Below are 72,089 nucleotides of genomic sequence, written 5' to 3'. Positions count from 1 at the left end.
GGTAGAAAGAGGCAGAAAAAATCCCACTAATATGTTTTCTCCACAATGTACGTTTTGAGTTGGTCCATCAGTATACTTACTTGGGTGTTGTCATTGGAGATCAGAATAATAGTGAAGCCTATTTGTTGACTTTGGAAAAGAAAGTATATCACGTCCATTTCACAAGCAATCATTATCCAACCAAAGTATGGTACATTTTCAATCACTCCGGCACTCACGTACTATCAACAAAAAGTTATTCCTGTTTTATTATATGGATAAGATTCCAAAGCAATTCTGTCAGAGAATCTGGCGAAGGTTTGAAGGGAAATTATGGCGGCGCATCCTTAAACTTCCTAAATGTGTACCTATTGTATAGATTCGATATGAATTGGGTCTTACATCTTTATATGCAAGATATGCTTGGCAATTGATTACCTTGTTTAGGAAGTGTCTTGTAGCGCCTGAATCTAATATGGTAATAAGTACTCTTTCAAGGTATATGTTTTCCTCACAAGATGTGTTTATTAGAAAGTTGAAATCAGTAGTCATCCATAAGCTTGCAGAAATTGATATTTCAGTTGAGGTACTAGTAGAAACTCCTATCAGAGTAAAAACGAAACTTTTTCAGATTGTTTGGATTAAGACCAGAGATGAATGCCAGAAGTATCAAGATTTTAAAAATCATCCTTTCCAACATGAAAGATTTCATGTACCTGAATCATACATGAGTAAATGCTCATCTCCATCACACAGAGCAGATTTTTTGCATCTTAGATTTAATATATGGCCTACAAAGTATATCCAGGCAAGACACAAAATAATTGCTCTACCAGAAAATGAGTGCCGATTTTGCAAAATATCAGGTCAGACAGAAACTTTACGTTATTTGTTAGTAGATTGTGAACTATTAAAACAATCGTGAGCATTATATTGAAAAAAAACATTACAAGGCTATGAACAAATGGCTCCTGACCCGCTTTGGCGAATGATTTTTGGTGGAACACTAAATTCAGTGAGGATAAGTGCTACTGGCTTCCTAAACGCATTAAAATTAAATTAAGAAAAGCTCAAGCACTCTGTAGGTCCTCATTTTGAATTAAAAATTGAAATTTTAATTTAAAGCATACGTATGTCAAGAAGATGAATAAATATAAAGTGCGATATGGAATCTGAACTTTTATGCGAGTTAAACATTTGTAAAAGGAATATAGAGAATCTTGGCTGGGGTGCTCTGTGCTTCTACTCTGCCATATATAGGTCGGAGTACAGAAACCCTCCTCCAGTCTTTACACCCAGATAACAGTTGGAATTCGTTTGCTTGCACTCAGGGGAGATGGCTACTCTGTGGGGTTCTTGATAAGGCTGTATGTGGCCAGGATGCTCTGTGTATTACTCTATTGAATGAAGACGTGGGCTGTGGGATGGGGAGGCTTTCCATCTTGTCCAAACTGGAACACTCATCTTTACGGAGACTACTTACTTTGCCAATTTACACCGTAATTGATTCCATCTACCTAGAGTTTGGCATTTATCCCATAAAGTCCAAAGTGAACCTGTGTTGTCTTTGTACATATTGGAGACTGGTCAATGCATCACCTGGTACACTTACAGGGCTACTGCTTGACACTCTTACATTTAGACGTGGACTAATGAAGTCTAGCTACATAGCTCATAAGAAAAGGACAGTCTGGTGTTGACCCTTTGTCTCTGACCCTCCCTAATTTCAGGAAAGCCATTAAGGACATAATTTTCTCATGTGGAAGGAAACAAACAAACAGAGGTGGACCGGGCATCTAAATCTTCTGCTGCATTGTTTTACACTTATATTAGCACACAGTCCAGAGTCCCCAGATACATAACTCAATGTTTTGAAAATTATTGTGTCTGGAAGTATCTCAAGATCAAATTTACTGCAGTGAAGACTCGAGAAGTTATGGGGGCCTGTCAAAACAATCCCTAGAACAGAGAGAGAGTATGCCACCTATCCTAGCATTGAGACAGCGAAACATCTCCTCATGGAGTGTGCACATCTTGAAAAGCACAGACATCAAGCACTTAGATCTGCTGGCATAGATGGGAATACCACTGCGAAAGAATTGTGGTCCATCTTCATGAGTGTTAATCCTGCTGCTTGAATCATATATAGGAGTGTCTTCTGGAAATGGATTCTACAAACGGTACAAAATCTAGGTCCTTGAGTTTTTACGCCTCTTACGTTTGGGGGACTGTGTGATGAATTCACAGAAGTTGCATGTTATTTAGAAATTTATGAATGCATGGCTTGTTCTTTTCTGTTTGTTTTTTAATCTGGCATGGTATGTATTAAAAGTTGTATCGCCAACTGCTCAATACTAAATAAAAAAAAGAAAAAAAGAAAAAAAAAACAACTTGCAATGTGCTATCTTCCATAAAGACTGCAGAGATGGTAAGGCAAGTTCGAGGCGTGTCTCAACTGGCATTGTACTAGAATATCCAACAAAGAGCACAGACTTTTGCCTTCAATCTAGTTTAGCCATATTATATACTTCGCAGGTAAAGTTTCCAGGCCATACATTTTACTGGGAATTACTCCCTTTTTGTAAACTTCAAGCTTGCCTTCATCAGTTGAACCTCCACATCTGCGATTAATACAATTTTTAACCACTTGCCATTTCGTAATTATCTTTGCAGGGAAACATTCCTCATTAATTCGTACGGTGGGATGAGCTTTAAAGGGTAAGCCCAAGTATATGCATGACTTGGTGATGTCATGTCTTTCATATCCAATCCACCAAGAAGGGACTGCCTGCAAATTCTATAATGTCCAAAGGCCATTACTTTGGTTTTGGCACGATTCAATTTGAGACCATTAATAGTGGCATAGTCATAAAAGGCTGTGATGGAGCGTTGCAATTAAAATCATGTCATCTGCATAGCAGATCCACAAAATCGGAACGCCTGCAAGTTTCGGACTGATGTTTTGACATTTCCGTAAATATATGTCATGATCGGCCACATAGAAATTGTGAAAAATAGGGCAAGCATGCAGCCTTGTTTAAAGCCAATATTAGTGGTATGTGCTTTGTGAGAATGCCTTCTTGAGAAGTCCTTAAGCAGACCGTAGTGTCCGAGTATAGTAATTGTATGTAATATAACAACGATGGGTCAATTCCCCAGTTCTCCAGTTTGTTCCATACTCTAAGACGGTCAATACAGTTGAAGGCTGCGGAACAGTCTATGAAACAGAGATGTGCGTCAGTATTTACTCCCAAGCCGGCCGCCATAAGGTGCAATGCCCACATACTGTGTGCCATGGTGAATCCCTTTCGAGAACCAATCTGTTGTTTTCCAATAAGGTTTTTTGACTCAACCCATGTATTTAGTTGCCGCAATAAGAGTAATGCAAAGATCTTACTACTGGTGTCTAGCATTGCCAGGAGGCGAACATTTTGTGGGTCCGCATAACTGCCCTTCTTGTGTATCGGGATCAGAACAGAGGTACGCCAACTGTCTGGTATCTTGGCAGTTCGCATTATTCTGGTATACAATGTGTACAAAAGTTCTCCCCACATTTCAGGGTTCTCCTTACCTACAATATTTGCTATGCCATCAGGCCCTACCGCCCTCAATGTCTTATGTATGCTGGCAAGTATGTCCTCAGTATCAAAGATGATTTTCCCTTTTAAAAACTGAGGTCTCCCTTCAGTAGCTTCCATTTCAGCCAAGCTGTCAACCCAAAAATTGTCTCTAATGAACTTGTGCCAAGTAGACTCATTGATGTCACAGACCCTCTTAGGCGATTGATCTGATATGTATTTTCGATGAAGATGCCAGATGTTTTTTGAGTCATGAGACTTTAATAGTGTGAAAATCACTTTTCAATTTGCCAAATTAAGATTATCTTTGTAACCCCGTAACCAATTTTTATATTGGCATCTGAGAGATCTAGTGCACAAATGTCTTTCTGCTAAAGTGAGATAATTTGCTTTTGTAATCAAACGACAGTTTTTGCAGAAAGATTTCTTCACTGCATGAATGTTTTCACTCGATGGCCCGACTCGCTGCATAATGCATATGGGCGCGACAGCAGGGGTTTGACAGGCGCTCCCTTGTGCTTAGCAGTGACAGTGATATTCTATCGGCGCAGGTGTCTTATGTGGGCTCAATACGATGGTACTGCTGAAAAGGCACACAAGATTATAAGTATGGCAAGAGTAGTAGTGGCAAGAGCCAAACAGGTTATTTTCCAGGTGGTGGTCGTTAAAAGATTGCTCTCACCTCAGCATACCGGCTCTTTTTCAGGCTAACGCGCTCACAAAAAGGTTTTGAAAGCCAAAAGTAGTCAAGCCATCAATCAATCGGATTCTTATAAAGGCACAAAATTCACCAAAGAATACTGTGAGGGAAGCTAACAAAGATTAAACAGATAGGTCTTTAGATGTTGCCAAAATTTGCTAAAATCCTGAATCTGTCAAAGTGCCACTGGCAAGGAATTCCACAGCTTTGGACCTGCCACGGAAAAGACCTGTCCTCCACAGCATTCCAGGCAATAGTGCGGAACTACCAGCTTGGCCAAAGAAGCCGATCGTAAGGATCTGGAAGGATAATATAACTTTATTTTCTCCTGAAAAGCTTTACAACCCTTCCCCTGCTGAGCCCGATGGATAAGGCACAACGATTTGAAGTGGACACGTGGCACCACTGGTAGCCAGTGCAATTTGCGCCTAGCCACTGACACTGGCTTTCCGTTAGAGATACCTGTAATCAATCTGACCGCCGCATTCTGTACAACCTCTAAGCGTTGCAGCAGATAGCCCGGTTGAGAGAGCAACAGAGCATTGCAGTAGTCCAAGATGCCATTCAAGACAGCTAAAACAATTTGTGCATGAAACTTGGCGGGGATCGTTAGCCTAATAAATAAATAAATAAAATAAATAAAGTCATACAGATAGCTCCAACTTGAGACTATCGTTAGTGAGGAGAAAAATGTCACCCCCATATTTTTCACCACTTTAACAGGTGTAGGAAGAGGGTCAAGATCAGACGGCTAGTGGAGCAAGGTCCAGGGGTGAGACGGAGAGGAGGGACCCACTACTAATATCTCTGTCCCCCCACCCCCACCATTTCGCTTAAGTGAGTTTTGGTTGATCCAGCTTCCGACTGCTTCTAGACAGACACTCTGGCGAGCAGCATGCTCCAAATCCATTTTAAAAATAATCTGCGTGTCATATGCATAACAAAAGAAAAGAAAATCAAAAGAGCGCATAACAAAAGCCCGGGGCTGCACATCTACATTAAAAAAGAGTGGAGACAGTGCCGACCCTTGGGGCACTCCAAACGTCACAGGTGACGATTTGAAGGGAGATAAAGAAATGGTTTATTTCCGGCAGTTAAGAAAAGATACAAACCAGTCGTGGGTATTGCCACAAACACCAATTTATTTCATTTATTTCAGAGCACAAAGCCCCGAGTCATCTAGGCGCTAGTTACAGTAAGTGCTTGTTACAGTTAATAGGTATATGAAATAGGATTACAGCGTAATGGTGGTTGAAGGTTGTATGCTCTTGATATGCCTTGCCTCATGTTACAGCGGGCTACATCAGACATGCATACATCAAAAGAGCAAAGTAGGTGCATGTATACAGAATAGCAAAGCCTCACCTCATGTTACAGGGAGTAGATCAATCAGGCACAGATACATCATAAAGACAGGTTCAGGTATGCAGATTGGCAAGACCTAACCTCGTGGACCGCAGCAAAGAAACGGAGGTGCTCGATAAATAGGTTTGGAAACATAGCTAGATTCCACTTTGTAGCAAAGCACAGGAAAGCAGCAGATATGCGAACAGTGAGTGAACAGATGTATGCAGTCAAAATTGATACTGTCAACAATTGTGCAGGGGCAGTAACATAGTTGAACGATCATGCGTTCCTTCGATATCAAGATAGGGCAAGGTGTTCGCAATGGAAAGCTCATCTATCTATATTATATAAATAAAAATGTAAATGTTCGTTTGTTCAAAATCTTAAATTTCCGAAAGTTCTTCACCGATTGCTTTGAAATTTTGACACACCATTGCATTCGAATAGGCGCGTGTTTTTATATACCTACTATACATAGATGTCACATCTTTGACAGGTAAAAACATGTTTTTCTGAAAAACAGCGCAATCTGTTGGATGTAAAAGCAACACACGCTATTTTACGATTCCATTTTTATGTTTCCGATTTAGAATGGCTGAAATACGTGCCGAGGAAGCAGCAGAGCGACGTGCAGCCAGACTTTAGGATGAACGGCAATCGCGTTCTGCAGCTTCAGATCTGCTTCGTTCTCAACAGAATGAACGCGACAGGCTGAGAGTGGCAGAAAGACGTCAACAAGAAACAGCAGATCAGCGTCAAACACGACTCTGTGCTCAGCAATCACGCGATTACAATCGCCTTGCTTTCCGGTACAGCCCAGCTGATGAATATAGTTTGAGCCGGCATGTTCTCATTAGCACCATGACTGAAGTGTGTCCTTATTGCAAGGCTCTGAAATTTAATGGAGAAACGAAAGGAATGTGTTGCGCCGTTGGGAAAATTAAACTGCCTCAACTTGGAGAACCGCCAGAGCCATTAAAAAATACGCACAAGCATTGTCAAATGAAACATATTAGAAATGTGCGCTCTCTCTTTTCTTTCTTTTCCATTTAACCAGACTGAGCCACAGCAACGCGTGGCCGGGAACAGCTAGTGAATGATAAAGGAAGCCAATTGCGTTAAGGCAGTCTTTGTGTAGCAGCAAAGGTCTTTATGTAGCCACGGGACACAGACTACAGTGTCAGCTGTAGGAGAACGGTTGGGGTAGATTGTGGCATTCAGTAGCGGTCGTGCCAGCGCCACTGTGGGCAAAGGGCAGGTGAAGCGGGTGGTTCTGATAATGGAGCCTGAGTGCTGAGGGGCAGACAGCCTGATGGGAGGGTGTTTGGCGTGGGACAAATGGAAGGCTCTGTATAGGGCTAGGAGATAATGCGGCAGGAATATTGTCAGTGGAAGTAGGGGGCAGGAGGGACGATGTAAGAGGACATGTAATCATGAGTCGGGCGCCTCCCTGAGATGCATCCAGAGATGATGTAATGTAGTGCAGGGTGCCAGAGGGTGAATAGCCCTTCGGTAACAGTGGGTTTAAAAAAGGACAACATGCGCCTCTTACCTGAGAGCAGCTCTGGCCTCCATGATGTATGTGCAGCGGCGGGTATGAGGGGCCAGTGGTAGCCGTCGGAGCGCTCCATGACTTATTGTCGCAGGCAGCCGCAGGCAAACACGGAAAAACAGGGGCTGCAGCCTTAGAACAGGGCCTTCGGGCAGGGACCGGCTACGCCTCCCGGCTTGATGCTGGTCTTCCATTTATTATGGGGCTCACCCAATTGGGACGCAGAGGACTGCCCCTGCAGCCACCATTATGTGGATCTCGGTCCACTGATGAAGGTGCAGGTCACACTGCACACGTATGTCCAGGCTGGACGAAGGGACACCCTTCCTGGTCGGCCAGCAGAGGGAAAATAAATAAATAAATGCTTTGCAGTCGAGATAACAGGAGTGAGTGATCGATAGTGTTGAAGGTGGCAGACCCGTCCAATAAAATCAGACCGGCCATGCCACCCTCATCCCGAATCTTAAATAATCATCCAGCACCGAGACCAGCACAGATTTGGTATACATTAGTGGACGAAAAACCAAGCTGCTCAGGTTCCAAGGTCAAGGTGTGTAGATTACCAAGCTCCCCAGGAATAACAAACGGGCACCAACAGGTAGGACTCCCCTGCATAGACTGCTCACACCTCAGCAGACGGCTCCACTTCATGCGATATAGGTTTTATTTATTTATTTGCATTTTTAAAGCACTCACACATCCCGCAGGCATCGAGGCGCTGTTACAGGAATAGTTTTTTTTTGTCTTAGTTGAGTATTTATAATGCGCTTAAATACCCAGATGTTTCTAAGCACTGACCCGGGGATTGAACCCGCGTTGCTTCGGGTCGTCTTGCTTCCAAGGCGAACACGTTGCCGCTGAGCTATCCACCTGGGACAATATTATTGAACAGGTCATGGGACCACCCTTATGGGTATCCCCCATAAACCCTCCACCCTCCCCCCCAAGAAAAGCATTGACAAATCCATTTGCCTTGGTGTTAAAATGAGGTGACCAAATGAAATAATCCAAAGAGAACGACATCGAGTGACAAGAATCATGGATATGATCCCCTTATTGAACTGGTAAACTACATTCTCCAAACTGTACCTCAACAAAGGTTACAATCAGTTGGAAGTGGCCCCAGAATCATGATACATAATGACATTTGTAACCTACCTCGGCCTGTACTGCTACAAGCGTCTTAGTTTTGGCCTCTCGTCTGTGGCCAAAATCTTTCAAGAGGAGATTCATAAAGTCAACCGCCACATACCTAACAGTATAAACTATAGCGATGACATTTTAGTGTTTGGCACGTCACTTGAACATCATGATGCCACACATCACCAAGTAAGTTTGGTGCTGGAGGCTGCCCATCTCACGCTGAATAAAGAAAAGGGTTGAGTTCAGGAAAGGCATGCTAAAATTCTTCATAGATGTATGCTCGGATAAGGGCACGCGACCAGATTCAGCCAAAGTGTCAGCCCTCAATGATGCTGTTAGGCCTTCAAATGTGTCAGATCTCCGCTCGTTTTTAGGACTGGCGAACTTCTTTTTTCATTACATACAGGACTTTGTGACTGGTAGCATACCACTGCGTGAACTCACAAAAGCCCAAGGAGATTTTCATTGGACTCCAGTGTCAGGTGGCGTATGAATCAATTCAAATCCAGAGACCAAGTGAAGGTCATGGCATATGTGATGAATCAGTAATTATTCTTCCCAGAAACCTGGCCTGGGACCCTTATGATGTGGCATGGGAAGGGCAGACGCTTCCTGATCCTGACCTTGGGGGTGGTGTACTGTGGGGGGATCACATGGAGGATTGAGGGGGGGACAGTCCAGGAAGACTGGAAACCCCCACCGGTTTAACTTTCCCTGTATACCCCAACTTTCTTTTAATGGCTGTTTGTACAACAGAAGTCGGAAAGTCTGATTTTGTTGTTGATGACTACAAAGTCCCATAATCCCAGGAATACTGGGATGAGTAAGAGGGCTAAGAGTCATGTTTTAGCAGTAGTCAGGCAATTAAGCCTAATGGCCCATACCTGAGAGGCCCCCTCAGGTACAGGAAATAGAGAGGAGCTGGAACTGTGGCCGGAGTGCATGCAGTAGCAGTAGAAGGAAGAAGGCACAGTGTTGGCAATCCAGGCAGAAGTGGGAGAACCGAAGGGACACCAGGACTCTGATGCAGCAGATTTCACCTGCTAGTCCTGAGAGGGTCCTGTTTCCCCAAACTCTGAGATGCAGAGACTGCACAGCGGAAGGCGTGTAGGAAGGCTTGATTGAGTGATTGGACCAGAGACGCCTTCAGTCAGGAAGGGGTGGGTCCCAAGTGAAGCCAGAAGTTGTAGAAGTGGAGCAGCATGTGGGGAAAGGAATTCAGAAGCCGGTGAGTTAAACCTGGCATTATTATTCATTGCGCAAGCACTTCCCGGCAACAGTATCCAGCTTAACAATCACTCGCGTGCAGAGCAGAAGAGATGTGAAGTTTCCCGTTGAGTCTTTAACAATGGGACACATGAAATGTAGTACTCGGATGTGATCGGGCATGCTCTCTTTTCACTCGCATGAAGAGCAAATGCTACGAAAAGCAATTGTAAACACTTTAAACTTTGTAAAACACATGAAGAAGTGGTTGTGTGTGCCTAATTAAGATATTGGAGGAATAGTGGCCTCTGAATGTTTATGAAAGCAGTCCACAATTGCTAACAAAGAGAAGTCAAGTGGCTAAACAGTGTTAGGAGATGGAGAGAGCAAGCATTGCCCAGGCCAAGAGTGAACCAGGTATCTCCCCAATTGAAATTGATAGTAGCCTTTCCCAAAGCCAGAGAACAGTCTAAACAGTACTGTGAGCCAAATAGAACTTTAGCACTGCCTGTGATACAAGTGTTACCTGAAGCCAAGAGAGTGGCAGCAGAGAGTGGCAGCAAGATTTCTGGGTAATTATTCAGGCTAAAAGTGAGCAGAGGGATGATGGCAAGGTTGGGGGGGAAGGGAAACTTGCTACTGATACATTCTCTGAAGTTTTTACAACCTTGTGTATAGGCGCGTTATAAATGCCATCTCATATCATATATTGCCAAAGACAGTAGGAAGAAGAGAGAAGTGTGTCCGAAAGGCAATTCTAGGTTGTTATTGGTGGCAGACAGACAAGAAAGGATATGAGGCTGCCCCTCTGAAAGGGAATATTTAGAGAAAGAGTGCCCTTTCTACTTGAAGGTGTTGAAGTACCGAAAGTGAATCCTGTCATAACCAAAACCTGTGTAAAGTCACAAAATATTGAAGCTGTGGTGGAGTCATAAAGTACTGATGTTGTGGTGGTCTATTTGGTAGTCAGTAGATTTGAGACTACAATAGCACAAACAATGGTGAAATACTGTGAGTCAAAGGAGTGGATCCACGCAGTAAACTCTTGTAGAAGATTACGTTTTTTGAAGTAGAAGTGTTACAAAGTCATCTTGACAATACCTACTGTGATTCCTAATCTTGTAAGGAGAGACAAAACTGTTAACCAAGAACTGTGTTTTACTAACTTTTACGGGAGGTGCATTTTCCTTTGAATTGTGAAAAATATTGTTGGACAAAGCATTGTGGCTGGGAACGACATTGATGCTCTTTTGGTGAAATGGAAAGTTTTATCACCAAGAGGAGAAAGGTGTCTGTTATTGGAACTTTGGTTAACAAAACTTAACTTTGACAATGAAGACAAGAAGAACCGAACTGGAACTGCATGACCTATCTGAATTTTTTGTTGAACATTGGAACTGAGTTCACCTCGAATCTTGGGGAAGGGAAGCTTACCTCGGGTTATCCAAAAGAGACTGAGAATATCAGTGTTGATGCTCTTTGAATTGCCATCTATTTTTCTTTGTATTTGATGTTTAAGTGTGAGAGTCAGACATCCTGTGTTAGATTGTTTCCCTTAGTTTTGGATAGGTAGGGAAATCCTGGTCAGTGTAGGGATAGTGAGGCATTTGATAACCTTTATAATTTAATAAAATGGCAAATTTTGAACAAACACCTAAAAGTTGTCTGCCTCGCATTGTTGACACCCCACACATTTTGAATCTATAGACAGAATTAACAGTGGATGCTAGCCCAGTGGGTTTGGAGGCCATACTGACAATATTATCCAGCATCACTATAAGGCAAGCACATTGTGTCATATGCGAGCAGGTGTTTGTCACTGAACAAGCGCATTCTCAGTCCAAGAAAGAGGGTTTGGAGGTGGTATGGGCCTGTGAACACTTTCATCTATTTGTCTATCGGAAAGCACTTGCCATCGCTACGGATCACTAGGCTCTTCTGGCGATCTATGGGTGTCCGAATGCACACATGCAGTTGAGAATTGCTTGCTGTGGAATGAGACTACAGGATTAGGATTTTGCCATTCTTCACAGATCCGGTAAAGAAGATAATCCATGCCGATTTTCTATTGCGACACCCTACCGGGTACTCGAGAGTAGAACCCTCCATCACAGATGTCTATATCAATTATTCATCAACCCGTTGTGCCTGGATTTGGCCATGCTGCAACGAGAATCGGAAGGTGATCCCGACTTTAACATCATTGGTGACTGTAGAACAAAAGTGAAATTGAAACATTTGAAGTCACGACGGTGCATGAGTACGAGATGAAATACCAAGTTTATATTGGTTCAGGATGAACTGGATGTCAGAGAGGATCACATTTTCATGAAGCGCTGCAAAATAGTTATTCCCTCCTCCTTACGTCAATAAATTATCGATCTTTCCCATGAGGGCCACAGGAGAATTGCGTCAACCAAAATTATGCGAAGACACAAGGTGTGGTTCTCAGGCCAACTTAACCGTTGAACGTTGCATAGCTAACATCAAGAGAGCTCTCCAGGTTTCCCATTTTACAAATCGCCCGCTGGAACAGATTCTGTATCAGTTACTGAGAGACTATAGGAACACGTTGCACAGAACTACAGGGAAGTGTCCATCAGAGATAATGTGTGGTCAAATGATCCAGACAGGTCTGCCCTACGTGAGGTCAGAGAAATGATCGAATCGTAGAGGATCTACAAGAGCAAGAGAAGGATGAAACTGCTAAACATAAAATGAAACCATATACTGACAGGAGAAAGAAAGCCAGAGAGTCTGTCATTCAAGTAAGTGACAGAGTAGTTGTCAAGCTGCCACAGAGAAGGAAGGAGATGAGTCAGTTTCATATGGAGCTGCTTACAGTAACTCACAGAAATGGCACGATGTTAACAGCTGGTAACTATGCGAGGGAAATCAACAGAAACGTATCGCCTTTCAAATTAAAAGAAGGAGCAAGGGGTATTGATGATAATGAAGTTGCCAAAGCGCCTCACTTAGAACATATTCAGGCGTGCAACACCATTGAGCTAATTGGGCTTCAACCCTCCTCCCCCCGAAAATGTGAGCTGAGGGACGGGGCTGAAGCCCGATTAGCCATATGTTTCCATTAGTCAGAGAGGGGAAAGCAGTATTTTCTGAAACAGGCCACTAAAGTTTTACCTTGTTTGTACAGAAACAGTTATTTGCACAAACGCAGTAAAACGTTAAAGCTGCTAGTTTCAAGAAGGCTTCCCTCATCTCTCTGCCTAACAAAAAGAAAATGGACACATCAGCCCTCTCTCCACGGATGTGTGCGAACATTATATATTCTTTCCCATCTGAGGGGAAGGGGCTGATGTGCACACTTGCTTTTTGTTAGGCACAGACGTGAGGAAAGCCTTTTCTGAAACTAGCAATGCATATTAGCTCATTGTGTATTTATCTGTGCAAGGAGTGTGTATGTAATGTAGGTGTGAATTAGTGTATAGGGGGCTAGGTGTGCATGTAAATGAGGGAGTGTATGGTAAATAGGATGTTTAAATGAGTGAGTGAATGTGTAATTGTGTGGGCGCCTATGCGCAATGCTGGTCTGCTACCATTTGATACTTGGGCCCAATGCCAGACAACCCTTGGGATAGAACAGAGGGGGCAGAGCCTCCAGGTTTGCCAAACCTATTTCTAAAGTGGCCCCTCCCATCACCCCCGAAATGTAGGTTTTGTTGCGCCCCTGAACATATTTGCATGTATCACCCAACGAAAGTCAGTATTCATTAATCAACCTCAGAAGGATGAAAGGCTGAGTTGAACTTGCCAGGATTAAAATCTGCGACCTGCAGATTACACACAGAGCACAGCAGTGAGCGCTCAATCCACTGAGCTATTTTACTGGGTATTTTGATATCAAGAGAGGATACGGAGGAGTGATATGAACTATGATGCCTCCTACCTAGGTGGTTGTAAACTGTCGAGGGAGTGTAGAGTGAGTTCCCAAGAACATTGCCACTGACTAACCTGGAACACCAACTCGCCACAGGATTTGCAAGGCTAATTGAAGAAATTGTGTATAGTGGACTATTTGTTTAAAAAGGAGGAAGCTGTAATGCTGGTGTTTACATTTGCAGGCAGTCCTCCCCGGGAAGTGCCGTTGCAAGGAGAGGCAGTGTCAGTCAGAATATAAAGTTTGAAGTTGGAAACTGTCTTCTTAGGGCCTCGGTTATGTCACAGGCCATTACAGACCTATGCGTCATTTACCTTAACATTGCTGTTTTAAAACTAACCAAGGTGAAAATCGCGTTCGGCCCAGATGAGAATTATGTTAATAATCCTCTCCTGTCAAGATTTGGGAGGGTGGGGGGAAAAGCAGGAATTGTTTTGTGGTTTTATGGAGGGGAGAAAAGCAAGAAACATTAGCATATATGTTAAATAGCGCTCAAGTTAGCTTCTTGTGCTACTCAAATAAAAAGCTAATTTCATTCAGCCTGTGAATAAGACGCTGTCAAATTAAGAAATTAACTTCAGCGGTTGCGTTACAACTTTATGGATTTAGCAACATGCAGTCTAGCTGCTACTAATTTGAAATACAACTGTGTTCATATAAATGGCAGAGTTTATTTTTGGTAGTATATTTCCAGTATCATCAGCTGGCTTTATGCTTACACCCAAATCTAAAGCTAACCAGGCTCAGTTTGTATCCATCTGCAAGGTCTTGAAACGTCTTCTCCCGTGGTACAATCGAAAAACGCTCCTCCGTGTTTACTAGTTGCTCAAACGGGTAACTCGTGAACAAAACACACGATAACACAATAACATTAGCATTGACGTTAACATAAAACGTAGTTTACATTGCTCCGAAAACACGGCTTATAATTACTCGCGGGTCTTCACAGTCCGAAAAACCTGCTATAGACCCTTCCACCTACTTCGCTTTCTTTAGTTACAGGAGAAAATGTGGTGCGATACCAACTGGATCAATATATGGTAAAAGAGTGCTTTATTGTCCAATTGAAAAAAAATAACTCGGTCAGAGGACTCTGATTGGCGGAGATTAGGACAAGGCACCACATTGGTGGAGGTATACGGCGTTTGCTGATTGGTGGAGAGATGATCGTAGAGGTGGGCTTCCATTGGTTGGAGAGAGGACCTTCCGTCTTGGCAGTGTGAGGATGGCTGCACCGGTGACCTCCACCGCGGTGCGTGCCGCTGTAAAACCGATATTCAGCCGTGATTTAGGAGAGGCCAAAAGACGAGCGAGGGAGCTATACCGGGCCTGGTACCGCGAGGTGCCGAACACTGGTGAGAGTGGAGAGGGTGACCTCTGAGTGACGCCTGCCTAGTGTCACTCCATGGTGGGGGTGTGATATCATTCCGGGTGCATTATGTCACCCAGCTTCACCATTTCTGCAGATACGTGTCCTGTTTACGCCCAATAAATACACGGATTTTACCTCTCCCGTGGTATGGCCCTCTAATTTGCAGGACTCAAAAAACTGGGAAATAATGGAGCGGCCTGTGGGGTTTCAATGTCCGAGTCAGCCAGGGCTGAATGGGCTTCTGCAGTGTTTCTTGAAGCTGTGATTTATAACTCCTTTGTCCGATAAGGGGTGCCCACTTGGCAGCAATAAATGGGGATAATAGTTAATGGGGGGCAAGTTCACCTTCAGTGACCCTTTCATGTGCACACTTTCATTTCTTCATGCAAAGTACTAATGTTGGTGCTGTTAACTTTGATGGCCCATATGTATGTTCAGACAGCCGGTCTCACCAGCTATTTGGTTTATTTGTGAAAGAAAAGGTCAGCTGTATATTTATGGACATGTGCAACAGTGCCTGCTTGTTTGAAAGGGAAGAAACTGTACCTTGCAGTAAAACTGCTCACCTATGTAAACCATAGGTTGAAAGCCTGTTTTTATAACGAAACCAGAGCAGTGGGCAACGTTTCTTTATCAATAAAGACACCCCCGCAACACACTACAGCCACTCTAAATTGTCCCAGTCCAACATGCGAAAAGAGCATCTAGGCCTAACTTCTGCTTTTACGTTTCATCCTGTCATTTACATCTTTTAAACGATAAAGTAAAACTCGGAAAACTGGAATGCAGGGAAGCACTCACCGCAGGATGCACTACAACACACCAGACTGCCATGGCGTGAGGCAATATACTTCTGTTTCACAACCACAATATAGAGTAAGGGGAGGGTGGTGGGAAAGAAGCTGAATAGCGTTTGCTTTTTACCCAATGGCAACCTTCATTTGATTCATGGCGCACATATTTGGGAAGAGCTAAACTACAAGTCCCATAATTCAAACCAATGAACAAAGAACAACTAGGTGGCAGTGAGGTAGCAGACTTAATGGGACAGCTTACAGCTTTGTTGTAATGCAGCCTCCCCTCTTAGATCTCTGGCTAACCAATTTCAAGTGAGAAAAGCAACCAGTGGGGGACTCGTCACTCTTAAACCTCTGCGACTCTAAATATAATACCATCTTCTTTGTCGCAATGGTGCATGCAGAAAAACAAAGACACAGAGTTCCCCTTCTTCGTTTGTTAGTACTGAGAAAACAAGAGGGTTTCTGCACCCATCTATTACAGCGCCACACATAGATTTATCTTTTGGTCAAGATTTATTAGGTAGTCCATAGTGATTACACGTGTTTCGGCACCTTTGACGTGCCTTTCTCAAATCTGGGCAATGCAGTGCAAGTTACTATTTTCAGAATAGTTCACAAATGCAAAAAGTAAATATTTTGTAAATAAAAAATATGAAAAATAAGTATCGTCATATTCATCATCATGTGTTACATTTTGTTTTTGTTTGTCACATTATTTCAACATTAAGTTGGCACAACATAAGTGAAAATACAGTTTTGAGAGAATTATATATTCCACGTGATGTAAATTAATAAAACATACCATCATAGTTGCCAGTTTTGATGTTGAAAATTGATCAGAGAAGAGGTGAGGGGGGGGGGAATAAAAAAACAAAACTTTGTAAGGGTGATATTAATGCAACCTTAGACAGTTGGCTAATTTGCTATTGTTCATGTCCTTTTTTGTAAATAAATTACAAAGAAGCTTACCTATTGTTTGGTGTTCAATAATAACCTCTCTAATAACGTATTCGAATTACTGGAGTCCCATCAGACTCTTACATTAGCCTCAGTTTTAATGGTAAAAGATAATAAACATAGTGTTAATTACTCTATATGTGCTCAAAATACGTTACTTTTAATCTTAATGTCTGCCCATTCATGTGCATTTGTTAAATGGAAAAATCTCCATAGTTCCACTTCTTATTTTGTCAAAGTTACGTAGCTGTTACTTACAGCCCATCTCCTACCGAGGAGTAGAGCTTTACCCTTCCAATACAAACACTTTAACCGTAAAACACATTTAAAATGTAAATTCTGCATTACAAAAGCGAACAGCGGTACGTAATAGCCGCCTGCTCTTCATGCGGATCTGAACCTAATTGGAGGTGCAGATGGTTGGTCCCGCATAGATTGCTAGGGCTTACCTACAAATTCATGTGTACTGCATCACGCGTCGCGTCCCATCTGAGAGCTCGCTCGGGTTGCCGTGTGATGTATATGTATTGTATCCACGGTAACCTGTTCGTCCTATCTCCATTTCGGATTCTGAGGAAAAACTCGGCGGCCATTTTAACGCAGAGTTTTGACTCTTATTTGTTACTTACAATTACGCTTCTCATGATTCTTTTTTACGAATATTAATTCTTGTTCCTTAATTACAAGTTCATCGCAAGAAAAACCTTTTTTTTTTAGCGGGGAGGCAATTGAACTCGGCCATATTAACGCAGAGTTTTGACTCCTATTTGTTACTTACAATTATGTTTCTCATATTAGTTTCTTATTTACAAATAATACTCTTGTTACTTAAATACAAGTTCATCTCGGAAAAAAGATTATATATATATATATTTCTTTATTGTTTTTAGTGGGTTGATTGAACTCAACCATGTAGTTCTATACTACCTAGGACTCATGGGAGTTATGGTCCATATGCAAATATCAGTTTCCGTCTTTCGCCTTCAGTAATTTTGATTAAATTTGAACAATCTGGAAAAACATAACAGGCAATATGTTCGTTAGCATTACACAAAATCTATTTTGTAAACTCAATTTTGTTTTTCATATATTTACCACGTAGTTATACGTGTGTATGTACCCCTGACCTCATGGGGATTGTAGTTTTCAAAGCCTGTTCTAGTATTCAGCCCATTCTCCTTAGTTTTTCTAGGGAGATAAGTTTGCTTAAGGTTAAGAGTTTCCTTTATCAAAACATATATTTCCTGCGATTTTAAACAAGAAGAACCATTGTGTTGTCAGCGCAGGTGCACAAAATGTATAAGGATGTAATCACATGATATTTGAAAGGTCATATCTTCACATTGAAATTTAACTGGTATGTGTTTTTACTATTCCCTATTAGTCAGTTTATGTGATATAGAATTTTGGAATATTTCAGAGTTTATTCATGTGATGTCCCGCTCCAACTGGTTCAACCTATTGTTTCCTGCACACTGTAAAAGTATTTGATCCATAATTATTTACAAGAAATTAGACATCTCATTGTCAGTGTTCAAGCCAGACTCAATGCATCTGAAATGGTTGATTAGTTTTGCTTCCTCCTGGCGTAGCCATAATTCTTGATTTCTACCTCTATGTCCTAATGAAACCTTCTTGAGACCAATAAATTTGATGTCTTGCTTGCGGTCCATTTGGTGGTATTTCTGCCAGTGGTAAGTTCTTGTCCTGGCTCTCAACCACTGCCAGGTGTTCTCGGATCCTCACCCGAAGTTCACAAATCGTACTCCCGATGTAGATTTTTCCACAAATGCATATAATTGCATAAATCACATACTTGGTACGACAATTGATTTGTTCTCTGATTTTAATTTTTATCCCATTTTGTTTTCATGAAATTGTCTGTCATAGAAACCGCATGTTTACACACAGTACAGGTTCCACATTTCCTGAATCCCAGTTTCGGTTTGTCTAGCCAATTCTCTGGTCTCTCTTTATTGTCTTCAGAGACATACAGTCAACATGTTGTAAAATGGACTTAGTACATCGATGATGTGTTGTTCATATGGAAAGGAACATCTGGAGAATTGGAACTGTTCAGACAAGAAATGAACACAAATGACTTAGGCATTGAATTTACAGGGGAATCAAGTACATCAGAGATACATTTTTTTTAGATTTGACAATCTATGTATCAGGTAACTGTCTCAAAACCAAAACATACAGGAAGACCACTGAAGTGAACTCTATGTTGCATGCAACTAGTTGCCACTATGAACCGGTGATTTGAAATATCCCCAAGGGGGAGTATATCAGAGCTAGGAGAAATTGTTACGAACAAACTAATTTTGAGGAAGAAGACAACATTCTTTCTACCAGATTTAAAACAAGAGGCTATTCGGGAAAAAATCTTAAAACAGCCTATAAGCAGGCGCATCAAATACAGAGATCACAAACACTTGCACAACGAAACAAACCAACTCAAAAAGAAAAGGTACAATTTATCACAACGTTCTGTGCCAATAACAAATTGATTAAGAGAATCCTTAAAAGGCATTGGGACTTGCTCAAGTTGGACCCACATATTGGACAACTGATAGAGGATTACCCATCAATAGTTTACCGACGGGCTAAAACTTTGAAACTGAGCCTTAGCTCTTCATTACTACCAGAAGACAAGAAAGAGAGACCAGATAATTGGCTAGACAAACCGAAACTGGGATTTAGGAAATGTGGAACCTGTACTGTGTGTAAACATGCGGTTTCTATGACAGACCATTTCATGAACACAAATGGGATAAAAATTAAAATCAGAACAAATCAATTGTCGTACCAAGTACGTGATTTATGCAATTATATGCATTTGTGGAAAAATCTACATCGGGAGTACGATTCGTGAACTTCGGGTGATAATCCGAGAACACCTGGCAGTGGTTGGGAGCCAGGACAAGAACTTACCACTGGCAGAAATACCACCAAATGGACCGCAAGCAAGACATCAAATTTATTGGTCTCAAGAAGGTTTCCCTAGGACGTAGAGTTGGAAATCAAGAATTACGGCTACGCCAGGAGGAAGCAAAACTAATCAACCATTTCAGATGCATTGAGTCTGGTTTGAACACTGACAATGAGATGTCTAATTTCTTGTAAAGAATTATGGATCAAATATGTTTACAGTGTGCAGGAAACAATAGGTTGAACCTGTTTGGAGCGGGACTTCATATGAATAAACTCTAAAATATTCCAAAATTCTATATCACATAAGCTGACTAATAGGGAATAGTAAAAACACATACCAGTTAAATTTCAATGTGAAGATATGACCTTTCAAATAGCATGCGATTACATCCTTATACATTTTGTGCACCTGCGCTGACGACACAATAGTTCTTCTTTTTTAAAATCGCAGGAAATATATGTTTTGATAAAGGAAACTGTTAACCAACGTATCTCCCTAGAAAAACTAAGGAGAACGGACTGAATACTAGAACAGGCTTTGAAAACTACAATCCCCATGAGGTCAGGGGTACATACACACGTATAACTACATGGTAAATATATGCAAAACAAAATTGAGTTTACAAAATAGATTGTGTAATGCTAAAAAACATATTGCCTGTTATGTTTTCCCAGATTGTTCAAATTTAATCAAAATTACTGAAGGGGAAAGACGGAAACTGATATTTGCATACGGACCACAACTCCCACGAGTCCTCGGTAGTATAGAACTACATGGTTGAGTTCAATTAACCCACTAAAAACAAGAAAGATGATATACATATATCTTTTCCGAGATGAACTTGTATTTAAGTAACAAGAGTATTATTCGTAAATAAGAAACTAATATGAGAAACATAATTGTAAGTAACAAATAGGAGTCAAAACTCTGCGTTAATATGGCTGAGTTCAATTGCCTTCCAGCTAAAAACAAGGAAGATTCATTTTTCTTGCGATGAACTTGTAATTAAGGAACAAGAATTAATATTCGTAAAAAAGAAACTATCATGAGAAGCGTAATTGTAATTAACAAATAAGAGTCAAAACTCTGCGTTAAGATGGCCGAGTTTTTCCTCAGAATCCGAAATGGAGATAGGACGAACAGGTTACCGTGGATACAATACATATACATCACACGGCAACCCGAGCGAGCTCTCAGATGGGACGTGACGCGTGATGCAGTACACATGAATTTGTAGGTCAGCCCTAGCAATCTATGCGGGACCAACCATCTGCACCTCCAATTAGGTTCAGATCCGCATGAAGAGCAGGCGGCTATTACGTACCGCTGTTCGCTTTTGTAATGCAGAATTTACATTTTAAATGTGTTTTACGGTTAAAGTGTTTGTATTGGAAGGGTAAAGCTCTACTCCTTGGTAGGAGATGGGCTGTAAGTAACAGCTACGTAACTTTGACAAAATAAGAAGTGGAACTGTGGAGATTTTTTCATTTAACAAATGCACATGAATGGGCAGACCTTAAGATTAAAAGTAACGTATTTTGAGCGCATATATAGTAATTAACACTATGTTTATTATCTTTTACCATTAAAGCTGAGGCTACGGTACGAGTCTGATGGGACTCCAGTAATTCGAATACGTTATTAGAGAGGTTATTCTTGAACACCAAACAATAGGTAAGCTTCTTTGTAATTAATTTACAGAAAAGGACATGAACAATAGCAAATTAGCCAACTGTTTAAGGTTGCATTAATATCGCCCTTACAGAGTTTTGTTTTTTATTTCCCCTCCCCCCTTCTCACCTCTCCTCTGATCAATTTTCAACATCAAAACTGACAACTATGATGGTATGTGTTATTAATTTACATCACGTGGAATATATAATTTTCTCAAAACTGTATTTTCACTTATGTTGTGCCAACTTAATGTTCGAAATAATGTGAAAAACAAAATGTAACGCATATGATGATTAATGACGAAACTTACTTATTTTTCATATTTTTTATTTTTATTTACAAAATACTTACTTTTTGCATTTGTGAACTATTCTGAAAATAGTAGCTTGCACTGTATTCCCCAGATTTGAGAAAGGCACATCAAAGGTGCCGAAACACGTGTACTCACTATGGGCTACCTAATAAATCTGTGTGGTGCTGTAATAGATGGGTGCAGAAACCCTCTTGTTTTTTCAATTTCAAGTGAGAGTTACACCATTCATTGCCTCCATACCCATATCAACCTTAAAGCATGCTGTTTTTAGATCTGCATTTCCATTGGGAAAATGAAAGTTCATTATTCGGACCCTCCAGGGCATTCTGGCATGACATTGAACGTTTTGCCTCACAAAATTGTATTTATTGCAGCCCTTTAGTGGCCGACATTTTTTTTTTTTACTAACTGGATGGTGCTAGTTATTTGCTCCTTTTGGTACGTGGTTTCTGCTCTTAATTTAATAGAGGCCCAGATACAGAACAGTGTTTTTGTTCTCCTTTTTTGATTTCATGCATGCGCCTATTTTATATGATCAAAATATTCCCCTTCTATGTTCTATAATCTCTTAACACCCCTCACATTGACCAATTCTCCACCCCAATTTGCACTCCTAAATCTCTTTCTGCCATGCTGTTTCACTCTGCCAAGTCACAACTTTTCTCCCCAGTCCCTGCTACACTCCCAACTAGGCTCTCAATTTACACTGTACATTTGGCCAGGTCTGCTTTCTATACTGAATGATGGCACGCTAAAATGCATTTTTTTGAGTGTATTGAACTTCACCTGAAAATCCTGCTGGTGATGGCAATGTGTGTATTCAGCACAGTATGCACATTCTTTATCGGACAAGAACCCTGAATTGTGCTCGTAGTTGAACCTATTCATAGGTTCAACATTAATAAAAATGACATGAATACATTTCCATCCTATTTGCTTAACCCTTTCCTGTTCTATATAAACAGGAATCCTGTTTGAGTGTAGTTGTTAGCTTTTTAATCGCATGTCCTTGGCACTAATAGGCACTTTCCTGGTTTACATCTTCTAGCTCCCCAAGACATTGTTTACACAGGACATGACAAGTGTGAGACTCATGCCACTTCGATATTTCCGTTAGCAGCACTGTGCATTGTGGGGCGTGTAGTTACAGTTTAGAAAGTTCTTGATCTGCTGAAGTTTTTTTGGGGGGTGGGGGGGGGAAGACGAGTTGCAGACAGCCCTCATGAAAAAAAAAGGGTATCAATATAAGGACAAAGGCAGGAGAACAATACGCCTCCTTTGTAGTGGCGTAAAGTGACATTTTAACAGGACTCCATGACGGAGAATGTGTTAATTAGCTCATGAAAAAACAATGCAATGTAGTCTTGCGCCAAAATGGACCCAAACAAATGTACTGCCACACATGCCAAATAATAGTGTTATATAAATTCAATTAACATAGAATACATTTTTCCCCCGCAATAAAACAGCAGTGCCTACTGTGTGCTGCTTTCTGATAATGTGAGAGCCATGCAAAAGGCACACACAAGGTGAAAAAGAAAAAATGTTGCTACCCTTTCATAATCTGGTCCCAGATCAACAGGTACATGAAGCCATGACGGACTGCACTCCCAGAGAAGCCAAAGAATGAAAATCTTCTTCAGCACATTCCAAAAAGGGCAGCACTCGAGATCTACTTACACTTTAAATGTATTAAGCATTGTGCTGGAAGGGAAAAACAGAAAATAGGACGACACATTTCACGGTGCTCTGACCGCTTGATCACGTGGTTCGGCAGGGACACAAATGATGGACCTTAAATATACGTGCAACTCTATGTTGCATACAGAGTGTCATGCATTCCTATTGCATTTCCAAATCGGCAATTTTAAAACCTGCAATACAAGCAGCTTGACATACTGGAAGTTGTATTTACAATTAAAATGCTTTAACTTGCTTGTCCGTACCAAAGACACTTTTTCCTATTGATTGTTTTCATAATATGTTCCTTCAAACTACAGTTAAAGGTATTCTTACACATGAATTCAAAAAATGGGGGGGGGGGTGAAATGAGTGGGTCCGACATCATAGTGTGTGTCAAATTGTTGCCAAAAATATTAAACTCTGTTTACTTAAGCGTCTGGTACGACTCATACAATGGATGTATGACAGTACAGAGAAACCCCTGAGCGACGGTACAGACTTTTATATAAAGTCCAAATGCAAGCTGTCATTGTCATAAATAAGCACTCTGTTGACTCAGCCTGTGGAACGTAAGGCTTTGGTAGAGATGGGTCCTTATAATTGCCAAGGGCACGTAGTGTCTGTGCAAATATGCAAGTGCAAATAAGATGTATAGATCACATAAAGTGCAAAGTGCCTTAATTGTAATTCTAATAAAGTGCATTCAAGTTATATTCCAATAAAGTGTCTAGTGCCAACCACATTCTACTAATATTTCGGGCCCATCTGTAATTCCGCATTCATTAAAAGCAATGGTCAAAAGGTAATGCCAATTTCGAAAATACATAAAACTAATACTCTTGCCAGTCAACACATGTTACAGAAAGGCCAAAAATGCAATATTAGTGCGACCGTACATTAAAATGTCCATATAATCTTGGTGCCCGTAGAACCAGTTCCGGTATTACAATGCAATAAGGCCATATTGTTTAAAACAAGTTTTATACAATAAAATGTAATTAAATCCATAAAAATAAATGGTTCACTTAATGCATCACTTAATGCATCAATACAAACTGTAAGCAATGCAGCTAGTGCATCAGTATCTTGTGAAAACACGGCAATAAAAGCTGTAGTGTTTCCCACATTTTGGAGACACTAGCAGTGATATGTCCGAGGCATACCTACTAATATGTTAATGTTATCAAGTACCTAGAAAGGTATACAATTCTTCATCTAAGTTATGGCCTTGTGGCTTTTTAGTTTCAGGTCTTAGTTTCTAGTTGTCTGAGTAGAAGCTCACGATTACTGCCTCTAGGAGATTTCAGAACTGTTTGTAGGCCAAAAAATGAAAAACCATCTAATTTTCCACCATGTTTCACAGGAAAGTGCAGTGCCATAGGGTATGTAGGGTCAGCGTTTTTTATAACCGTGATAGGTTGAAGCACTCGTAGTTTGAGTTTGCCCTTCGTGCTTCCTACATACCATTTCTTATATGGGCAACTCAGCACATACACCACAAATTTGGTCTCGCAGGTTAGGCGAGTCATTATATCAATTTTCTTGTTTAATACAGGGTGTAGATAGTCTGATGTGTTGGTGGCATATTGACAAGCCTTGCATTTCTGACACTTGTGAAACCCCCGATGTTTTGGTTTTAAGCCATGTGTTTTCTGATATATTATATATTGGACTCAGAAAACTGCGAACTAGCATGTCACACAATGAGACAGATCTCCTAAACTTAATGTTTGCCCTTCCACCTAACACTGTACCCAGGTGTTCATCCAATTTCAAAACATGCCAGTGTTTATGCTTAATTCCACGTATGTCTGATGCTGCTTGGCTGAAAATAAAGGGTCAACCTGACATCGGTCGTTTCAGAGATGTCATGCAAGGTGGTGTTGTCTGTGAAAAGTGTGCAATGTCTGGCCTTTATATATGCTCTTTCCAACACTTTTTAGGGTAGCATCGGAGTTTAAACTAACTCCAAGTCAAACGTTTCAATTTTGGAGCAATTGCGTCGTATGCGGACAAATTCCCCATACGGAATGCTCCATTTTAGAGATGTCGGCTGACTGCTATTAGCGTGTAGAGTTATATTCGAGCTAGTTGGTTTTCTGTAAAGCTCCGTGGCAAGTTCGCCTTCTGATACAATCACTTGAACATCCAAAAATACAATTTTAGCCTGGTTTATGATTTTCAGTAAAGCTCAAATTGAGCTAATTAGAAATCAAAATGTTAACAAAGTTCAGCCACTCGCTCCTAGTACCATCCCAGATGATAGAAAGATCTTCGATTGTAGCGTAGCCACGGTACAATTTTTGGCCGTATATCTGTTATTGGGATGCCACACCACGAACATCTCCCACCAGCCCATGGTGAGAGCCCATGGTTTGGTTAGCATAGAAGGGGGCAAATGTCGTGCCCATGGTAGTACCTTGCACTTGAATAAAGTATTCTTTGTTAAACAAAAAACAATTGTTAGTTAGGCAAAGGTTAATCATTTGGCCATGTAAATAATTCATCGACCTGGTGTGAAGAAAATGCTGACATGCTTTAAGTCCATCTGCATGTCTTATTGATGTGTATAGAGAAACAACATCCAGAGCGGTGAGCAGGTAGGTTGATTCCCAGGGTATCCCCTCTACCCGATTTAAGAAATCTTTAGTATCCCTCAGAAAAGAGGGTAGTGCAGTCACAAAAGGCACACAAATTTCGTCAGTGAACTTAAGTGTTTTCCAACAGTGCCCCACATAATGTCACTATTGGTCTACCCGGGGGTCTGTTTAACCTCTTGTGCACTTTAGACAAAAAGTAGATGGTAGGGAAGACAGGGAATTTGGGATGTAAAAACTTGCGCATATCGTCTAGGATCTTTTTCCTTCCATGTTAGTAAGAGGTTCCCATGTTTCTCATGCATACTTGCAGAGGGATTCTCAGTGAGTAAGGCATAACAGTTTCTATCACGTAGTTGTCTTTCTGCCTCTTTGATCTAGTCTGTGCGGTCCATAATAACTATATTGGTGCCTTTGTCTGATGGCTTTCTAATGATATCAGTCTGTGCTGCCAAATGTCGAATGGTGCTACATTTATGCCTTATTTTTTTGAAATCATTAAATCCTGGAAGGCTTCTACATGGCCACCCGGGTAATATTTTATTACAATATTTGATTCCAGGCTAACCATAATTTCTTAATGTATATTGTATCAGGTTGGTATTACACGCTCATTCTGGTGTTTTGGCACTGGTCTACGTAGTGATGGTGCCTCTTGGGTGCACGTACCTTTGTCATGTGTCAGCTTGTGTCCTCTGCCTCCTTGGTGGGGTTCTTCTGACACTTTCTGAAGGCTGCTCCTTGATTCGTTTTGAGATGGTGTCTTTTATTTTGGTTGATTCCTCTCATTTTGTTTTTCCTCTTTTGACGCTGGGCTCTGCAGTGCACATCTACCAGCTGGATATAACTGTGCGACAGGGTCGAGACAAGGTGCGCGATATGTTCCGCAATAACAGCCACATCACGGACCCTAGAGTCATCGACATGTTGGTGATCAAGGTAAGGTGTAGGCTCAAGTCAAACCCCCTTCCCCTCAACTCTGTAATGTAATGTGATTAAGAATGAAGTAAGTGTAAGCCTTGGGGCTTTCAGCCAGGAGCTTTTAGTACTTGTGGGTTTGAGGAGTTTGTCCTTGCTGGGTTCACTGTACGTGAGATTGGTAAGGAACCAATACATTATTCTGTCCTCTGCCCTCCTTCTTATTCAGACACCTTGTGGGACCTTTCCTTGTGTGCTAGTGGTGTCAGGGCTAGTAAAGGCCCAAAGAATGCTTTTGACCCATCTGATCGAAGGCTCGCATCCTTGATCACTAGTGTAGTGACCTAGGACTTGGAGAGAATCCCTCCTTCCCGTAAGGTATTGCCTACAACTGTGTGCAGTATGAATGGGTACACTTGCCTGTATTTGAATACCGAATACCTTGTCTGAGTGTCTTGCAATGTCGGGTACTTTGCAGAAGCATACACGAGCACATTGCAATGTAGGGAAACTAAATGCACAAACACAGGATCAACCCATACATTTTATATTGAAGGAAAAAAAACACAATATGGTTAAGGCGTATGATAAGAGTTCAGTCACCTGTGTGGGGGCAAGCTGCCTGAAGTGATCAGCTGATGGGCACAATTAAAGCCACTTCAAAATGTTTACTTTAACACCACACCTGAAACCTCACCGAACTGCTGACTACAGAATTCCACCATTCCGAATCCCAAACCCATGAATATTTCATTAGCAGTCAACCTGGGGCAGCAGGGCTCAAGCCGAGGGTACACGTGGGAGAATGGAGTTCATCCACTTTAGAGGGTGATCGGCGTCGCCCTGGGTATTTTAGAAGCCGTGTGTAAAATTGCCAAAAATTGTTGTTTTGTTTTTCCTTTTTTAAATATATATAAGCTTTGTCGTTCTCGGGACTCTAAGCGTGGTCGCCAGGTTGCAGGCATTTGATCAGTGCAACAGATAAGCTGATGACAATTGGCAACCAACTTCAGCTAAAATGTCAAATTTCAGGACTGCGTGTTCCAGGGAAAACATTGTTATTGATTCTAGGAGTTTAAGCCATGCACACCTTTGAACGTTTTCAAACCACTATTGGGAAAAACATATGTTCTCATCTTTTGTGTGTTTATTTTATGAAAGGCAAATGCCGTTTGCCCTGTGCAATTTGTATGGTTATGCAAACCCCTTGAAAATGTGCATATTTCACCTTGATATGCTAATTGTTGGTGTTGCATTCGATTGCGTATTTGAATGAGTCGCCCCACTTTAAACTTGACTAGGGTGACTAGATTGTAAAAAAATAAATAATAATAAGAAAAAGAAACCAGGACGGGCCATCGAAATAGACGTAGGACGAAGGTAAATACACCTACAACTTTAGTCCTACTTCTATTTCGCTGGCCTGTTGCGGGGGAGGGTGCGGGGAAGGGCGTGTGCTAACATGCACACTCCTCTCATTGGAGGAGAGCGCCGGGGAGGAAATGGGGCGTGAAAAGCATTTCACGCATCCCATTCGTGCAAAATGATTTGCGCCGGGACCAGATTTCGGGATTTCAAAATCGGGTCCCGGCAAAAAAAGGGACCATAGCAGAAACCCTGGACAGGGATTATAAAATAAAAAAAAAACTCGCGGGACGTCGGGTGATTTCCCGGGAAAACCTGGATGTCTGGTCACCCTAAACTTGACCCCTGAGGGCGCAGCAACCAATCGGGTTGCTCGGAATGCAGTCTGAAACTGATCTAAGCCTGCATTCTGAGCAACCGGGTGGCTTCTTCCCCCTGCCCTGCCATCTTCCCTCCACCCTGCCTTCCCTTCCCTTTTAATCGCCCCCACCCCACTTACCTACTTTCTGCGGCAGCTGCTGCTGCCTCCTCCCCTCCGGCCGCCATGGAAATGGAAAAGGGGCTCCGCATGGAGCACCATCTTCCAGCTTTGAGGCAGCCATCTTGACCAAGTATTTTGTTTGAATGAGTGGGACGCCAGCAGGTGTCCCATTCATTCAAACAATGCTCTCACCGCTCCGGGTTACCGGATTGGCACCCCGGGGTGCTAATGGCATTAAAATCTGATCTGACACGCCGAATCGGGTCTTAACGCTTAATGAATATATTCCAGATACTTCAAAACCACCATAATAAACATTTACCGTTCACTGAAGTTGAAATCCTGAAATTTGCCAGGCGCTTTAATTGCCTGAGCACATCACTTTTCAGCTGATCTTCATCCCTGATGGAGAATAAAGTTGGACATCCTGACATCCACATCTCTTGCACTGCTTCAACATATCCGCTTTCATCAAACGGCGCTCTTCCGGGCTGTTATCAATAATTGTTATGCATTTTTCTATAATCGGTTGTATTACCACCATTTCCACATTCTGTCGAAAATAAAAGATGGTAACCCTGTTACTGTCACTGCTTGCATGCAACCCAAACCTTATCTCCCATATGCGTAGTTGGCAGTTTACATTTTCCTTTTGTTGTCATGGTATCTTTCTCGAAATTCAAAAGCCTACCTAAAATTTCTGCTAATGATTTTGGTCAGTGGCTTTCCTTCGGTTCCCCACTCCCCACAAATAACCCCCTCCCCCACCCCCCTGGCTTTCAGATCTTCCACAGTACCTATAGACAATGCAAATGATAGCATTGTGCAGTATAAATACTAATAGAACACCCTAGAGGGTGTTTGACGTTTGTGATTGGTCAATCTGCGGGATCTACAAACTGGTATAGTCCGCAGATTGATTACAGCCCGCAATTTTAATTGCAGGTGCTGACCTGTGGTTTTGCAGCTGCTGCCGCCCATTGATGGCTGTGAAGTTGCTGCGTTGTCTGTTATCAGGGAAAGTGTTTGAAGTGGGCGAGAAGGAGAAGCTGAATGCTTTAGTAATGTGGAACATGCCCTTTAACATATTTCACTGCAATAAAGGAATGTGCAACCTTGCCCTGACGTTCTTGGGGAATGAGTAAAGGAGAAGGAAAAACTTGAAAATGTACGTTGATTATGTGCATGCTTAGTGTATGTGTGTGCAAATGCACGTTGGAAATGTTATGCTACTCTATGTGAATGTGCAATGCTTGAATTTTTTCTTTTGTAGTGTTAAAAAAAAACATGCCTGAAAGTGCTTAATTGGAACACTGGGCCACTGAGGTGTTATAACAGCTTTATAGACCTGCAGCGAGGGCCGTACTGGGCGTTATGGTCCCTCATACCAACTTAAAGGCCCTTGCTTCGCTCGGCCCACTAACTGTCTTGCCCATAACACGCGGTACGGCCCTCGCTGCAGGTCTATAAAGCTATAGTAACGTAACCTGACTAAGGACACAAACGCATCTTAGTTTTCAACCTTGCAGCAGTTGGGTGATGGATAGCAAAAATAAATAACCTTTTCAAGAGGTGCCGAAAGTCCGTATTATGAATGTGCTGAAAGGGAGAACAAGTTTTGGTAAAACGTCCCGAGCGTGGGTTGCCTATCTCAATGGGTGGAAGTCTTTATTTATTTTTTTATTTTTTTTTTGAGCCCAGCCAAATATCCTTGATCACTGGGAAGACGCAGAAGGAAACTTGGAAAGGTGACTTTGTGTAAGCAGTAATGGCTGTTAAATATTTTTTAGAGTAGGAAAATAGCAAATTCGGCTTGTTCAGCTAGACATCATTCTCTAACAGGCTGTAGTGGCAACTGATAACGCATGTTCTGTTTTAAATGTATGGGCATTGATTATATCTTTGCTTCTCTCAGCATCCTTAGAGGGGCAGGTTCAGAGTTTAGTATCCACAAAGCTGGGCTCATGGATGGTGGATTATGATGATGCATGCTGCAATTTGGTCCTCTTTAGCGGGTCTGGCCTGCCAGCATAGCACTACTGCTAATATGAGGCCCTGCGCTTGCTGTGAGGCTTTATTTAATCTTTTAAAGCACTGTGTTCACCCAAACGTATCTTGGTGATAAGGAGCGGTTAAGGATGGGCTGTCAGAATTAATCACTGGCTAGCAACCACCAGGTTTTTTTCAACTCCAGTATTTGCAGGAAGAGAGGAAATGGGAGGAAAAGTTGGAGAACTGTCTCTGGCCATCAAAAAGGCATTCCTGCTCAGCTTTTATCTGGGTCGGACCGTGGGTGCAGTCTCCACATTCAACTTTTTTTTTCTCTTCCCACACCACCGCCCCTCCCACCCCCCTCCCCTCACCTCCCAGAAAGAAATTGATCACACAACTCTGATCCTTGTATTCCCGAGGAATTCTTTCTGCACTGTTGGGACCTGCACCACTGTTATCCATTTTCATACCAGGACCACGTTGGCTGTACCTCTCTGGACAAGGGTCTGGTTCTCGCTCTAACTTGTATGTTGAAATAATACATAGTTGTGGTGTAGTCTGTTGCAGTCACAGACTCATGAGACGGGCGAGAAAATCCTAGTTACATGTACTGCCCTGAACTCCAGCATTTTGATACAAATGACCTTTGGAAGGTCAACAAATGTCCTGTATGTTTGGATGCCATGCGTTTTTCCCATCTTTCCAGAGAAGCTAGACTGGTTTGGGTGCATTTTATCGGCATGGGCACCTTCTTCCTTCACTACTGGTATAACCATGCCTTCCCTGGTGTAGATGGTCTCATTTTTATCCTCCCTCAAATCCATGTTGTGTATACTGTTGCAGAGGTCACGTGAATTCTTGCCTTTTTTGCCTGACAAACCATGAAAATGCAGGATTCTGTCGAGCCCAGGAGAGATGTGGTAGCTGATGTGCTTGGTGCTTCATGCATTTTTGATGAATGGAAAACTCTCCAAAGGAAACCCCTTTGCTGTGCTTGTGTCCCGTATTACATCTAGCTGTATTCTGTCCTTTATACTGAAATCGCTGTTGACTTTTCCAGATTTACTTGAAGTTCTCAGCATGAAAGAATCTTGCATGTCACTTGGAGATGGGCTTTATGGAAGAATAAGCTGATTTGTGTCAGTAATCCCGTTCAGGTTACACGCATGTTTGTTTGGCTTTCCTGCGCTAAACTGCTAACCACAGGAATTGATTTGTTGACCTATATGACCCCAGACGAGAAGCCCTGTAAAACCTCATGGTCCTCTTTTCTGGACTTGCCACATGAGGTGCACAAAAATTGCCATGATATTGACGAGCTTTGGAATGTCGGTCAATGAATTGGTTCCGTTTTTTCCTAGAACCACTTGGGCACATTTTTACAAGAGTCCTTGTGCTGTTATGACGCCCCACATTTTTCTTATGCATTTGCTGAATCCAACAATTCATGGTTCAGGTTTAATGTAATCCTTTATCAAGTGCTGTAAAATGAAATGCACATTCATGAATTTGACTAATAGCAATTTCTTCTTCAATTCTTATTCTCAGCTTCTTTGGGCTATAACATGAAAATGTACGCATGACGTACAATCTGTTAATCCATAATGGTCCAAAACCGTACTTCATAGTTTCCCTTTACACTAAACTTAGATGAAATACTCAATAGCCCTTAGGAGACCTGCCTGTACTACAGGAAATGAAGAATACTGGTTATACAATTACTCTCAACTCGTATCATTGATGTGGAAATGTATCTTTCATTCAGAAAAACGCTCCACGGGATTTGGTCATTTAATCCCTGCAGGGATGCTGCACTGAAAAATGACCCAGAATGCGTCTCTTTAACAATTGTTCCCTTTCACAGCATCTGCAATGTTTTTTGATGACTTCAAGAACGGCATATTTCAACTGCCTTCTATTCTAACCTTTCTGAAGAAAACGTATTGCTAGACTTTAAGTGACGTAGATGCGTGTCATTTTTATGTTCAGTACATATCCTTAAACCATCTGTTTGCCCCACCTACCTTCCCACATGTCATTTTAATTACTTAGTTGACATGCTGAACATGTTACACTAGCTTTCAAAAAGATCATTTTGCCTGTTGGCGGATCTGTTGTTGGTATTAATATTACTGCAGCGTGCACGGGAAGTGGATATGTTGTTTTGGTTTCCGCTGGTCATGTATGTGTGTTTATCTTGTTCCTGTATCTATTCCTTATTCGTTTATTTGGAAATGGTATTCTTTTATCAGACAGTACTTGCTGTACAATAATCGTCTCTTTGAAACATTTGCCAATGTTGTCTTAGAATGTTTTCGTTTATATGCTCTTGGAACAGTCGGTATGTTAATGGGGGAACTGACTTTGTTTGCGTTGGAGTGTCCCCGCCTCCCTCGCTCCCTCCAATCATCCCAGCCAGTGATCGTTTTCTATTTTTACTATTTGAACAGAAATAGCAGGAAAGTCGTGTTGTGTTTTACCTATCCTGACTATGTGGCTATTCCCTGTATGTATGTATGTGTGCCTGAGTCTGGAATGTTTGGTATGGAGTGTTCTGGTTGGAATGTTTGGATGTAAGTGCCTGTGTTCCTGGATTGCCAGTTGGAAACTTAAGCTTGGCACAGGGGGACCGGTGGATGCTTCTATCCTATGAACTTGTCCTGTATTATACCTGATGTACTTACCTGTGTTCCTGTGGACTTACTAAAGATACCTAAACTGAACAAGGCTCATGAGTGGTTATTTATAACCCCAAACCCACAACATAACAAGTAGCCAAAAAGGAGGTGAAAAAGAGAGGGAAATTGATGTTTTTCACTAGTGTTCTAGATGAAATATCTGTGGGTGTCGGTACTAAAACGGGGAACATTTTAGGAAAATAAAAACTGACGTAGGACCAGCAGAACACACAAGTTAGAATTGTAGTTTAACACATTTAGTTAGTTTGGCATAGACCTCACCCTCTAGTGAAGGTCGTTCCCCTGTGCCAAGGTGTCTGCAGGGTGCTCTCTTGCTACAGCCAGGGGCTAACCCTCCACAGGTTTCCACTTGCTTTTTTTTCCTTTTCATGTAGGTCTGCTCTCTGAGATGGTCTGAGAAATATGCTTTGCACGCTTCGAGTTTGCTTTTCACCCTCCCTCCTGGCTGTCGGGAATTTCAAGAGAGCAAGTTTGATGAGCACACCCTCCACGGAAGCCTTATGACCCTCTCCTCCTACCTTGGTTGGCACGGGTGCGTCCATTTAGACCAATGGGCCACCATGAGACAGCCAGTAAAAGGGGGCGAGGGAGAGCTGGTGGATAGGAAAACTGGAAAAATGAGGGAAAATGCAGTGGATAGCTAAGGGGATTTCTAGATTAAGGCAACACTATTTTTACTATGCTGTTGTCTTAAAGTAATTATCCTTCTCTCTTGCAACAAATGTCCGACCAAATAATATTATACTTATAAATTGATAGACCAGACTGTTGACCTAACAAAAACAGTAAGCTAATCTGCGCACACGCTCATCAAATGCCCAGAAATGGCACCTTCTCTTACTTAAATGCTCAGTAGTTGCTTAGTTACGACTGCCCTTTATTGTCCACAACTCTACACCACCTGTGGCTTTGTCCATTACCAGGATGTTCTGGAATGCTAATCTGATTTCAACAGCTGCATTTATTATTCATGCAGACACCAGCACAAGTGTCATGCAAATAAATAGGCAAGTGCCCTATTCAGTAATGCTCTATGCTCCTTTTTTTAACTGGTTATAGGCAGCCTTCAGTTCAGTTTCACCAATCTCATGATTGTTTCTGGCAATGGGGCGTCAGTTGATCCAAACATTCGCTGACACTTTTTTGCAGTTTCCGATTGCAACAATCCATTTGTCATATTTCTGATGTATTCAGCTTAGTTGCGTGTTGCACAGACATGCTCTTCAGGGTCCCTTCCCTCACTCAATGCTGAAATTCGTTAAAGTGTCCCTCGTTTGTCAAGAATTCCTGAAAAATTACTCCGCGCATCTGGCTACCATGCTTGGGTGCACACAGCTTCAACTTTATAGCAAACCCCTCTGTTAAACCCTTGTATTTATATTTTATTTGTCTTTTATAAAGCGCCTTAAACCAAAGCGGCCAACATTAAAACTGAACCTGGTACAATAAAATTGAGTAGGCAGTAACATCCAGAAGACGATCACTCTGGGTGTTGAAGCAGGTATGTTTTTAGAGAGCCAAGGAAAAGAGAATAGACAGTGATGGAACAAAGAGAAAGAGGGAGAGCATTCCAGTAGAGAGGAGCAAGAAGTTAGAATGATCGAAAACAAGACTGAACACAAGGGGGGCAGAGGGTAAGATAGTTAGGAGCAAGACCATAGAGAGATTTGAAAACTCGCCAAAGGAAGTGGAATTTAAGTTGAGTGGAAGGGCAGCCAGCCAGGTGTGACAAGAGTCCTGGTAGGGAAGAAAAAAAATAGACTGATCTTAAAGCAAGACGTGATCTGGGAAGACCAACAGAGCAGTAGAACAATGGAAAAGTCGAGAAAAGATCAGTGAGGAGATTAAATATTTAGATGCTTGAAAGTTGAGAAATGGACGAGCTTTTTAGATGTTGTGAAGATGAAAGCGACAAGAACGAGAAGTGAGGGAGATATAAGAGATTTGAGTCAGTGGAGACAAGATTACGAGCTGCGGTAGCAATTGGGAGCTTAGAAGGTGGGCAAGATATAAATGAAGGTGGAAGATGAGGAGGAAGGGTGTTTGCAGGGAAGAACAGTACTGCAGTCTTCACTGCATTAAGAGTGAGAGAATTTTTGGGCTTCCAGGATTTAATGGCAACGAGACAGATTGTGATAGTGTGGTGAATATCGGGGGAGGAGAAGTTTAGGAATAGTTGAGTGTCATCTGTGTAGAAATTATGTGTCAGCCAAAGGAAGAGATGATAGCAGCTTGCTGTGATGTGCATAAAGAACAGAGAAAGGGACCTAGAACTGATCCTTGGGGCATCCCGGGAGCCAGCTAGAAAGACGTAGAGGTCTTGCCCGCCCAAGAGACAGAGAACGTTTGGTTAGTCAGATAAGAGTTGAACCAGGACAGAACAGGACTGTTGAGACCAAATAAAGAAAATCACGTCAAGAGTAGAGTCATCTACAGTGTCGAACGCAGCAGATACATCAAGGAGAATAAGAAAAGAGGAGTGTTTAGAGTAATGAGCTGAGAGAAGAGAATTTAGCACAGAGATCAAGGCATGTTTCTGTAGAGTGAAGACGACGAAAACAGGACTGGAATCGAGGAAGAAGAGACAGTGAGAAATAAGGAAATCTGAGAATAAACAAGACGTTAGAAAAATTTGGAGCGATATGAAAGAGAAATGGGACGGAAAGTGGAAACCATCAAGGGATTTGCTGTGGGGTTCTTTAGGATGGGAACAATGGATGCATGTTTAAAGGATACAGGAAAAATGGAGGTAGAAGGACAGGTTTTAAAAAAAATGATGCGATCGGGTACGAGCAGAGGCTAGACCTTGGGGATGAGCATGGAAGGAATTGGGTCAGTGGGAAAAGCAGTAGGGTGAGCTTTGGATAGTTGAAGATCAGCATTGGAAACTGGAGCAAAGTGAGAAATGAAGTCCGAGGAGTAGACGATGGAGGAGGTGATGTGTCTATTGGAAGAGAAGCTTTGATATCTTGACGAAGGGAAAGGACTTTTGAAGAGAAAATATGAGCAGAGTGGAGTTTAGAGTGGTCTACAGTAGGAGGAGATAGAAGTTGTGCAAGGGTTTGGAAAAGACGCCTAGCGTGAGCAGATTGAGTGTGGAGAAGATCAGAGAAATAAGCGCGCTCAGCGGAAAGTAGACGTTTTGTTGTAAAGACAGTGTAATGTAGTAATGACAAATGTAGCACATCTAATCCCCTCGGAGCAGCATACACTTTACACCTGGTGGCACGCCTCTTTAATTGCAAAGTCTGCTTTGGAAGGCCCATTGCTGCCAATCAAAGCCTGCATCGAATTAAAGATCCTTTCTATAACACACAGATGCATTCATAACACTGCACCAGCCTTCCTCAACGGATCTCCAAAAGACCAAAACCTTGATGTTTGTGCTAATCCACCACACTGGCCCTAGCCATTCCTAGATTCACCGGGAAAAGAGCAGGGGGAGCCAACTTCACCGTTATTGCCCCTGGAATGCCCCCCACATCAAGAAGAACAGTCTTACCGAATCTTCAGAAAAAGACGCAATATTACAGTGGCTATGCTACCAAACATTAGGTGAAGATAACTCCATTCTCTCTAATGTTTTTCTCTAATATGATGGTTATGGCTGCACCTACCTCTACTCTTTGCACATTTGCCACACACTTTAGACCCTGTGACGCGTGCTCACCACCCTTGCTGTGCAAAACGTACCACCCACTTCACATGCCAGTTCTCTTACCTTGCTGTTGGCAGCATACCTGATGGTGCCTCAGTCGTTGCTTGGCGGTGCCCCCACCCAGGAGTCTTGCCGGTAATGGCGGGCGCTACCTTGCTGGCTTTGCATGGCTGTAGCAATGCTCCGGCAAAGTCTACAACACAGCCCGCCAAGCTAGCAGATAAAAGCTGCCACTGCTGCTTGGTTGTCTTAATGCACTTTCCAGGTCTGGTTTGGGTCGCCTGCCCTTGTTTTACTTTTTTTTTTTTTTTACCCTCTGTGGTACCTTCTGCTCTTTCCTGCCAGTCTCCTCAGTCCTCCTTCCCTTGTCCTTGAACGCTCTCTTGCTCTGCTTCTGCTGGTCCCCCTGTTGCCTTCCAACATTCCTTGTGAGTCTCCGGCCTATCTCTGGACCAGTCTTACTCCATCTTTGTCAGCCTGGAGCCTGTGTTGCCCCACTGGTTGTCATATCATAAGGCTTCCTGTAATTGCTCCGTGCTGTTTCTGCACCATGCTAATCGGAGACAGTCTGGTTATGGTGCGGGAGTTGGCCCAGGTCCAACCCAAGTTACGTTGACCCTCAGTTCCACATAATCAACATGGCAGAATCCGAGGGATCTAGGTCTACCCGAGCAAGAATGATGGGTATGCAACAGAGGGATGCCTACCATGACAGAATAAGATGCCCAAACATCATGGGCAATATGGAGGCCATACAGAAACTGAGAACTGCAAGCCCTTTGCCTCAAAGTCACAACCCTTAAGCAAGAAAGCGGGGCCCTAAGGCAAGTGTTGACCAAATATGATGGAGATCCCATAAAGCTTGCGGAATTCAGCAAACCGTGAAAGATTATAACAGTTGCTCACCATAGTGACTATCTTACTCCTAGTCCATAGTCCCCTTTCCTTCATACTTTTGGGACATTCCGTCCAGTGGGACGGGACCGTAGCACTTTTGTAAAAATGCATCAAATTGAAAAATGTGTCCTTCTCTTTTTATGCGGGGTACGGCACACAGCTCTAACCCCACCCTCCTTAGCTCTGCCCTGTGCATCGCCCTTCAGTCCTTTTCTATCGCCATGTCTGTGACCTTTAAGCAATGATAGAGGATACTTATTAGAGGGGACGGCGGGCGGGCGTGCGTATGGAGGAAAGGGGACTATGGATTAGGAGTAAGATAGTCACTACGGTAACTTTGTTATACTCCTACGTCCCGTCCCCTTTCCGCCATACTTTTGGGAGATTACCAAGCACTCCTCACAGGAAAACGGGTGGATGGAACTCCCTTACTGAAAGAGGTTCTTAAGAATAGCCTGACCGAATTGCGCATCGCCTCTGGAGCTCAGGTCTAAGCAGTAATGCTTACAAAAAGATGATGGGGAAGCCCATGTAGCTGCTCTGGCAATGGTTACCCAGGGAACATATTTCTGGAAGGCAACGGCAGCCGCTTTGCCCTGCACAAGATGGGCATGAATTCCCTTTGGAGACTGAAGACCCTTGATGGTATACCCCATCTGATATACAGGAAGCAATTCATCGGGAGATAGTTGCTTTTGATGCCGGCTTTCCTTGCGGATCTCCGAAGGTCCCAAAAAGCTGGGAAGAGTTCCTAACTTTAGATGTTCTGGCCAAATAAAACTTAAGAGCTTGTCTGACATCCAAATCGTGCAATACCCTCTCAGCATCTGAGGCCGGGTCTGGAAAGAAGACTTGTAAAGAAGTAGACTGGCTCCGATGAAAATCGGATACCACCTTTGGAAGGAAAGAAGGATTAGTCTGGAGGACAACCTGATCCTTATGAAAGGTGAGGAATGGATGTTCTACAGACAAGGCCTAAAGCTCGCTTACACATCTTGCTGAAGTCACCGCATTCAGAAAAGCCATTTTCCACAAAAGGAACTTCAAGTCCACCGTAGCCATGTGCTCAAAAGGTTTGACATAAGGCAGTGAGGACCATTCAATTCCCACTTAGGATGCGGGTTGCGCACAGGTGGGTAAAGATGCAGTAGACCTGCAAAGTGTCTTTTAATGACAGGGTTTGTCAGTGAAACGGAGCAAGTGTCCGTGGACAAGTAAGTGGCGATAGCCGACAAATACGTCCTACAGGACAAGATATGTATGCCTGAAGTTGCCAGATGAGAAACTAAAGACGGGACCGTGTTGATGGTAGCATCTCTGGGGTCCAGCTGCTTAGCTAAACACTAGTGACTGAACCGGAGCAACTTTCTCCTATACTGAGACCTTGTTGAAGGTTTTCTAGCCGCCTGGATAATACGCATATTATGCGCGGACAAGTTGAAACTTTCTAAGGATTTGAACTCTGGAACCAGGCCACCAAGCTGAATGATTGTGGGGAGTGGTGCCACATCTGCTGATCGCTCTGGTGAAGCAGATTGGGAATCAGCAGAAGCCAGATCGGTGAACACACTGACAGTTGCTGAAGCTCCCAAAACCAGAATCTGGCTGGCCACCAAGGGGCTATGAACAGGAGAGAGCAATTCGTCATGTTCCTGAGCTTGCATAGTGCCCAGTGAATCGGAGGAAGAGGCGCGAAGGCGTAGGCCCTCATGTTGTTCCACAGAATCTCGAGATCATCCCGCAGGGAAGAGGCTCGGAGTCAGTTCCTGGAAGCCTAAAGAGGAAGTTTCCTGTTCGATGACGTTGCAAAGAGGTCCACTTCTGGAGTGCCCCAATGGCGAAAAAGTTCTGAGTTGATCTCCGTGTCAGTTCCCACTCATAGCTGACCACTGCTAGTCGGTTGAGAGAGTCTGCAGTCGCATTCGGTTGGACCAGAATGTGCACTGCCAGCAGCCAAACCCCATGCTGGATGGGCCATTCCCAAATCTGAACGGCTAGATCTACAATGGGAGGTGACCTGGTACCCCCCTGCTTGTAGATGTAAAACATGGATACAGCATTGTCTGTGCATATGTGGTTTGTTCACACTCACTGGCTTGAAAGCTTTGAGCGCATGGAAAATCGCCAGAAGCTCCAGATAATTTGTGGAATTGTCTGTCCTGTGGCGACCATAGGTTGAAAACCTGAAGATGATCCAACGTCGCCCGCCCCCCCCCCCCAATAAGGGAGGAGTCCGTCGTAATGGTCATTTGAGGGGAGGGCACCCACCGACAGATTGCTGGAAGATGATCACCATAGGAGATCTGTCATCATGCAGGGTGGAACCAGAATCATTTTGGTGTCTGGGTTCACTGCCTGAAGCTAGGAGCTCCGAAGAGCAATCTGCGTGAGTCGCATCTTGAGACGAGCAAGGGGAAGAGCAAGCACGCACGAGGCCATGAGGCTTGGAAGCCTCTGGAACCACCAAGCAGACATGCTCTCTGACTGAATGAAAACCTGACACGTGGTCAACAGATCCGCCATCCTGTCCAGAGTCGGGTACGCTGTGCAGTCATTCGTGTTCCAACGGAAACCCAGGAATATCGGATGCTGAGAGATCGTCATGGAGGATTTCCGCCAGTTCACCGACAGCCCAAGGCAGAACAGGAGCTGGAGGAGAGACTGAAGGTTGCTCGAGGCTTTCACTGGACAAGGACTGTGCAGAAGCCAGTGTGTATGGATACACATAAATACCCTGTAGCCGCAGAAAATCCGCGATGACTGTTCATCTTCGTGAAGACCTGCAGTGCTGAGCTGAGACCAAAAGGGAGCGTTTGTAATTGGAAGTGCTCATCTCCCAGGGAGAACCGCAATTATTTGCGATGCAGGCTCCAAATCAGGATATGCATATACGCATCCTGAAGGTCCACAAAGCTGAGCCAGTCACCCTTCTGAAGAGGAGACTTTATTTGGCATGGCGTGATCATCTTGAATTTCTCTTGGGGGAGAGAAAGATTGAATTGGGAAAGGTCTAGGATGTTGCGCAGGCCAGCCTGGTTGGGTTTGGGCACCATGAACAGACTAGTAAAAACCCTCGCCTCATTCCACTAGGGTACGGGTTCCACCGCCTTGGCGTCTAGAAGCTTCTGGACCTCTGCTCTGAGGGAGGGCGTCCCCGACTGCTGAAGGGGAGGATTGAAAGGTGGGGGAGGGGCAAGCGGAAGCCCGCCCGAGCGTTGGACAAAACCCACTGGTCTTCGGTGATGGTTTGCCACGCCTCCAGATGAGAAGAGATTCGTCCTCCCACTGGAGTCTCGCGCGAGTGCCAAAAAAGATAATTTTGTAGATTTTTCGGCAGAGAGACAACCTGTCCCTGAGGAGGAGGCTGAAGACAGAGAAAAATCAACCCCGCTGCTGTCTCCGATGGGAGCTACCTGTTGGAGGATCAGCTCTGCGTGACCTGCGGTCCTGGAACCCTCTAAAGCCTGAGGAGGACCGAGACTGGGATCCAGATCTGAGCTTCGAGTGGGGGCTTCACAAGCACCGACAGACACTTGGCAGTTTGCGTGCTCGCCTTAGTCTTTGTAAGTTCGTCATCTGTTGAAGAATGAAACAACTCTTTGCTGTCAAAAGGCAGGTCCAGAACTTTATCTTGGACCTCCTTCGAAAACTTTGTTACATGAAGCCAAGCTTGACGAGAGGTGTCCACCCTCAACAGGAGGCCTCGAGCTGAGGTATCGATATGTTGCGCAGCAGCCTCCAGCATATCCTGCGCCAATACCCTGGCGTCTGAAAAACCGCCTTTAAAGTCTTCCAGCCTGTCCCCAGGAATGTCCTGGAAGTCTGCCAAATCCCTCCAGTTTCATATTCGCTGCTGCCAAAATTAGATCTGCGTTAGCCTGACGTAATTGCAGCGCTAAATTTGCCAAGGAATCGAGCAACTTGTCTTCCGTGGACAGAACTTGAGCCCCGGCAGCAGAGTTTGCAGAGGCCAGCTTAGATTGCAGAGTGGCGGCCGCTACCACTGTTCAGGAAGGGAGCGGTCATGACGCCAAGGCTACTTCCTAGGTGTGAAGCCTGTAACCGGTGTCAATTCTCTAATTGATATGTAGTCCATGTTGGGTTATATCCGAGACTTTGCGGGCCTCGGCCAGAATGCCCCTCTGAAGGAACAGGCCGGTGCGCTCCTGCAGAGACCAGGTGAGCGCCCTCCGAAAGCACCCCTTCCTGCAGAGCCAGTGCCTCAGGTACTTGTATGTCAAGGAGTGACAACATGCCCAGGACCCGGACATGGAATGCTCTGACGGAGCGGGGCTGGTCCTCACTGTCCTGATCTGCCTGAGGGTCGTCCAATACATCAGGATCCGCCGATTGCGATGCGATCGGCGTTGTGTACGTCTCTCTGCTGGAGTCTTGTCAACCGGAGACAAAGGAGGTGGGCCGGGAGGTATAGGTGGTACCGTTGCTGGGGTGAAAGGTGCCGTGACTGGAACTACCGGGGCAGAATGCGGCACCAGAGGGAAGATCTCCCTAAAAAGACCTTTAAAGTACTATCTCATGGGATCAGTGTTCATAAGACTCTAAAACATCCCAAAAACTGGAATGGGCAGCGGCCACTCATGAGGGGCATACCCCCATGATAGTAGTGAGGAAGGCTGCCAATAGGGCCCGCCACCAACCTGTCTACATAGACCAATGGGGTAGAAGTAGAATGAAGCGAGACCGTATGCGGTAGTGGCATCCGAGCGCGCCAGTCATTAGAAAGGCAGAACGGATTCACATTGTCCCGTGGACAAGGTGGTCCACCAAAAAGAAGGTTCACAGCACCCGCCGTCGATGATGTGAGGGAAGAATCCAAAATGGCCACCGTAGACCACACGGGAAGGCCCGCCATTTTGTGAGCATCTGAGGAGAACTGCGTCACATCTGTGGATGAGGCAGGTAACTCCAGACTGGTCAGGGGACTTGATCGAAACTTTAGCCTTGACACAAGGATCCTCGGCAGAGCCGGTACTATGGGGCCTGGGATGTTTACAGGACATCCTGTCGTGACCCTCTGAATTAGCCTCCAAGAGAGGAACTTCGGCCAAGCTGGTAACGGAGGTAATACGGTCAGCGACCTCTCCCTGTGCCCCCTCAACAGAACCTGTATCACCACGAGCGCGGGAATGTTGAGGAATCCATCTCACAGACGAGACCTTAACGGGTCTCTCATTTCTGTCGGTACACACCTTCGCTGCAATGAGAGGAACCTCAGAATGGAGTTCGTTCTGTATAGCTCCCCCGAGAGGGGCCTCGAACCTTGTTTCGGTACAGAAAGCCTCCCAGTACAGAAAGCTTCAACTGAGGCCTCTGGGCGCACCCCGTTGTCTGTATGGGAAGCTCCAAACAATGAGACCTCAGAGCAAACTCTGGTACCCAAAGCCTCAGCACGACTGGGCTGGCTATTAGCACCTTGTTGGTGAACCTCGGATCCTGATCCGGTGTCGGTAGGAACCCTCGGAGAAAACCCTGGTACGCCTATTAGGCCTCTGAGGTACCTCAGGGGAAACCCCGGTAGCAGAGCATTTGAAGCCCCTCCCGGACCTGGAGGACCCCGGGAAGGAGCCCATCGGCCGGGGTGCCCTAAAAAGTAAGTAACTTACCGGGCGTCCTTTTCTTTTTGTCAATGAAGAGCTGAAAATGCAGTGGAGGAACTCGCTGGAAGATCTCCCCCCACCAACAAAGACGATGCTGAAGTGCCCAGACCGAAAGGGAGTCGCAGTAGAAACGCGAGTCTCAACGATGATCTGGTCCCAGACACTGCAAACAAAGAATGGGGATCTGCCCTAGCAAAGCAACGTTTGCAAGAGGAACAAGAGGCCAATATCAAATGACCCGGCATAGACGGAGGACTATGCGACCGCAGAACCGGAGCAGGAGAGAAGGACAACGGGCAAGAAGAAATGTCTTCCTGATAATGCAAGTGTGTCCAGCCCTGACCGTGCGGAGAAAAGGACTGAAGGGTGATGCGCAGGGCAGAGCTGAGGAGGGCAGGGTTACGGCCGCGTGCGGTACCCCGTGTATAAAGAGGGACACTCTCCAATTTGATGCCTTTTTACAAAAGTGCTCTGGTCCTGTCCCACAGGACAGAATGTGCCAAAAGTATGGAGGAAGGGGGACAGAATGTAGGAGTAATTTCCTTTTCTCTTTGGCTAATTTCCTTTTCTGTTCAGCTCACTTCCTCCAGGATAAGGCAACAATTGGGTACATATTATGCAATCTAACTGGCAGCACCCTAGCCTGGTTGACCCCCCCTATGTGTCTGCCAATAGCTCAATCCTGAATTTAGACAAATTTGAAAATTTTGTCTCTGGTGCTCGAGTGCAATTGGCAAAACTATGGTAAGGAAAAAAGGATTTGATAACCTATATTCGTAAATTCCAACAGCTTGTGGTCGATGCTCAGTGACCCAAGGTTACCTAGCAGACCCTTTTCACTGGTGATTACAAAGATAAACTAGAACACATCTCCCAAACTGGAGATACTTCAAGAAATGATAGACAAGGTATTCCGTATCAACCATCTGCTCGTAGAGCGACATTGGGGATGGGCCGGGTGGGAAAGACTGTTGCGGTCCCTTTTGCAGCAAGGACTTTCCCGGTACTGGGTCCAGCTTTGATGCAGGAAACCATCCCTGAACCCATGCAGCTGAAAAGAAACGCTGCTGTCGGAATCTTTTGTCTTTACTGTGGGGGTTCTGGTCACTTTGGGACGCTATCCCCTGCATACTCCCAAGATGGTGGGAAGCTACCTGGCTTGCCATTGAGGGTGAAGGCACAGACCAGCTCAATCACCGCAAGGTGTACCTTTTCCAAAACCAGCAATATGTCTTCATTACATGAGCCCTACTTCTTTTCTAGTCCTCGAAATCCAGGTTGCTTGGTCTGCTGGAAAGATGTTTTGCTTTGATCGCCTCGGGTAACTATCTCTATCTACCATTTGCGGCTGCCAATGCCCTTTCCCCTCTATTAGAAAGAGGTGGCGGCATGTGTGGCAGTCATTCATGGCACCCCTCTGGGTTTGGTGGCTGTTAATAAAATACACTGCACCTCAGTGTTGGGAACCATCGGATAACATTGCACGGGACACCAGCCGTACGCCTTCATACCTCATAGTTCTGCGACTGCCGTTGCTCAGATCATAACTAATCAATTGGTCTACCTGTACCCTCTTCTGTTCTAATAAATGACCTGGTACCTGTTGCTACCAACCATGTTGAGATTATCAATCTCGTCCTCGCATTCAAAGGAAGAGAAGGAAACCAAACCCATGATTGGTTTGTTACACAATGTACCATGTCAGTTTTCTGAATAAACTCAATTTTCTTTACACACCAGAGGTCGTTCCATATCGGCCATACTATTGTGGGATCGAGTTAGTACCCAATGCCTGGATCCCCCACAGCAAGATCTATTCTTGGACCCCTCCTGAACATGAGGAGTTGTGTAAATACCTAGACGAGTGCATCGGCAAAGGCTACATCGTCTCGTTCTCCAGCAAGGGCTCTGCTTTTTTCTGTCCAGAAGAAGGAAGGAAGGCTTAGTCCCTTTATTGATAACTGTGACCTCAGTGGCATCTCCAATAGAGACCAATATCCCTTGCCACTCCTTCGTGACCTCATGGATTCCTTACAAGCTGCTACCATCATCACTAAATTAGACTTGAGGGGAGTATACCACCAAGACTATATTAGTAAATGCCCCTAATGGTGTTTTAAACCTAGTCCGGCCTGGCAGGTTATCGAATACCGGAGCTGTCTTCCAGTGGTTTATAGATTACATTTTCGCTGATTTGTTGCGCTTTTCTGTCTGTGTCTATCTTGATGATGTTCTGATAATTATTTCTTTTGCTTTCGACACCTGAGTTGCAAGTCACCTATGTCAAGGAATTCTTGTCACGTCTGTCTGCTAATCCTCTCTATGCCAATGCAGAGAAATGTGCTTTTCCACAAACTACATATCAACTTTCTGGGTTATATATAGATACGCATGGACTGCCAAGAAAGTTAAAACTGAAAACCCCAACACCAGAAAGGCTGTCCAACGCTTACTTGGTTTTGAAAACATTTACAGTTGCTTTCATCCCTGGATTTTCTCAAAAGGCAGAAGCCTTAAAGCAATTATTGAGCAGCAAACATCCCTTTAGATAGGATGAACGAGTGGAACAGGCCTGCCATTTAAAGGACGTTTTCACGACTGCAGCGGTATTGATGCATCCCAATGACCCGTCCCTTCATTGTCAAGACCGATGCATCTGACCAGGTATTAGGAGCTGTCCTCTACTGAAAGGACAAGAAGACAGAACTAGAGCATCTGGTTGCGTTTTACTTCCGTAAGATGTCATCTAATGAACGCAACTATGCCGTTCCTTGCGGTCAAGGAGGCAGTGGCGACATCATATACTTGGAGGTCCCCATCTAGTAGAGGTCCAAACCTGTTCTTTGAAATGTGTGAACAGCAGACCAACCAGATGGCCCTTCTTTTTCACCACAATATGACTTCACCATATATGAACATGGAACGCCAATGCCATTTGAAACCAAGCCCTACATTTGCAGGTTAACTATTGAAATACTTGGGACCATTATGGAAGGTGAGTAAACAACAATATTAATTCCCACAAGTCCACTTTGAAATGCAAAGCCTCCACTTTTGCAGGTCAACTACTGAAATATTCAGGACGATTACTGAGGAGCAACAAATGACAATACCAAGTTATACAGGCTTTCTCTTTCTGGGACAATACTTAAGATCAGGATTGGAAGTGCATCCTAAAAACAAGGATGGATGGCTATAGAAGCTATTAAAGCAAATTGCACACTGACAGTGTACGTACGAGGTGGATTATGAATGTTCAAAGACCTGGTAAAAATGTTGCAACTAAATATTTGTGTAACTTTGAATTGTATAATAGGAACTTGGTGTTCAGCCTAGAAAAGGCTTTTGACAAGGCAAAACATTTTCACCTACACCAATAAATAATTGTTGGTACAGTCACAATCACACAAGGTGTAAGGTATAGGCATAAGTGCACATGCACAGGCACAAAGGTATAATGCACGTTTGGTCAGACAAAATGTATTAAAAAAACACAAACTATGATGGTTTGAGAAGTTATTTATTTAGATGAGAACAGTGCACCCCAAAATCGGGGATTTGTCTTATGTTTACTGATGCTGTTTTATGGGTTAGTTCCTTTCATTGGTTGCTGCCAGTGGAGCAGTAATGAATAATTAACTTAGAATTATAATAAAACATTTAATTTAGGTTGGCACTGAGTACCCAAACACTGTTCATAATCCCAGCTGTAAGAAGTCACCATAACCTATATCCCTAGGTCACAGAACCTGAAGGCAGCTGGCCTGTCTTGTTCCTTTCCTGATTGTGATGGACCAACGCCCATACTTCTATTGCCCTTTCAGCATTTCCTAGGATCCTTAAAGCACTAGCTTCAGGAGGTCATTCAGGTAACCGCGGCTGACCCAGCTTTGCCCACGGTTCTGTCTTCCTGAGATACATCAGAACGGTCTAGTCTTCAATTCCCAGAGACTCTACTTAACTACTTTAAATCTTCTCATCTTGGGTTGTCCGAATTCATGACTCCAGCAGGAGGACACCGAGGAAAAAAGCCACCTTGGAATTGGTGTCAAGACCGTTCTGGAGGCCTGGATGGGCTACTGACCTAGCTCAGTATGTGCACTCTTGTCCCGTTTCTACGCCAACCAAGACTGAAAAGAAGAACTCTTTGGTCTTGTGCACCAACGACCACCATCCCCTGGCATACCATTGCCACCAACTTAATTGTGGGACTACCAAACTCCAACAGCAAGATATGCATTATGGTAGTCGTCGACTGCTTCTCCAAACAAACCCATTTTTGTTTATTTGCCTAAAATACAAACCGGTGTGTTCCATGTTTCTCAAACCATTTATCTTTGAACCCCACAGTCGGAACCCTGGTAATTTAACACACTTCATACCAGAGACCAGTCTCTAATTGCGGCAGCAGGATTTGAACATGTGTTGCTCTGCGTGGTCTTGCTTCCAAGACCAACACATTGCCTCTGAGCTATCCTCCAGGCCTTCACGGCTCTCTATTAGGGGCCACCTGGAATATGAGATCAACGCCATCTGATTCTCTGTTGCAGCATGGCCACTTCTGCTATCAAGTTGATTGTAAAGATTATACACCCTGTGACTTTGCACGTTCACGCACCTCACTTGGTTCATGTGTTTTTCCATCACTTCCCATGGAAGCCAGGCTCTCAGATATCCCTGGGAAGGGGGTGAGGCATAGTGTCACATGTGCGCGCTGCGTGACACACGCTGGCCCCCTTTGTGTGCCGGCTCCCTTACCTTCCGGTCCGCTGCATCCCTCTTGGTGCCTTTTGGTCACTAGTGCCTCTGTCGTCCCCTGGCGGGGGATCTGGGATAGTCACTGGCCTGGTATTCTTTGACCTGTGTCCCGCTAGTCATGGTGGCTGCCATCTTGCTGGCTTTGTAGGCCCCCAATGCCGTACTGCGCGTGTGGTGGATGACCTTGTTGCCATAGGAGCACCTCTGACGATGTCCACAACGCAGCGTGACAAGTTTGCAGATAAAAGCTGCCACTGCTGCTTGCCACGTGCATCTTAACGCTCCTTTCAGGTATTGTCATTCCTCTGTCCTTGTAAAGACATGCTTTCCCTGCTCTTAGGTCCCTTGTCCTTCCCTTTTTTCCCGTCTCTGGTATCTTCTGCCACTTCCTGTTGGTCACCTTAACCCTCTTTCCCTGGTCCTTGCTCGCCCTCTGTCTACTGCTCTGCCTCCTGTTGCGCTCCTTCCTTTATTACTTGAGTCCTTGCCAGCCCCTGTTTCTGCACCATGCTAATCTGAGGATGTTGGGCTGTGGTGTGGAGAGTTGGCTCAGGTCCGACCCAAGTAGCATTCCTGGGGAAATTCCTGGGTTGACCCCCCTGTTCCACATCATCGGCGTCGACAACGCAGCAGAATCTAGGTCCACTTGAGTAAAAGTAACAGGTCCTTGGTAGAGCAGGGAAGTGTACCTTGAAAGATGCTAGGTTTATTTCCTATTCACTTCTCCCTTTAAGTCATACATGCTCAAAGTGCCTCTTTCTGTGCACTCTTTGCTTACTACTGGACATGGCACATGGCGTATCATTGCTTGTCTCTCTATTGCTGACATTCTTAATGCTATTTTGTATGCTGTAGAATGCTCTGTGCGTTCTGCTCAAAGTTTTCAGATTTGTCACCCTGTCTATCAACTCGGCCCGTAATAAATAATCGCATATAAAAAAAAAGGTTTCTATGTAAAACGAGCAGCAAATCTGCTCTAAAGCCATGGTTTTAAACAACTTGGAGGCATCCATTTTGTATTCAGAAACGGTGCTATTGGTTTCTTTAATTCAATGATCTCGTGGCAGTATCAAACACAATCCCCCTATAGCAGAGAATTAAAACGCACGTTCGCAGGACAGGCAGTCCTATGAATGCCATCCTAATACAGCAAACCAACCCTTTTCAGCAAATTTATTTGGCTGAAAAGCGTTTCTTTTGCTGTATCAGGAATCTGGATGGCATTCATAGGACTGTTTTCTGTGAACGAGGCAAACAACACGCCCTGTTCAATTTAACAGTACTTATTTGCCTTGTTCTTTTAAAGGGACTTGCGTGGTGAAGGGTTAGCTCTTTTCACCCATGCGACTGGAGTACGAATTCATGTATGTATATATATATATATATATATAAGTCTGGTACTTCCCAGAGGGATTCAACCCTTGAATAAGGGTGTCACGGTATTAGTTTTATGGCGGTACGATAACCTTCTTGCCAAATGACAGTATATCATGGTTGTCGCGGTATAGCAGGTGGAGTTAACTCATCTTGACAAATATTTTCTTAGATGGTCATAAATTGTGAGATTTATCATCGGAAACAAAACCAGACACCCAGGGCCAGAATTGGGCTTTTCAACATACTTTCCACTGAAATGCCACCCCTTGCTTCCACCAAAATACACAAACACACGTGTGGAGAACAGGAGGGGGTGGGGCAGAGCCCTGCTGCGACTGGCAAAGCAAACTTAATAGCTTTTCTTAAGTGGTCATTTTAGGCTTTTAGCTCCCCCACTGGCTATTGGTGAAGATGAACATGTTGCCATCTTGATAATCTGCATGCCACAGATCAATGGAGGCTGATTGTAGTGTGCGCTTGTTCTCTCTTTCTCTCTTTCTCTCTTTCTCTCTTTCTCCCCCCCCATTACAGCCTTTAGTTTGCTTGCAGGCCAAAAGGTGTTCAGTAATCACGGACATGTTACCCTTTGGTCTGACCGCAGGGAATACCAGCAGAGATGAGTGAATTTCACGGTGTGAGTTATTATATGTAAATTCAATGATAGAACCAGGGAAATCCCCCATTGTCATACGTTTAGAAAACATCCATTATAAATATATAAACCCCAAAGCTGCCAACCCAAAGTAAATCCTTTTCCTTCTTGGCACTGTATTTATTCTTCCTATTGCTAACATATTGATCTTGTGTCGGGCACGTGTGGTTAACGGAATGGTGTCGGGCACGTGTGGTTAACGGAATGGCATTAAAAACTGCTCTAACTGAAACTACTTGTACCAAGAACCTTTTTTTTTTTTTTTACTTTTTACATTGCCTTTTTGCATTTGAAGACCTTTAACTTACCATTACGAATACGCAGGCAGCATTTTCCAGCTGTAGCAAGGTAGCATTTTGAAACTTGTCTCTGCACATATTTAGCTGATTCTCCAGGAATCTAAGCCAGCTGCAAAATTGGTCTTTCATGGCGCTCACTCGTTGATTGCCTTGAATGAAAGAGTGGTTAGTGGAAGTGTTATAATGCACATTTTGAGCAATGAGCTTGCTTCTCAGTCACAGGTCATCGCTTTGAAAATTGGCCTCGACTGGCATTTTTTTTGGAACCACATGGCATGGGCATCATGACCCCTCACTGCGACAGTTTGTTTTGACAATTCTTTATCCCATTAAGGAGAAAAGTCACTCATGTGCGGTCTGAAAGCCCATGTCAATGCGTTTCTTTTGTCAAAATGTCATAGCCAACATAGACGCACCGAAAGGTTGCATAGTGATCTAATCACTATAGCTTGTTTACCATTTGCCTGGTGTATTATGAAGGTCTGATGTTGGAGTCACCACTGACCATGTAATCCTAAAGGGACAGCGTTCAGTGGGTGCTGTTGATTTCTTTCTTGATTCTTGCAATACATGTTCGTTTACCTTCTTAAAGATCGTGGGGGGAGGGAGTTAAAATAAATATCAGCACAAATATGGCCTAGACCACCACCTCACCAGAGCCCCATCATTACCGTTTCCCCCAGGTCTGAGTGCATTAGGGCCCTTGTGATGCGAGTTTAGAGGGAGGACTGCTTTCATGGGTGGTGTCACAAATTGAGAATAGACCTAAGAAATATTTCACCCCCATTGCTCTGGATACTTCAAATTGAATGTAGAATCTGTCCTGCCTGCTTGAGTCCAGTGCCATATGCAGCAGGCAGGTAGGTGAAGGATCAAGCGACTCAACAACTCTAGTGCCAATGTGCAAATCTACACAGAGGACAGGGTTGGGGGGCAGTTTATTTACTAGCAGAAAGCACTGATAGGTCCAGTGTTCACACAGTCTACAGGCAGGGTCGGATTGGGGCATAAAAGTGTCTTGGGCACCAACATTAAAGTGGCCACAGTTGAATAGTGCCCAAGGGGGAGATTTTTGATAAAATGTGATGCAAATTGTACATTTAAAAATATTTATTCAGCAACAGTGGTCAAAATTATTAGCCGCATAGTGAAGTCACTCATCAAACTAGCCCACTGTGGCTAAAAAAGTGGCCCACTTTTGACCAAAAAACTGAACACAAGCATTTTGCGTTTTTTGTTCGGCCATGGGCCTATTGCCCTAAAAGCCAGTCCATGCCTTTTCTACAGAGCTAAAGTTGTTTGTGGACATGCATCAGAAGGGCATCCAGTTCATTCCCCCTTTGAAGTCTGGGATGTGTAGTTCCCCATCTTAGAAATTGGTGGGAAAACTACAAATCCCAGAATTCTAAGCTAAAACAGAAATGGATAGCTATCCGATCCATGACCATGAGAAACTAAGTTCCTTGACTCTAAACCTTGAGAAGAGTAATTCGATATGCATGACTTCAATGTCTGTCCTTTTGTTTTACAATTTGCACAGCCTGAGCAAGAGCTGTTCCAATGTGTGTTTGCTCAGTGCAGTAGGACCTTAACTTACTGAACTAATGGCACATGATGCCGGGCCAGGCTGAATCGATACATTTCTGCTCCTCCTGGCTGAGTAGTTGCTAAGCAAAGTGCTCCTGGCTCCACTGTTTTGCAAGTCACCGAACGTTTTATTACATTTGTTTACATAAGAGCAAAAGGAAAAAATAAATAAAATGATCACATTCAGTTCAGGCCCTCAGCTCACCCCTGTGATGTACCTGTCGTCTTGCAAATTGAAAATCAGGGCAATCACCATAGAAGATCTGACCTGTGTGAAAACATTTAAAATCTGTATGCTGTCTTTAAAATAAATAATGCCTGAAACAAAATAACTTTGTTCTAGTTTGGCCATGAAATCCGAGTCTGTGAACTGGAGTCTCAGGTATGCGTATAGAGCCAGTCAGCTCATCGTTACCAGCTTTGCATGGGGAACACAAAGATTTGTGCACTGGGCAGCTTTCAACACAATTTGTGCAAAGTCGGCTGATCTTTGACCCGACTCTACTGATCACAAAGAAAGAGCGGTCACAGCAGCAAAGCTGCATTTACTAATGTCGCCTCACTTTTCCCTATGCTCTTGTCTGACAAACAAGGCCCCCTTGGCAGACGGCACTTCCAACAGTGCAAGACCAGGACTGTGCAGTACTTGCTTACTGCAGCCTTTCCAAATCAGATTGAAAAGCACACTTAATGGTATAAACGGTATAAACAATGTGACGGTTATTGTTCAATTAAGCTGTTCACGGTATCTTTACGGTTATACCGTTACATCCCTACCCTTGAACAGTCAGCCTCCCTGATGATTGCTGAGGCATGAAAGCGCGCTAGGAGGAGAAGATCTTTGAACTGTTGAGCAGATTGCACCTGGGACCCTGAGTTGTGCCCCAGCCCGCAGTAGCGGCTGTGTAGTTATGGTTAAGTTGCTAAACCCATAGGAAGACCACTTTTTTCGGCAGTTTAAATTCACTCTCCCTGAAGGAATCCTCACCAAACCTTGCAAAAAAAAAAGTATATGGCCCGCTCTGAATCTTTTCAGCAAGTTTGGCAAGTTTGGTGCAGGGGGGGCAAAGTTATAGGTCTCAAAAATGTGTATTTATTTATTTTTTCCATAGCCTGAATGGGGGAAAACTTTGCATGGCTACAGGGCGAACGGGTGGATGGATTTTCACCAAATTTTCGGCAGGAGATGGTGCTTGGTTCAGAAAGCATACTTTGTGTGTTTGATAAAAATCCGACCAGTACATTTGTTGCAAAGAACTGAAATGTACGTCTCAAAAAACCAGTGATATCTTGCTCTGCGGACCCATTTCCCTGTTCGCTCCATGGACAGAAGTCATTGGCTTGCAGTACGCTGTGATGTCGGTGAACATTGGATGTGGCCGGTGGTTGGCTGGAGGGAGGCGTGCTGGGCACCAAAGTTTTTGGGGAAATGCCGACATGGTGTATCGGAGGATAGTGTTGTGATGTGTGTGCCAAGCCCCTAAGGCATTGTGTGCATGGCTGGGGCTCTTGTAGGTAACAATGTGGCCACTAAAATTAGTCATATCTGGCTCCGCTACGGCGTCCCATTTCCCTGGTCGCTGCGCGGTCAAAAATGTGATTGTACTGCAGTGTGTGGTGACGTGATGTGGGTCATACTTTTTCGATAACGCCGGCATGTTGTATCGGAGTACAATGCGGCGGCGAAAGGGCCTGGAAAAGATACTTTAAAGCTTCTGGTGGTGGGAAGAAGGGATGAAAAGGGGGTAGGGGGAGTGAGAAGTGCTTCATCTGATCTCATTAGAAGAAGGCGGTGGTGTGCCAGCGGTATCCATGCATACTACGCCAATACGCGGTTACCTCAACAGGCAACCTTGTATCGTGGTTGCAGGCAGCCTTCGTTATGGCATGACCGCTCCATCAGCGATATCTTTCTGTGATGAGTGGTGGCAGGCTGAATTGCAGAAGGTGAATGCATTCCACATGACATTTAAACAGCGTTTACTATGGTGTGTTGTGTGTGGTAAGTCTGTAGCCCCTTTGATGCATGGCTGGAGCCCTTGCACAGAAAAGTATGTCCTCTGGTTCAAAAGGTATGTCCACTGGTTGCAAGTAGGTGTCACATTGTTGCTTTGTGTGGGTGGTTTGGCTGCATTGCATATATTGTTGGTTCCATGGGTGTGGTGATTGGTAAAACATCCTACAGTTGGTGTATGGGTGTAGATGCTGCAGTGAGCAGTCCTGCAGTGTGTCCAGTGGGTGCAGTGTTGGAATAGTGTCCATATAGAAGAGGGTACGGTTAAACTGGTTCTTATATGTGCTTGGGTAGTCTGCATTGCGAAGATTAATAAGTGTTGTAGTGCATTATGCAGGATTGGTCTATGCACTTACTACAGTGTTGGGAGGAGGACCAATGTTGTGAAGATTTTGTTTGGTTGGCATTAATACAATGCTTTGTGAATGGAAGTGGGTACCGGTGGCAAACACTGTGGTATGTTTGTGCATTATGGTAAGTGGAGCATGTGTGCTTGCATCCCTGCTTTATGGTGCGGCGGTTGGGTAGAAGTGCTGGTCTCTATGTTGCCTTTGTGAAATCTGGCACATGGCTGCATGTTTGTCTGCATGGCTCCGTTATGTTGTGGTAGGTGTGGGCAAGGTCTAGACTGTTGGGTGCATGGCCAAAGGCCGTAGGCCATGCACCCAACAGTCTAGGACTTCACCACAGCCACCACAACATAATGCAGCAATGCAGTTATAACTGCATGTCTTCGAAGGTGGGGACCTTTTTTACAATGGTTGTGGAGGACGTTGTAGACTTAGTAGAACAGCAGAAGTGAGCTGCTATGCGTACATTAGCATGTGTTGCACATTAGGGGGTTATATGTGACCATTTTGGGTTTGCCCTTTATAAGATCCTTCAAATGTTTCGTTGGATACATGGCTGGAGCCCTTGCACCAACAACTGGTTGCAAGTAGGGGGGACATTGTTGCTTTGTGTGTGGGTTTTGGCTGCATTGCATACATTGTTGGTTCCATGTTTGTGGTGATTGTTGTCGGTACATGGCTGGAGATGCTGCAGCGTGTCCAGTGTTGGAATACTGTCCGTATAGAAAAGGGTACGGTTGAAGTGGGTGCAATATGTGCTTGGGTAGCTTGCATTTAGCAGATTAGTAAGTGTTGTACTGCACTCTGCACTATTGCTTTTATGCAGTTACTTCTTACAGTTGGTGCATGGGTGGAGATGCTGCAGTGAACAGTGCTGCAGTGTGTCCACTGGGTGTAGTGTTGGAATACTGTCCATATAGAAGAGGGTACGGTTGAACTGGTTCTTGTATGTGCTTGGGCAGTCTGCATTGCGCAGATTAGTAAGTGTTGTTGTGCACTCTGCAGTATTGGTTTTATGCACTTAATAGAATGTTGGGAGCAGGACCAATGTTAAGATTTAGTTGTGTGGTTGGCAGTATTGGAATGCTTTGTGAATGGAAGTGGGTAGGGGTGCCAACCAGTGTGGTATGTGTGTGGATTATGGTAATCAAACATGTTGTGCGGCAGTTAGGTAGAAGTGCCGGTGCCTCTGTTGCCTTTGTGAATTCTGGAACCTGACTACACGTTCGCCTGCATGGCTCTGTTGTGGAGGGTATGGGCAAGGCCTAGACTGTTGGGTGCATGGGCAAAGGCCGTAGGACGTAGGCCATGCACCCAATAGCCTAGGCCTTCACCCCAGCCACCACAACATAATGCAGGCATGCAGTTGTAACTCTGCATGTATTTGAAGTTGGTGACTTTTACACGATGGTTGGGGAGACATTGTAGACTTGGTAGAACAGCAGAAGAAGCCGGGAGGAGAAGGCCGTAGGAAAAGGCCAGCAGTGCTCTTAGCAGCTAGCTCCGCTGTAAGCACATCTAAGATCCGATCAGCTGGGATGCATAGCAGCTGATTTGCTTTCATTTGGAACAACCAAGTGTTCCACCATTATCACCTGCCGTGTGTTCTGCGGCTCCTGAAATGGCTGCTGATGTCTCCATGGCAACCACATCAACAAGGAAGCATGGACAAATCACTGCTGCATGCCTGCGTCCCTATTCATTGCCCCGATCCGCCTGCCCCTCCCTTCCTGCTTTTTAATGGAGGGGGAGAAGGCCGTAGGAAAAGGCCAAAGGTGCTCTTAGCAGCTCTTCGCTGCTCACACACTGCCGTCTGCCTGAAACTGCTGCCAGTATCACAAGGTAAGCATCCTCTTATGACCCTGTCTGCACAAAATCCATTAACTGCATTTAGACTAAAAAGACTGTGCCCACACTTACGTCGCACCACTCGCCTCTCAACCACTGACCACAAGCATCCGGAATGCTTGTCTGCAAGCTAGATCCCAGGATCATGCTCATGTCGGTAGTACACTGTCGTCCACTCCGGCTCCATTCAGACACCCTGTGATGACCTGCACTAGAAACGCTGCAACCCACCACGGCCTCCAGCAAATATCTCTGAGCATGTGTAACAAGTACACAACACTGACAAATCACCACAAGACATTCACCATCTCTGCTGCTTCCACTAATGAAGCCCTAAAGCCCACTCCCACAATCCATACCACAATGAACATGGTGCCAGATTTATCTACCCCCATTTTACATTCTACTGACCTGTATGCAACTGTGCCGGTTTATGACCCCTGAAAATGGGACACTTCATGTTGTCAATGCCATACCCACTACCACAGATGCCTCCAATACCCTCCCGCCACGCCCACCTCATAGTCACCCAGACCCCATCACCCCAGAACCCCATCTCAAGTGTGCCTTGATCAATGTCTGCTCCATTAACGCACATTCTCTAGACATACATGACCTCATCAGCACCCACAACCTAGACCTTCTCGTGGTCACTGAAACATGGCTGCATGAAGCCTCTGGCCCTGCACTATCTCTTGCACTCCCACCAGACTATGCGGTCACTAGACAAGACCGCCCATCCAAATGTGGAGGCTTTGCTCTAATAGCCAATGACTCCCTCTCCATTAGGAAGATTGACAAAACTATGAACACCAACAGTGACTACCTCCAGCTGAAACTCAGCCTCTCCCATCACTGTACCATTACCATACACCTGGTCTACTGCCCTCCAGGCCCCATAGGCGGCTTTCATGCCTCCCTCACTCACCTCTTGGCAGACAATTTTTAAAGAAACCAACCAAAGCCATTTTACTCGGTGACATCAACCTAGGTCTGAATGTCACCAAAGACCCCTCGGCTAAATCGCTCAACTCAGCCCTCGAGACCCAACTATTCAGCAATTCTATCACAGACCCCACCCATACTCTAGGCAGAACACTAGACTTGATCGCCCAGCACAACTGTCCTCTCTTAATCACGGGCAATACACCCACCCCCTGGTCTGACCACCATATCATCACATTTGGCATCCCCACCGCCAGAACCTCTTCTCCCTCCCGCCCTCGCAAGAAGTGGCCGCCACCTCACCAAAGAAAGACCATTCCTCCACGGGCAGGCTTTAGACCCCCTTTCTCCGATGACCCAGAGGCCCTCGCCCAATCCTATGACATCGCTATCGCAGAAGTGGTCGATTCCATTGCCCCGCTCAAACCTTGCAAAACTAAACCCACTAGCCACACTAATGCCTGGTTCACCCCAGACCACCTCAAATTCCGCACAGAAACGTTCCACCTTAACACTTTGGCAATCCACCCACGCTGACAAAAGACAAACTGGACTTAACTCCCGTTCAAAGGAGTACAAGAAAGCAATCGCCCGCGCTAAAGCCAAATCCTTCGAAACCAGAATCTCTGATGCTAAATCTAACACAAAAGAAATGTTCTCCATATTCAGAGAACTAGAGATCCCCCGCCCCCCAGAACTTTGCCAAAGATAAGTCATGGTGTGACGAAATACAAACAAGCTGAACTCACTACAAACCAAAATCCAAACCACCAACACTCGCTTACCAGTGTTCCCACCCCCACCTCCTCTCCTGACACCTCACCCCTATTCTCATTTAAGCCATACAGGAGCAGGACATGATCAACCTCATAAACTATAAAGCCATCCAACTGCAAGGGTGACTCCTGCCCTGCTGCAATCATCAAGGAATGTGCTGACACCCTCTCCATTTCTGACAGCTTTTGTCAACGCTTCCTTTGCCACACGGAAAGTTCCCTCTTGCCTCAAGGAAGCCTAGGTCCGCCCCTCTAAATAAATAAATAAATAAAACACTTGACCCTACTTCTCCCAATAACTACAGACCCATCACCACGGTCCCTTTCTTGCTCAAGATACTGGACAAAGCAGCTTACCTGCAAGTGCAACATTTCATCGAAGAGAACAAACTCCTAGGGTTACGCAAATCTGACTAGCCACGTGACTGAAACCGCCCTACTTGACCTCCAAAAACCAGATGGATGATGCGAGAGACCTAGGTAAACCAACCCTACTCCTACTTCTCGACCTCTCTGCAGCATTTCACCTTGTAGACCATAATGTCCTATGCCACCACCTTACTTCCACACCAAATACTCCCTTGATGCCACTGTTTGGATCACCACCTTCCTGCAAGGTAGGACCATGCAAGTATTCTCTGACTTAGCCCCTGCCTCACCCACCAGCATACTTTATGGAGTGCCTCAAGCCTCCTGTCTCTCCCCCACTCTCTACAACATCTTTACACACCCCCTCTTTCTGATCCTTGATGCCACGGGTATCTCCTACTATCAGAACTGACTCTACGGGCTACGGGACTTGCTAGGTGATCAGCTATATATTCGTCTTCACTTGATTGATAACCCTCCCCAATCTCTTCCTCCTCACCTGAATAGTCCAGTTTCTTCCGGCGGGTAAGTCCAATGTACGGCTTCTTCTTTTTTAGAAGATATGGTCTACCTCGGAAAGAAGCCACCGTGACTCCCAGACAGAGAAAACCCACGGTGACTCCCCTCCGCGACAGCCAGAGGGGAAAAAGCCACTGGAACGGCAAAAAACCCCTAGATCATATATAGTCGTGAAGGTTGTGGAAGTCGTCTGCACTGTAGTAGGTTGAATGGTCCTTCGCTGAAAATCCAGGAAATAGTAAGGTCGGCGTGATTCCGTTAATCAAGGGAAAATGAATAGGGCGGTTTACAGGTGGGTACCCCTCGGGGTGGAAGACAAGAGTGAACGGATTATCCGGGTGATAGAGAATCTTAGAGCGAAGAAAATCTCAGCAGAAAATCAGCACGGGAACAAAACACAGAAGAAGGCACACAGGATCCAAAGAAGAGGGGGGGCTCGTAGGGAAACGGGAGGAGGAGAAGAAACAGGAAGAGTAGGGAAGACGTGATAGCAAGGCAGACTATCAGAGGGAATACTAGCGCAAGCAACAGGGTGAGGAATGAACACAGTTGCAACGCGCCGAGCCGCCGGCAGCCGAGTGAGATATACAAACGGCGGCGGCCATCTTGAAAACAACTAGACCGAGTCTGGTAGGTGAGGAGGAATGTAATGGAACATTTTAATGGCGTCCTTGTTTCCACCTTCGCCACAAACGCCAGTCGCCGGCGGCAGTGACACCTACACCAACTACGCTGGCGATACCCAGATCCTCCTCACAATCACAGGCAACTATGTTACAGACGCCACGACTCTTAACAACGTCTAGACCACCATCCAGGCATGGATGGCTGTCAACGGACACTCCTACTGGTAGGAGCACCGACCCACTCAAAAATCTTGACACTCAGTTGAGCAACTTCACCATTGACTCCATCAAAATCCCAGTATGGAACACTGTGCAAACTCTGTCTATCTGGATTCCAACCTATCCATGACCAGACAAGTTAATGCAATCGCCTCTTCAGCAGCGTATCATGCGAAACTCATTAACGCGGCTAGGCCTTTTCTCTCCAAAGAGAACTGCATCAACATAGCCAGAGCTATCACCGGTTCTAGGGTTGGACTACTGTAACGTACTCTTCTTAGGGGCTTCAACAAAAAATCTGGGAACTCCAAGTTATCGGTGCTCTGCGTGCAGCCCAAGGTATCTCCAAAAGAGAACACATCATGGCCGCCAGAAAATCGGCCCACTGGCTCCCAATAAAGGAGAGGGTTATATTCAAAGCCCTGACACTTGCCCATAAATGCACCCACCTCTCCGCACCTGGCTACCTATTGCAGAGAATCCTCCACAAAGCCAACAAGAGCAGGAGGCGCTAGCTTCCCCTACTTTGCTTCCCTACATAGGAACGTCCTTCCGACAACCCTTCGCTCTGAGGTTTCACTCATGGCGTTCAGCAAAGCCATGAAAACCACCCTCTTCGCCTGAACAACACCAGAGTCCCCTTCTGTGACTGATTACCTCATAACCTGCAAATGTATTTGTAACTTCAGCTATAATGTATTAATGTAAAACATGTACAAATATATAACCCACCTGTACCTTCCCTTTAACTAAGCTCCCTGCAAGTAACAGCGCCACGATGCCCGAGGGCTGCTTGTGCGCTATACAAATGGAAGTAAAGAAGTGAGCTGCTATGCGTAGATTAGCATATGGTGTAGAGCATTGCACCTGTTGCACAATAGGGAGCCACATGTGACCATTTGCGTTTGCTATGGTTGGGCCCTTAAAAGACCCTTGTTTTAGGAAGTGCTTTAAGATATTGCGTCATGAAAGGAAGTGCTCCGCAGCACACATGTAAAATATGACCAATGTACCCAGGCACCTACATACCGTTCAGCACACCCAACGCAATGTTATGCAGCCATGCATGCAAATATGTGGCCAGGGTGTACTATGGTGTGCTCTCTGTGGTGAGGGCCTAGCGCCTTGGATGCATGACTGGAGTGGAAAGGGAAGGACTGTCTGCTTTACTGGGGCGCGGCCCTCACTGTAGCTGGGAAAGCGCACGTGCCACAACCTGCCCTTTTAAGCATGGTAATGGAACTGTGGAAATTGGCCAATCCGGTGTCGAGGGTGTGCCTCACAGAAAGGGCCAGTACTTTTCTTTTTTTTTTTTCCCCCTCCCTCCTCCAATCAGTCTGTGTAGTGAGGGTGGCAGGCAGCGATGGAGAGACTGAGTCCTAATAGTGGGTGATACCTTTGTGCAAGATGTGTACTGGTATGCCACGCAAAGGGGTATGGCAGCTAATTTTGCTTTGGGAGGAGTGGAGGCTTTCTGGGGCACTGTCTATGAGGGTAGTTTCGGCAGTATGGTTGACGTTTGCAGCTGTGTGGTCTTTGTCGGTACTGTTTATGGTGTTGTGCTGCATTATGGAGCTCTACATTTGGGGTACATGTCGTGTGGATGTTTGCTCCGTCGTCTAAAGAAGTTGATGGAAGAAGTGATGCAGATTTTTCCCACTGCCAAGGTGGGTTTCTCAAGCATACCACCAAGAGAAGCATGGGACCATGCCAGTGTAATTTGTCCCCAGCCAGAGGTCGGAAGGTGTTTCAATAACCGAAGCATGCATCAATTTATGTCCACTGCTGGGATGTTCTCTGACTGACATTAATGAGTGAAATTTGCACTGGTTCCATGTAAATGGAATTTTTTTGACCAATGCTCTTTTGTTTTACACTATGCAAAAAGTGTTGAAGACAATCGTGTCACAATGTCAGGAGGCAAACAAAAGAGAAACTCGGATAAAGAGCAAAAACAAAAAAGGTTCATTGTAAGCATGTAAAAAAAAAAAAATCCAAACAAAAATAAAATCCTTTCCGAGGGACCAATAAAGAGTCAATCGCCTGACCTGTTTCACACTTCGATCCTCCCCCGACACCTCCCCCTTTTAGCACACGATAACTCTGCAGATTCCGCTGCAGTTTCAGGATTAAACGTGCCACATCCTGCCCTTTTCAGGATGGTAGCCATGGAAATGGGACTGTGGAGGCAAAGGAATTGCTCATTCAGGTTTCTGGTTGTGGTGTGTACGGAAAAACTGTGGCAGAAGGTCTCTTTGTACAGAGAAATGCCGAAGACTATGGTGGAAGTGTGCAAGCTAAGAGACGGGCAATGTGTTTGTATGCATTCACTGTATGTACTTGTTTGAAGTTGCTAACATACACTTAGTGTTGCTTTTCTGCGATTTATTTTTCATAAATTTGCTGTGGAATGTTTTTGTGTGTACAAGGTAAGTGGCATGCATCCTGGAGTTATGAATGCAATGTGTGTATAATATCATATGATGTGATATTGTATGATCTGCCATTTATACTGCGCATATACACAGGTTTCTGAAGTCATGCCGAGGCAAGGGAAGGGGAACAGAAAAGAGAAGGAGACAACGAACCTACTAGGCCAGGTGTCACTCAGATCTCCCAAGTGCATGGGGAGGGGGGAGGAGAAGAAACAATGACCATAAGTAAAAATACGGCCCAATGGTGGGAAGTACAAGGATAAGTGCAGACATCAGGTGGTGGTGGGACGGTTAGGGATACAGAAAACAGTCCCCAAGTGCAGGGTTTGCCAGAAAGGCAGTGCAGGGGAGTGACTGGCGGGGGGAGGTTGCCTGAGCCCAAGATCAGAGGGTTGCCAGGTAACCAGTGCACAATCGGTTTCAGCCAGGAAGTCAGCAGGGGATAGGAGGAGAAAAAGCGGAGGCAAAGGAAGGTTTTGAGGTGCTTCTGGAACCGGCAATGGTTCTCAAGTTTCAAGGAGGCTGTTGCAGAGTTAGGCCCCAGCCGAAGAAAGATCGACCACCAACAGGTTGCTTGATGAAGCGAGTGACCCTGAGGAAGTTTGAGGTGGATGAGGGAAGAGCTCGAACAGTTATATTTAGGAAGTGAGAGTTGCTGGTATTGAGGGCCCAGAACCCAATGCAGACATTTCAGTCCCGGAGAGATACGATCCCTGGGCTTGAGGCCAAGCACAAGGCGCGCAGTCTTCTTCTGGATGAGTTGCAAGAGAGTACAAGCCGGCAGGTTTAGAACTAGGCTGTTGAAATGGCCTAGACTAGAGAGATCCACAGCTGTGGAGACAGCGAGCTTTTCGGACGTTGCTTTAGGTTGGTAACATACATTCAGTGCTGGGTTTGGTGCCATATTTTTACGATTTATGGAGATGTGTTGGTGGGGAAAAAAAATCGTAGTTTTGTCGGAAGGACAGAAGAGACTTCCTGTTTCGATATTACAATGGGTGATATGGGTAAATGGAAACGTTGCAAGCAAATACAATTGAAGTGCCACTTGACAGTAGTGGATGGGAGAAAAAAATAGTAACCTTTTTAAGAACGCAATGGACGCACACTGGCATATACCGTGCGCACAGGCACTTATACAGAGTTGTAAACATACTGCAGAAAAGGTTTTCATACCTCCACTTTGTGGTTATGGGTGTTCATGTGGATGAATGTTGATGCACAGATCTTGCATTCTTTTATTAAACTTTCTACTGGACGTGCTTTCCAATGACATGACACTTGGAGGCTTAATGTGCAACGGTACATATGAAGTGTTGTACAGAAGTGACAGTGTTAGATGCTAACGTCTTGGATGCCATTGATGGATGCGTGTGTGACTATTTAACAGTACCCAATGAGTTAGTGATGGACAAAGAATAGTGGAAAGGGAAGTACTGCTCCTTTACTGGGGCGTGGCCCTCGCGGTACTTTGGGAAGCACACATGCCACATTCTGCGCTTCTCGCCATGCTGGCCAATGGAAATGGGACTGTGGGGATTGTCCAATCAGGTGCTCGGGGTGTGTCACAGGAAAGGGGGCAATATTTTTTTCCCCATTACTGTGTAGTGAGGGTGGCAGGCATGGAGAGACTCACTGTTTTGATAGTCAGTGATGCCTTTGTATTTATTGAATTTTATATAGCGCTTTAAGCCAAAGCGTTTTACATGAAACTGGTAATGCATAAGAAGCAATTTAATACAAGTCCTGAGTCAAATAACCGAGAAAAAATATGCAGAACAATTTGACAAGATCATTAGAATAAGACATGAGTAGGATAGCAGTTGAGGGAAATGGTAGAGAACTGTCAGGAGGAAGATTGGAGTAGGTGGGATTTTAAGGAGTTGTGGAAAGATGACTATGAGGTGATGGAGCGTATAGGGAGAGCGAGAGAATTCCAGTGGTGTGGGGCAAGGAGCTGGAACGAGCGGAAGCGGGATAATGCTGGTGGGACAGTGAGTAGGAAGTGATCAGCAGAACGGAGTGGGCGAGAGGGAGAGTAGAATGAGAGGAGGGAGGAAAGGTAGGGAGGGGCAAGATCGTAAAGAGATTTGAATATGAGGCAGAGGAAGTTGAATTTGAGTTGAGTGAAAAGCGAGCTAGCCTAGTGAGGAGAGTGAAGAAGAGAGTTGTGAGGAGAGAGCAAACAGAGGGAACATATGGCAGAATGGTAGAGGGATTTGAGGGGGGCTAGATGTGAGGTGGGGAGGCCAAAGAGGAGAGCTGAACAGTAGTCAAGAAAAGATATGAAGAGTTTAGTGGCCTGAAAGATTGGATTTTGCAGATGTTATAAAGATGGAAGCGACAAGCAGAGGAGGTAAGAGATATGGTGAGTAAAGGAGAGGTTGGAGTCAAAGTGGCAGCCAAGGTTGTGGGCAGAGGCAGAGATGGGGAGTTGGGAGGGGGGAAAGAAAATGGAAGGTTGGGGGGGGGGGGTGTTGGTAGGAAGGAATAAAACTTTGGTTTTATCACTGTTTAGGGTGAGAAAATGGGAGGGCATCCGGGATTTGATAGCGGTGAGACAGGAAGAGAGTTTAAGTGGATGTCGGGAGTGAAGGAAGAGAAGGAGAGTAAGAGTTTGTCGTCGGCGTAGAAGTGGTGAAAGACACCAAAGGAAGAGATGATTGGAGCTGGTAGGAAGGTATATAGCGAGAAGAGAAAAGGGCCAAGCACTGAACCTTGGGGTACACCGAAGTCAAGGGAGTGGGTAGGGGCAGAGGTCGAAGTGGACGGGAGCGGTGTTCCCATACTTTTTATTTTTAAGTTTCATAGTTCCTATGCTTTTATTTTAAAAAGAAACCGTTCTGGAATGGTTTAGTTTTAAAATAAATGTATAGGAAGATGTAGCTTGCACTGCACTGCATGTTTCCATAAATAGCAGGTGTGCTTGTTTGGGCGTTTGGATTGTTTGTGGGAGGGGGTGCAGGGATAGGGTTTGTGAGGAGCATGGCAGACCAGCAGGGAACATAGTTCCACTACTTCTTTTTGTGCACTTCGACCACTGGATAGGGGAGATGCGGCCACCCCACCAGACTGCAAAGGTACAATTGGATAGGTAGGAAGAGAACCAGTTGAGAACAGAGCCTTTGAGACCAAAGGAGGAAAGGGTGTCAAGAAGTATGGGGTGATCAACAGTGTCAAAAGCGGCTGAGAGGTCAAGTAGAATGAGAACAGAAGATTGTTTAGAGTAGCGTGCAGTGATGAGGGAGTTAAGAACCGAGGTGAGAGCCATTTCAGTAGAGTGTTTGGGGTGAAACCCAGATTGAGTAGGGGGGGGAGGAGAGAAAGGTTGGAGACGAATGCTGAAAGTTGTGAGTAGACCAGGCGTTCATAGAGTTTAGAAAGGAAGGGCAGGAGAGAGATGGGGTGAGTTGGAAGCCAAGAGGGAGTCAGCAGAGGGTTTTTTTCAAGATTTGGGATGATGGTTGCAGCGGTAGGGTGAGTTTTGGACAGGAGGAGGGAAACCTTGGCGTGAGAGACTGGTATGAAGTGGAGGAGGATGGGGTGGTGGGAGATGGGGAAGGGGGATAGTGAGGGGGGAACGTAGAATGTTTTGGCGTAAGGTGGGTATCTTAGAGGAGAAGAAGTTGGCAAAGTCAGTGGGTGATAGAGGAGTTGCAACAGAGTGGTCACGGGTAGGAGGAGAGAGAAAGCGAGTCAAGTTTGAAAGATTCGGCGAGGGTGGGACGATTGAGAGTGGAGGAGCTTAGAGAAGTAGGATCGTTTAGCCGAGTTGATGCAGGTATCATAGAGGGTGTGGTAAGAAAAGTAGGAGGCTCAGTTGGCTGGTGAACAATGTTTAAGCCAGCGTCTTTTAACGCGTGGGAGAAGACGGCACATGGAATAAAAGGTGTGAGGAGAGCCAGGGTTGGGCGGGTTTGCGGGAGACGGTGAGAGGGTGTAGTTGGTCAAGACAGGAGGAGAGGGAAGGGGATAGAGTGGACATAGCATCATTGGCAGAGAGAGAAGAAAAGTGAGTGGGAGGGAGGAGGTACAGAGATCATGGGGTTAAAGTGGGGAGAAAGATGGATGAGGGAGGAGGGGACGGAGCGACAGGAGGAGTGGGGGAGAAGGAAAGTAAGTAGTGGTCAGATAGATAGTTGGGAAGGTTAGAAACCGAGGAGGTGGAGAAGGAAGAGACCAACATTAAGGTTGAGAGTGGAGCCGGAAGAGTGAGTGGGAGAGGTAGAGAGAGGGGTAAGAAGGTATGAGTCGAGAGGGGGGGGTTGGTGGGTGGAGGAGAAATGGAGGTTAAAGTCTGAGGACAATTGGGGTGTGGGGCTTGGGGAGATGAGGCTGAGGAGATGGTCAGTATCATCGTAGAAGGATGCAGGGGGGCCAGGTTGATGGTAAATGATGAGAAAGGATATGACCTGCGGGCAGGTGAAGGTTTTATACAAGTATTCGAAAGAGGGGGAAGACTAAGAGGTGTAGGAAACAGGGGGTCGATAGGCACTTGGGGTGAAAGAGAAGACCAATGCCGCCTCTGGAACCAGAGGAGCAGGAGACGTGAGTGAAGGAAGAGGAAGTGAGTGATGCAGGAACAGTTGAATTGAAGGGGATCCAAGTTTCGGTGATGCATAGGAAGTGAAGGTTTAGACGAAGAAACGGGTCCAGAACAGCGGCAGTCTTGTTACAGAGATCTTGCATTCCATAAGGCGATGTTGATTATGCTGGAGGTTTCAACAATAGGGGGGATAGATGAGGTTGTGGCATTGGATTGGGGTAGATGGGCGTTGGGTCAAGCGGGGGTAAGGTGTGGAGATGGGCATAATGCTGAAGCAGGTTTTTGAGGGAAGGCTAGTTCAAAAGTGAGGAGTGGGAAGGGAAAATGGAGGGAAGTGATAGTTGGGTTTGTTCATACCTGATGGTGCGATAGGAGAGGGATGGCAGTGGGCTACTATAATCTTAGTGGGCAGTTCTGTGTTGTCTGTGGGTGGGAGCGGGTAGGCTGTGCAGGAGGTAGTATACAGGGCGGGCGGGAGAAGGTGTGTGGGTATTTCCAATGAGTTGGTAGTGTCTGGTAATTTAGTAGAGGGCCTAAGGGTGTGTGATGACTAGTTGTGGCACCAAGTACACACTAGGTAATAGCGTAGTGGGTGTACAGAAGGTTGATGCTGGGTTAGTAGGGAGTGGGTAGGAGAAGGCAGTGAGGTGGTTATAGCTGTGTGTTCACTGGGCAGGTAGTGGGTCAGTGCACTCGTGGGTGGGAGTGTGGAGGGAGTGTAGGAGATTTAAGGTGATATATCCCAGTAAGACCAGACGGGTGACGGTTGAAGAGGTGCTAACAGGAGGTTGCTGCAGCAGAAGGTGCAATGGAACCGGCACAGCAGGGCAAACTGAAATATGTATGCCGTTGAAAAAGGTTTTTTGGCAATTTTGATTTGGAGGGAGTGGAGGCTTTGTGGTGCTGTGGTGATCTGTGCAGTTTCGGCATTGTGCTTGCAGAATGTCGACGAGTGGTAACATTCGCTGCTGTATATGGTATGGTCGTGCACTATGGAGCATTGCATTTGGGTTCCATAGCTTGTTCCTGTGTATACCGTCAACTGAAGAAGTTGATGAAAGCAGTGAAGTGCATTTTCACCACTGCCAAGGTGCTGTTCTCATGTATACCACCAAGAAAAGAATGGGACTATTCCAATGATTGTCGCCAGCCAGAGGTCGGAAGGGGTCACAGTGTGACTTCTTGAGTGCTGCTGGGATGTTCTCCTGTGAGAATGACAACATTGGTTCTCGATATATACACCTTTTCAATGCAAATGGCATTTCTTTGTCGACCTTTGGCAATGATATTTTGTTTTACAATCTACAGGCTGCACTGAAGACCCTACTGTAAGAATGTGAGCTGAACTACAAAACACAAATACTTATAAAAACCGAAAAAAAGGTTTCTGTGAAGAACCTTAAAAACAAACAAAAGGCACTTTTCAGAGCCACCACTACTAAGTCCCCTACCCTGGTTGAAATGTATTCCCCAACTCCTGTGCGCGCACAGCACGACAAGTCAGCAGACATTGCAATAGTTGCAGGGTTGCACATGTCACATACAGCCCATTTGCAGATGGCGGCCATAGAAATGGGCCTGTGGAGGCTACGGGATTGCTCACAAAAATGTAGAAGGTGTGGTTACAGCTCTGTTTCACGAGCCACAGCGTACGGTTTTTGGTGAGTTCTGAATACATTGATTGAAAGTGAATGGAAAACACTGTGCAGTGGCTGCTCATTTTGGATTCTATCATGTGGATTTGGACTGCTATGGAGTACCTACAATGAAGTGACCAATTTTGGTTTGTCTTTGTGAGACTTTGGTGACGCGTGATCATTATTGTTCTTCATTGTGGAGGGAAAATGTCACAATATGTTAAACGAGTTTCAGTGCTGATTGTGATGAAGGAGGCACTTGCCCAGATCGTGCGTCTGTTTCCGATCTCCTGCATAATATTTTTATCGCAGTACGCAGACACTGATGTGGCTGTTATTTTTCATTTGGTCTGGAAATGGAGAAAGCACGGTATATTGTGAAGTCTATTTGTGCCTTTTAACAACATGTGCCAATGTCGTACTTCAAAAATGGGAATATGACGTTTCACAGCACGAAGAGTTTTTCCCACAAATAGCGTTCATCTTACTATTCCTGCCATTCCGATTTCTGCACGTCCCATCCAAAATGCCTTGCTGCCCTTCTTGGAAGTACAGGAAGAATTTATTTTTGTAATAGGTGTTGCGTACTTAAACTTCAAAACGCACTGCAACACATAAAAAAAACTATCCGATTCCACTAGTGTTTTTTCCACAGTGCCACACATCCCTTTTAGCGCATATTCTGTGGAGCGTATACAGTGCACGGCGCCCTGCATCCGTTAATTGGAAATTCCATTGTTCAACTCTGAAAGGAGCTTTCTTTAATTTTTTTCATTTTCCAGTTGATTTCTATTTATTTTGGTCTTGTAACACACGACACCGAAGGAACGGAAGGCAAGGGCTGGTACAGAAGGGGCAGCACCTACAGGGATAACCTAGGGGACGTGCAGAGAGGAAAATGTTGGGTGGCCCTCACTTATGCATCTCATGATAGTTTTCCTAATAACCTCTGATAGTTTTCTGCCAACATTATATTGACAATCCCTTGTGTAGGCATTTCATGAAAGGTAAATTCACATGTGATGTCATCAATGACATTTGTGATGTCATCTTTGTCATGGGTGTTAGTCTTAGCAGTGCACAGTGGTGGCGCAAATTATGGTTGCTTAGCTTACCATAACTGGCAAATTGCTGGGGTTTTTCGGTTTTACTTGCAACCATAGTATGGATAAGTTGTCGTTGGTGCAAAGTAAGTGTAACGTCCCTGTAACAAGTTTTTGCACTGAATTTGCTATGTTGTTCTTAGAGCAACTGAAGCATAACATCCCTTTACCAAAATTGTTCACTGAATTTGAAAGGTTTTTAGTAGGGCACTGTAACCAGAACCTTCCTTACTAGGGTTGCATGGCTGAAGGAGCTAACCGTTCACCAGTGGACCGCAACTGGTCCCTTTTGAAAGAACAAGGCAAATTATTCGTTCACAGGACAGGCAGTCCTATGAATGCTATCCTAATACAGCAAACAAACACTTTGCAACAAAATTATTTGGCAGAAATTAGTTATTTGCTGTATTACGATGGCATCAACAGTCTCCCTGTTGATGCTTTTGATGGGGCTGGTTGTGCCCCATTGGAGGGGAAAGTATGTTGCATCGGGTGCACCCCTCTCCCCATGAGACACTTGGCATTTAATAGTGCTTGAGTGGGTTATTGTGCCTGAAGAAGGGGTGTGTCTGTGCTTACTGAATTCGAACCTTTGATCTGTGGGGTGAATGCAGTCTTCTATTAACTTTGTTTTGAAGATGGAATATATGAAGTGCTTGCTATTGGTATTAGGCGTGTGGGGAACCAAGAAAGATAAGACGGCCAGGCTGTAAGTAAGTAAACGCCTGTCTTATTATTTTTTTTTCCTTCCTTTTTAGGATTTGCACTGACCCTCCAGCAATATTAGGCATGCTACACAAAATATAATTACCCTTGCCCCATAAACCCTCATCCCCCAAACCATTCGAAATCTGAGTTCTTCCCCTCCTGTGTTAATCTCTTATTGATTCGAAACTTTGGGTTGGAGAAATAGTGTTTTTTTTTTATTATTTTTTTTTTCCCAGCCCCCGACATGTCTCAATTCTTAACACAATATATTTGTTCTGGTTTTATCTTGGATTCCCGAATGTGTGCAGCTACTTCTATTGCATGAATGCTCATTGGGAAGCTTCAGATTTCATCACATTGAATTTCATCTAATTGAATTGTTTGTACGTTTTACATAGTGCTAGTATCATACGATTGCTGCACTGGGTGGTCAGACCTGCCTAGAGAAAGTGTGGTTGTAAAAGTCAAGCTGAGAAGAGTAAGGATCAATAAGATATGTGTTTGAAAACCCTATCCGTTTATGCCTCCTTGCTATCTTTTCATGCTAGTTGGGTGGGTGGTGGGAGGGGATGTTAATGCATGAAAGAGCACAGGACACTGGGTAGAGTAATGCCGCCTACGTACTTAATCTGCTATATTCTCTCTGAGCACCTTTTTATCTCCCTATGATCCCTGAAAATGTCCCCCCTTTCTCCTCAACCCCCACCCTGTCTCTCACTCGGTCGAACTTGCTCTCTCTCTAACCCCCATGTTTTCTCTCGTCACCCCAGGGTAAGATGGAGTTGGAGGAGACCATCAAGGTTTGGAAGCAGCGCACCCATGTCATGCGTTACTTCCATGAGACGGAGACGCCCCGATCTCAGGACTTCCTTACCCGGTTCTACGCTGGACACAACCCTTGAGTCCTAACTCCTGCTTCTCAACTTCATGTATATCTTTGCACACTGTTAATAAAAGTCTGTTGGTTGTACATGTGCCCCAGGTGCCTTAATTTTGTTTAGTTTTTCTTAACTGCCTGCTCCATGTTTGTGGAAGTTCCTATGTAATCCTCCCATCCCAGTGGTCTCGGAGCATCTGATAAGATTGTCGATTAACTGAATTTCATATGGCTGCTCGTTTTTGTGAATGTAAAGTTCAGAAAATATGATGCTCTATACATTAGAAATAATGATTCCTAATATAAGGAAATATGTTGATAAATTGAAGACTGTCTTTAAATGTATGGGGCAAAGTTAATACAATAATGATGTCTTTCTTACCAAAGGTACTATACATTGAGTCACTACCTCTGCCTTTCGCCAAGAAATGGCTACATAAGATTTTTTGTGAAGGGATAAAAAGATTCCTCATTTTATCCTGGCTCGTGATGTTGGGCAGGGGGGCTTTCAGAGCCGGATAGATACTGTAGAGGTTTCGTTTTTTAGAAGGCAGTATTGTACTTTGCACAGAATTACGCAAATGTACCAATCTGGGTGGTCTTTGGAACCCTAGGCTATATCACCTTTCCGACTTGCAAATGTTTATTCTTTATCGAAGATGCCTTGACTCCATAATGTACTATCTTCTATGCTAACTACTGGCAACATGTTACTTGAATGGCTAAAAGTCAAGGAGCAGGTCGTCTAGTTGCATAAAGAGGCCTCCTTATAGAATAATCCAGCCCTCCAGCTGCATAACAATGATTTTTTGGAAAAACTGCGTTGTGAAAGGTATATTGTGTATAGGTGAGCCTTTTGAAGAGTATCAGTTAGTTTTGATAGCTTACGGGATGAATATAGATCTGTGAGGGACAGAGAAAAATGTGTGAATTTAAGAACTTTGTTATGCCCCGCTGATAGACCTAGACTCCTTAAAATCTATGATGGTCCTCCTTGGATGTTTTCAACTTTCCTTAGATTTATGATGGTTGGGTCTCAGATTACTGATGGTTGGGATCGTTTGTGGTCTACAGGGTTT

The 72,089-nt window shown here is 44.5% G+C and overlaps 1 protein-coding gene across 1 annotated transcript; it reads left to right on the top strand.

The window, feature by feature from the left end:
• Positions 1-14,572: 14,572 nt before the first annotated feature.
• NDUFA6 (NADH:ubiquinone oxidoreductase subunit A6) lies at positions 14,573-71,103 on the top strand. Its single transcript, XM_069654386.1, has 3 exons — positions 14,573-14,758; positions 26,561-26,676; positions 70,904-71,103. The coding sequence occupies exons 1-3, from the start codon at positions 14,629-14,631 to the stop codon at positions 71,033-71,035; spliced, it is 378 nt and encodes a 125-aa protein (XP_069510487.1). The 5' UTR covers positions 14,573-14,628; the 3' UTR covers positions 71,036-71,103.
• The last annotated feature ends 986 nt before the right edge of the window (positions 71,104-72,089 follow it).

Source organism: Ambystoma mexicanum, chromosome 3q (genome assembly GCF_040938575.1).
Source record: "Ambystoma mexicanum isolate Mex_15411 chromosome 3q, UKY_AmexF1_1, whole genome shotgun sequence".
NCBI classification, from domain to species: domain Eukaryota; kingdom Metazoa; phylum Chordata; class Amphibia; order Caudata; family Ambystomatidae; genus Ambystoma; species Ambystoma mexicanum.
This window is presented reverse-complemented; position numbering and strand designations above follow the sequence as displayed.

Excerpts from the sequence above, each read along its gene's own strand:
- NDUFA6 (XM_069654386.1), top strand. The coding sequence starts at position 14,629 with ATGGCTGCACCGGTGACCTCCACCGCGGTGCGTGCCGCTGTAAAACCG. Across the intron at positions 14,759-26,560 it reads CCGCGAGGTGCCGAACACTG|TGCACATCTACCAGCTGGAT; the intron begins GTGAGAGTGGAG and ends TGGGCTCTGCAG. Across the intron at positions 26,677-70,903 it reads TCGACATGTTGGTGATCAAG|GGTAAGATGGAGTTGGAGGA; the intron begins GTAAGGTGTAGG and ends TCGTCACCCCAG.